This window comes from Canis lupus, chromosome 1 (assembly GCF_011100685.1).
Source record: "Canis lupus familiaris isolate Mischka breed German Shepherd chromosome 1, alternate assembly UU_Cfam_GSD_1.0, whole genome shotgun sequence".
NCBI classification, from domain to species: domain Eukaryota; kingdom Metazoa; phylum Chordata; class Mammalia; order Carnivora; family Canidae; genus Canis; species Canis lupus.
The window spans coordinates 100,903,741-100,954,756 of NC_049222.1; the positions used below are offsets into that span (position 1 = coordinate 100,903,741).

A 51,016-nucleotide genomic window follows, 5' to 3' on the forward strand; every position below is an offset into this window, starting at 1 on the left:
TAGACTAACACAATTGTCATTTAATGTGTTTTCCTCACCAAATAAAGTGGACATCCAAAAAGATACAGTTAGGGGACATACTTGATACAATTATAAAAAGGCTACAAGCACACCTACCTAGTTGGCTCAGTCAGTGGAGCATGTGACTTTTGACCTTATGGTTGTGGGTTCCAGCCCTACCTTGGGTGTAGAGATTACTTAAAAATAAAATTGGGGGATCCCTGGGTGGCGCAGCGGTTTGGCGCCTGCCTTTGGCCCAGGGCGCGATCCTGGAGACCCGGGATCAAATCCCACGTCGGGCTCCCGGTGCATGGAGCCTGCTTCTCCCTCTGCCTGTGTCTCTGCCTCATTCTCTCTCTCTCTCTGTGACTATCACAAATAAATAAAAATTAAAAAAAAAAAAATAAAAAAAAATAAAATAAAATTGGGATCCCTGGGTGGCTCAGCGGTTTAGCACCTGCCTTTGGCCCAGGGCATGATCCTGGAATCCCAGGATCGAGTCCCACATCGGGCTTCCTGCATGGGGCCTGCTTTTCCCTCTGCCCGTGTCCCTGCCTCTCTCTCTCTCTCTCTCTCTCTCTGTGTGTCTCTCATGAATAAATAAAATCTTTTTTAAAATAAAATATATTTTTTTAATCCCTAGCCGACTCCAGGATGAGAGTGAGCCCCAGTCAGGACTGGATCTCAGGACCCTGAGATCATTACCTAAGCCAACACAATAGCAGGGGATGTCAACCAACTGCCCTACCCAGGTGCCCCTAAAAATAAAATCTTTTTTTTTTTTTAAAGGCTACACAGTATAAATTAGCTTTTTACAAAATTTAGAGGATTTATTATAGAGCTTCTAATTTTGCTTCCACTTGTCAAAATCACTGAAGACGTAGGTAGTGGACTTTTTTGTGGGAACCAGAAATAAATCCTGTTTGCCCACCAGCGTGAGGGCAGCAGCCTAACATGCCTTTTCTTCCTCTTCTGTTATGGGCCTGGGTTAAGTCTTTTTTTTTTCCTTCCTAACAAACACAATACAAAACTGAGTAATGCTTCAGGCTATATACATTTGAAGAACAATACTAGAACGTTTCCAGCCACGGGTGAACTCTTAAAGTCTGAACGTCTGAACGATTCTACGGAATGAGATGTAGGTAGAGGATTTCGGAGCATCTTAAATATTTTTATCCTCTGGGAGCAGGCTGAACTCTATAGAGTCGAAAAACGTCTCCAAGCCTTGTTTAACAACCAGCAAAATCCCTCCTTGCTTTGACGCAGGAGTACCACTAGCATTCTCAGGCTGCCTCCTGGAACATCTGGTAGAACGCCCTTTGCAAGTACTACAACTCCCAGAAGACTCTGCGATGGGAGGCCGCAGTCATGAGCCAATGAGGGACCAATATGAGGGATTTCCGAGCGTGCGCACTAATTCGGGGCGGGACTTCTGGCTTATCGTCATCCTGGTCTGCTTCTCGTTGATTCTTTCACTCGGTCAGAGGTTCTGGAGCTCCGGGTTTGGATTGTGGTAACGGGACCAGAGAAAGGGCGGGAGGAGGCGCTGTCCCCGCCTCACATCTTTGGGTCCACAGCTCGGCGACGCCGCCCGGGCTGCTCCGCACGTGGGCTCGGACAGGGATCTCCAGCCCCGGTGTCCGCCGTACCTCCTCCCCCCCCCCACCGGCCCCGAGTCCAATGGCGGCAGCCGCGCCCAGGGCTCCAGCGCAGGTAAACGCTCGTCCCCGGGGCCCTCCCCACCTGGACCCTCAAGGCCGGAGCGCGGGACGCCTACTCGCGTCCCTGCGGCCCAGGCCCGGGTGCCCTGGACAGGCAGGCGCCGGTGGGCGGGGTCCTCGTGTGTGAGCGCCGGCGCGTTGGCGTGCGGGAGCCGCCTGCGGTGGAGGGGCTGGCTGAGGCAGAGGTTGGGAGGGGGTGCTAAGGCGGGAGGACTCTGCAGTCGGGGAACAGGGAGTGTGAGGCGGGGTCACCCCGGGCCTGGCGGCCCGAGGTGTGGTACTTTTTTCCGAGGACCCTGGAGAGTTGTGAAGAGAAGAGGGACACAGTTTGGGTGAGGCTGTAAACAGCTTTCCAAAAGCTGCTAAAGAGAGAGAACGGATTGGAATGGGCGTGATGAAGACAAGCAGGCCCTGGGAGTGGAGTCTTGTCCAAGGTCGCAGATCTGGTAGGAGGAAAACCGAGGCACAGAGGTTAGTCCATTAGCAGGTCAGCTGGTTGCCTTCCTCTTCCTACAGTTTCTGGAGGCTGAAAAGGCACTTATGGCACCTACACAAGGAGGGAGAGGGTTTCCCAGTCCTTCGCTTGCTCTGAGACCACCCGCATGATGTATTAGATTGTGGTAGCCTGAAACTTTCAAGTATTTTCCTAGCAATTGGGTCTGGGACCTTCGAGATATCCCGAGTTCAGGGTCCTGAATGCAGGCCAAGGGTTAATGGAGGTGTTCCCGGTTTGTCAGCCGATGTAAACAGGTGTAAAATGTTATCCCAGGAACAGATACCTGTTTGTAAATACTTGGTGTGCCTGAGTTAGAAATAGTATAGCAGGTCTTCATTCTTTCTATTAAGAACAAAGAGAAGGAGATCAAGAATCAGGCCTGTAATGTGGGTGCCTGAGAATCTGAGCATCTGTTAGGGAAGTCATAAACTTAGGAGGAAAGAGTTGGTGATACCCAGGTTTAACAGGCTCCATGTGGCTGCACAGTGGAGAACGGATTATGGGGTTAAAGAAGGAGACAGGGATCCCAGGAGGAGACAATTGCTATAATCCAGGCGAGTACTGATGGATAGAAGTGGTGGTTGTGGAGGTGGAAGGAGTTGGACTTCTGTCCATTTTTTAAGAAGGGCCAAGTAGACTTTTGGATGTTGTAGATGAGGGAGAGAGAGGAGTCAGGGAGGATCTCTGGGCTTTTTGGTCCTAGCAGCTGAAGGTATGGAATGTCCATCAACTGGGATGGGAAGTTGGTGGTAGGTTATTTTCATTGGGAATATCTTAAAGTTTTTGGCTCTGTTCAGAGTCTGAGACATTTCAAAGAACTGAGTAAAAGCATCAAATGGGCCATTGAACATACAGGTCGGGAATCGGGGGAGAGGTCCAGGTTGGAGATGTCCAAGAATAATGGTTATAGTGTGGAGGAGGGTGGAGATTTGGATTACATATAGGAGGGATTATGCAGGTTCTGGTGTCATGGTGGCAATGCTATTAGTGAGTTAGAAAGAAGAGGGTGCATGTCAAGAGAGAAATTTGATAGTGGGAACAGTGTGGGAGAGGATGATCTGGCAGGCGGCCAAGACTTCCCTGGGATGAATGGACGAGAGATGGCTATGGAGGCAGAGTAGAAATTGAATCAAGATGATGCTGCGTCCAGACCTGCTGTTTATTCACTACTGTTCAGGTTCACCAGAGTTTTGTGGTGAACTTTTATGGCGTCTGTGGTGTTCTAGTATTGCTGGTGGATAAGGTGTGGGGAAATTTGTTCATTTGTGAGGGTCTCTGTGCCTAGCATGGAGACCAATGGGGTTTTGATATGCTTTTAATGAAGGTTACATGAAGGAAGGAGGGTAATTGCTGCTGAGGGGACAGCAAGAGCAGCACAGAGGTCACAGGTATCTAAAATTTACTTGTGGTTCTGTGTGACTGATATAGAAATAGAAACAAAGATCACAGGTAGATGGGCAGGCCTTCAAAGCAGCCCTTAGGCCTTTCTTTGTCAGTGGGATCTATCGAAGGATAGGGGCTATATTAGATCATGTTTGAAGTTTTCAGGCACCCTGGATGCAGTGTGCCCAGTGCATGGGTGAGTCCAGGGTCATGCCTGTGGTGTGGGGTATGGAGAAGGCAGAGCAGTGAGAGTGCATTTGAGGGATCCAAAGATGTGAGATAGGTTTGGCCTACTGAATGATGTGTACATTGACAGTAAGTATGAGCTGAAGACCCTAGAGCCCTAGTATTGGGGACCTCAGGGTGAAGCATGAGCCCACATGGCTGTATCTTGCATGTATAATCTGTGAGATGTAGGGAAATTGGTTTGTAGAAGGGACGGAGCCCTCCAGGCCAGGCCCAGAGCTTACATGGCATTTCTCTGCCTCCTTGCCTATTGTTGCTGAGGGCTATGTACAGTGGTGAATTAGATCATGAAGAGAGAAGAGGCATCAGTGGTGATAGGGCCTGGTACCTCCTCTGGGGTAGGGAGTTCCAGAGGATACATGTGGAATAGATGTATGGGAGATGGATTATGCGTTCTCAGAGAGAGAATGTTCATGGTTTTGTCCCATTCTTGACAGGGTGGCATGACCTTTGAGGATGTTGCTGTGTATTTCTCCCAGGAGGAGTGGGATCTCCTTGATGAGGCTCAGAGACTCCTGTACCACGATGTAATGCTGGAGAACTTTGTACTTATATCCTCACTAGGTAAGACCCTCCCTTTCTCCAGTGATGTAAACGAAGTTTCACATTTCCCCAGACCCTTCTTTTCTCAGGGGTGCTCTGTTCTTTTCAGTATGTAGACCATAGATACTGCTTCCTTCAGCAGTTTCTTGGATAGATGCTGTCCTTTGTAGGGTTGTGTTTTTTGCTCTGCCCTCTTCTCTCCCCAACACTGTCTGTACTGAACCCTCACAGGAAGAATTTGAGTTCAGTAGTCTTGGAGTGAGACTAGTGGATGGCATCTTGTTTATCCCCTCCCTGGCCAGGTTATTTCTCTAGGTCTTTTGTGTCCCTGGTTTTGTTTCCTTTTTTTTTATCTGACATTTCATTGTGTTTCCCTGTGCTGGGAATTATCATGGTCATTACCTATCTGGGCCATGGACTGTCTTTTAAGACTATTCTGTACTGTTCTATTTATGGTGTTTAGATTTCTTTTTTTTTTTTTCCAGCTCTATAAAGGTATAATTGACAAATAATATTGTATATATTTAAAGTATACAGTGTTATGACCTGATATCATATACATTATAAAATAAGTATTACAATGAACTTAAACATATCCATCACTTTACATAATTTACCTTTTGTGTATGTGTAAGAACACTTGCTATTCTCTTAGCAAATTTAAGTATACAACATAGCATTATTATTAACTATAATCATCATGCTGTACATTAGATTCACAGAGCTTAATCATCTTGTAACTGACCAGTATCTCCAGCCCCTGGCATTCCACTCTTTGCTTCTAGGTGTTGAACTTTTTTTTTTTAATTCCACATATAAGTAATAACATATAGTATTTGTCTTTTCCTGACTTATTTCACTTTGCATTATGTTCTCCAAGTTTATCCATGTTATCATAAATGCATGATTTCCTTTTTTATGGCTGAACCATACTCCATTGTGTATATATACCAGGCTTTGTCTGTTCATCCATAGAAAGATACTTAGATTGTTTCCATACCTTGGCTATTGTGAATAATGCTGCAATTAACACAGGAGTGCAAATATCTGATTTCAGTTCCTTTGGACATGTACAGAGAAGTGGGATTGTTGAACCATATGATCTACTTTTAATTTTTTTTAAGATTTTTTACATTATTTTTAAGTAATCTCTATACCCAGTGTGGGGCTCAAACTCAAAATCCAGAGATCAAAAGTCACATGGTCTTCCAGCTAAGCCAGCCAGGCACCCCTATTTTTATTTCTTAAAGATCTTCCGTTCTTTACCAATGCCTGTACCAATTTATCTTACCGACTTTATATAAGGATTTCCTTTTTTTCACATTCCTCACCAACACTTGTTATATCTTGCTTTTTGATAATAGCCATCCTAATAGGCGTGAGGCATATTGTTATTTAGATTTGCATTTTTCTTATATTAGTGGTGTTGAGCATCTTTTCATGTACCTGTTGGCCATTTGTGTATCTTTGAATAAAGGTTTTTTGAGGTCCTTTGCCCATTTTTGTTTTTAGTTTTTTATTTTATTTAAGACTTTATTCATTCATTCATGAAAGACACAGAGAGAGAGAGGTAGAGGGAGAAGCAGGCTCCATGCAGGAAGCCCGATGTGGGACTCGGTCCCGGAACCCCAGGATCACACCCTGAGCTGAAGGCAGACGCTCAACCGCTGAGCCACGCAGGAGTCCCAACACTAGGATTTATTAAGCTGTGTCTTAGTAGAGGCTCTGGGTCTTGCCCATGGTGCTCTTAATGTATAAAGCCCAAATGTTCTGCCAATTCTTCTTGAGCGTTGACTTCAGAAAAGTGGCAGCTAAGTGGATGTTGTACACAAGCTCATATCTTCATATGGCCATTACCACTGCCAGACAAGGACCTTCTTCATCTAGAATTTTTTTTTTTTTTTTTTTTTTTCATCTAGAATTTGATTGTGGATTTAACTTCATCCACATTGGCCACCGTGTTCCCATTGTGAGTTAGCAAGGAAGGGAACTTGTTAGCCTTATTTAGGCCTCAGCCCAGGATTTGTGGGATCTGCTTGATCAGAGATTCTGAAGGCAAAAATGCATCATATTTCTAGGCCAGCTTCTTGGCTAATCTTTTATTCTTTTTTTTAAATTTTTTATTTATTTATGATAGGCACACAGTGAGAGAGAGAGAGGCAGAGACACAGGCAGAGGGAGAAGCAGGCTCCATGCACCGGGAGCCTCACGTGGGATTCGATCGCGGATCTCCAGGATCGCGCCCTGGGCCAAAGGCAGGCGCTAAACCGCTGCGCCACCCAGGGATCCCTAATCTTTTATTCTTGTTAAGCTTCTTCAGTGCCTCAGTGTCTGTGTGGGGAATATCGACAGCCTTGGCTTCATCACAGTGCTCTGGTCCCCCAAAATACATATGGAAATCTTGGTGGTGGAGTGAATGTAAGCCTAGAATGTCCACATTTACCAATAGGTAGTCTAGCTTCTCAAGTTAGCTGGGCTTGGCCAAGTTTTCCCTACACCTTCCCTCTTATTTTAAGAGCCAAAGTGGGGATCTCCTTTTTTCTTTTTCCATGTAGATACCCAGTTTTTCCATCACCATTTATTTATTTTATTATTGTTTTTTAAGATTTTATTTCTTCATGAGAAACAAAGAGGCAGAGACGTAGGCAGAGGGAGAAGCAGGCTTCCCGTGGGGAGCCTGATGCGGGATTCGATCCCAGGACCCTGGGACCACAACCAGAGATGAAGGCAGATGCCCAACCACTGGGCCATCCAGGTGTCCTGAGTATTTTACTCTTTTTGATACTACTTTAAGTGGGATTGTTTTCTCAATTTGTTTTCGGAGAGCTTTATTTTAGTGTATATAAATGCAGCTTAGTTTTGTATATTGATTTTTTTTTTTTTTATCCTGCAACTATACTGAATTCATTTATTCTAACAGTGTTTTGGTAGATTCTTTAGTTTTCTATATGTAAGATTATGTCACTGGAAAAAGACAGTTTTACTTCTTCCATTCTGATTTGGATACCTTTATCTCTTTTTCTTCTTCTTCTTTTTTTTTTTTTTTTTTTCTTTTTCTTCTTTTTTTAAAAAAAATATTTGAGAGGGGGAGCAAGAGTACAAGTGAGGATGAGCAGGGGTAAAGGGGGGTAGAGGGTGAAGCAGATTTTCCACTGAGCAGGGAGCTGGACATGAGGCTTAGTCCTAGGACCCTGGAATCATGACACGAGCAGAAGGTAGATACTTAACTAAGCCCACCCAGGTGCCTTTCTTTTTCTTAATTACTCAGGGCTAGGACTTTCAGTATTATGTTGAATAAAAGTGAAGAGAGTGGGCACCTTGTCTTGTTCTGATGCTGGGGGTGGGGAGGTTTGGGAGGGATATCTTAGCTTTTGATAATAGAATATGATGCTAGCTGTGGGCGTGTCAGGTATGTTGAGGTTCTTTGCTTATTTGGTGGCTCAGTCTGTTAAGCATTTGTCTCTGGCTCGGTTCATGATTCCAGGATCCTGGGATCTAGTCCCATATTGAGCTCCCTGCTCCATGGGGAGCCTGCTTCTTCCTCTGTCTCTGCCTCTCTCTCTCTCTCTCTTTCCTATTTCAAATGATCTCTTTATTTGGCATCCCATCTCTCTTTCTCTCATGAATAAATAAAATATTAAATATGTATCTGATTTTTTGATGATTTTCATTATAAAAGGATATTGAATTTTGCCAGGTGCTTTTTCTACATTTGTTGATATGGTTATATGATTTTTACCCTTTAAACCATTATTTACTTAAGGTGGTGTATCTTGTTTTGATTTGCACATGTCGATCTCTCCTTGGATCTCAGGGATAAGTCCTGATTATTGTAGTATATATTGTGTAATGTGCTTTTGGATTTGGTTTGCAAGAGTTTTGCATTTATGTTCATCAGAGATATTAGCCTGATTTTCTTCTTTTGTGTTGTCTTAAAATGGCTTTGATATCAGGCCTTATAAAATGAGTTTAGAAGTGTTCCCTCTTCAGTTTTCTTGTTGTTGTTGTTGTTGTTGTTGTTGTTGCTTTTTGAGACCTTTAAGAAGGATGGTGGGGAACCTGGGCGGGTCAGTTGGTTGAGCATATGACTGTTGATTGCAACTCCGGTCATGATCTCAGGGTCATGAGATTGAGTTTGGCGTCAGGCTCCATGCTCAGTGGAGAGTCTGCCTGATATTCTCTGTTGCCCTCTCCCTCTGTCCCTCTTCCTGCTCATGCTTTCTTTCTCTCTCTAAAATAAATAGATATTTAGGATCCCTGGGTGGCTCAGTGGTTTAGCACCTGCCTTCAGCTTAGGGCGTGATCCTGGAGTCCCGGGATCGAGTCCTACATCATGCTCCCTGCATGTGTCTCTGCCCCTCTCTCTCACTCTCGCTGTGTGTGTCTCTTATGAATAAATAAATAAAATCTTTAAAAAAATAAAATAAATAGATCTTTTTTTTTTAAAGGATGAAAAAAAATAAAAAATAAAAAAATAAAAAGGATGGTGTTAATTCTTTAAATACGTAGTAGAATTCTCCATGGTTCTGTTTGTTTGGTCCTGGGCTTTTCTTTGTTAGGAGATTTCTCCTACCAGTTACGAATCTATTCACGTTTTCTATTTCTTCATTATTTAGTATTGGCATGTTGTATGTTTCTTTCTTTTGAGAGGGAGGTGGAGGTTTGGCAGGTTGTATGTTTCTGTGAATTTATCCATTTCTTTTAGGTTATCCAATTTGTTGGCATGTAATTCTTCATTGTGGTCTCTTGATTGTATTCCTGCAGTATCAATTGTGATGTTTCCTCTTTTCCTCTTTCATTTCTGATTTTGAGTCTTTTCGCTTTTATTCTTAGTCTAACTAAAGGTTGTCAATTTGTTTATATTCTCCAAAACCCAACTCTTAGTTTCATGGGTCTTTTCTATTGTTTTTTGTTGTTGTTGTTGTTGTTGTTTGTTTGTTTTTAAGATTTATTCATGAGAGAGAGAGAGAGAGAGAGAGACATAGGTTGAGGGAGTCAGACTCCTCACAGGTAGCCTGATGCAGGACTTGATCCCAGGACCCCAGGATCATGACCTGTACCAAAGGGAGATGCTCAACCACTGAGCCACCTAGGTGCTTCTTCTATTGTTTGTCTAGTGTCTATTTCATTTATTTCTGCTCTGGTGTTTGTTATTTTCTTCTTTTTGCTTTGACCTTAGTTTGTTTGTTTTTTTTCTCATACATTGAGATATTAAGTTGTTTTGAGATTTTTCTTTTTTCTTAATGTAGACGTTTATTACTGTAAGCTTCCCTCTTATAACTGATTTTCTTGCCTCTTATAAATTTTCATGTGTTGTGTTTCTATTTTTCTATTTTCATTTGTCTTCATATATTTTTTAATTTCTTCTTTGACCTGTTGTTCAGAATGTTGTTTAAATTCCACATGTTTGTGATATTTTCCAGCCTTCCTTTTGTTAATGACTTCTAGTTTCATATCTTGTAGTTGGAAAAGAAACTTGATATAATTTTAGTCTTCTTAAATGTTAAAAATTTTTTCATGACCTAACAGGTAAGAGTCTAGAGAATCTTCTATGTGTAATTGAAAAGAATGTATATTCTGCTACAGCTGAAAGGCATCTGTTTTATGTCTATTAGATGCCTTTGGTATTAAGTGCAGTTCAAATCCAACATTTCCTTACTGATTTTTTGTCTGAATCATCTGTCTATTGTTGCTACTGGGTTGTTGAAGTCCTCTACTGTTACTGCATTGCTGTCTATTTCTGAATTCCGATCTGTTAGTATTTGCTTAATAGGTGCTTGGATTTTTGGTACATATACTTATTATATCCTCTTGATGAATTTACTTCTTTATCATTCTGAAATGACCTTTTTTGTCTCTTGTGATAGTTTTTGACTTTTTTTATTTTAAATATTTCTTATTATTTTTAAGATTTTATTTATTTATTCATGAGAGGCAGAGACAGAGGGAGAAGCAGACTCCATGCAGGGAGCCCGATGTGGGACTCAATTCTGGGACCACGGGATCATGCCCTGAGCTGAAGGCAGATGCTCAACCACTGAGCCACCCAGGCGTCCCAGTTTTTTACTTTAAAGTATACTTTTTTTTTTTTTTTTAAGTCTGCTTTGACATAAGAATAGTTACTGTGGGGATCCCTGGGTGGCGCAGCGGTTTAGCACCTGCCTTTAGCCTAGGGCGCGATCCTGGAGACCCGGGATCAAATCCCACGTCGGGCTCCCGGTGCATGGAGCCTGCTTCTCCCTCTGCCTATGTCTCTGCCTCTCTCTCTCTCTCTCTCTCTCTGTGACTATCATAAATAAATAAATAAAAATTATTATTATTTTTTTTTAAATAAAAATTATTTAAAAAAACAAATAAAAAGAATAGTTACTGTGTTTGTTTTTGGTTTCCTTTTTTTTATTTTTTTGGTTTTCATTTATATATTCATAATTGGGTTGCCCTCTTCCAGTAAAGTCAATGTGTTCTTCACAAGTGTTTCTTTGTATTTAGGTTGCTGCTGTGGAGTAGAGGATGCAGAGGCAATCTTTGAACAAAGCATTTCTGTAGGTGTGTCACAGCCTTGGACTCAGAAGGAACCTCGGTCTCCCCAGAAGACCTACCCCTGTGAGATGTGTAGTTCAGTCTTGAGAAATATTTTCCACTTGGTTGGGCACCAGGGAAAACAAAAGAGTCAGAAAATTTTCAAATATGGGACATGTGTGAAACAAATTTATTCCAGTGCAGACCTTCAGCAGCATGAGAAGCAGCAGGTGGGAGAAAAACCCTTTGTAAGCAGTGTGGACAGGGCATCATTTGTGAAGAGCAGCAATTTCCATGATTCAGGAAAGTCCTTCACCTGTGAGGTAGTTGAAGAGGACCTCTTGGCCCCCTCAGAACATCTCGAACACCAGTCCACTCATACTGGGGAGAATAAAATCACTGAGTCTGGGGTGTCTTCTCAAAGCTTAAAACATCATAACACCTGGGAAGAATGCAGGAAACCCTTTGGTCCCAAACACACACTTGGTCAGGACGAGGGTGTCCACACTGGAAGACAGTGTTTTGTGTGCCCTGAATGTGGAAAAACATTCAGGTACAAGTCCTCACTTATAATTCATCAGAGGGTCCACAATGGTGATAGGCTTCATGTGTGTAGTGACTGTGGAAAATCCTTTAGGGGAAGCTCAACCCTTAGTCAACATCGAAGAATTCATACTGGGCCAAGGCAGTACAAATGCAGCAAATGTGGGAAATCCTTTAGCCAAAAATTTGTCCTCATTTATCCTCAGAGAAATCACACTGAAGAAAATTGTTACGTGTGCCGTATATGTGCTCAGTCTTTTAGCCAGAACTCCATCCTTATTCGACAACGTACAATTCACACTGGAGAAGTGAGTTATGAGTGTACTGAATGTGAGAAATCTTTTAGACGAAAATCTGATCTTATTGAACATTGGAGAGTACATACAGGAGAAAGGCCTTATGAGTGTAGTGAATGTGGAAAATCTTTTACTTCTAGCTCTGCACTCCGTTATCATCAGAGAATTCACACTGGAGAAAAACCTTATAAGTGTAGTGAATGTGGGAAGTCTTTTACGTCTAGTTCTGGCCTCCGTTATCATCAAAGAATTCATACAGGAGAGAGACCATATGAGTGTAATGATTGTGGGAAATCTTTTACCCAAATAAATCACCTCATCATACACCGAAGAGTTCATACTGGAGAAAGGCCTTATGAATGTAGTGAATGTGGAAAATCTTTTAGCCACAAATCTTACCTCTCTCAACACCAGAGAGTTCACACCGGAGAAAGGCCCTATGAATGTAGTGAATGTGGAAAATCTTTTACCTCTGGCTCTGCCCTCTGTTATCATCAGAGAGTTCACACTGGAGAAAAACCTTATGAGTGTAGTGAATGTGGGAAATCTTTTACCAATGGACCAATACTTATTCGACACCGTAGAGTTCACACAGGAGAAAGACCTTATGAGTGCAGTGAATGTGGGAAATCCTTTACCCAAAGAAATCACCTCAATATACACCAGAGAGTTCACACAGGAGAAAGGCCTTATGAGTGCAATGAATGTGGAAAATCATTTACATCTGGCTCTGCCCTCCGTTATCATCAGAAGGTTCACATTGGAGAAAGGCCTTACGAGTGCAGAGAATGTGAGAAGTCTTTTACTTCTACCTCTGCCCTCCGTTGTCATCAGAGAGTTCACACAGGAGAAAGGCCTTTTGACTGCAGTGAATGTGGGAAATCTTTTAGGGATAGTTCCCAGTTGAATCAACACCAGAGAGTTCACACTGGAGAAAAGCCTTATGAGTGTAGTGATTGTGGGAGATCATTTAGTCAAAATTCATACCTCTCTAAACACCGGAGAGTTCACACTGGAGAAAGGCCTTATGAGTGCAGTGAATGTGGGAAATCTTTTACTTCTGTCTCTGCCCTTGGTTATCATCAGAGAGTTCACACTGGAGAAAGGCCTTACGAGTGTAGTGAATGTGGGAAATCTTTTACCAATAGCTCTATACTGATTCGACATCGCAGAGTTCACACAGGAGAAAGGCCTCATGAGTGCAGTGAATGTGGAAAATCCTTTACCCAAAGAATTCATCTCATTATTCACCGGAGAGTTCACACAGGAGAAAGGCCTTTTGAATGCAATGAGTGTGGGAAATCTTTTACCTCTCGTTCCACCCTACATTATCATCAAAGAGTTCACACAGGAGAGAGGCCTTATGACTGCAGTGAATGTGGGAAATCTTTTAGTCGAAAATCTAATCTTTCTCAGCATCGGAGAGTTCACACTGGAGAAAGGCCTTAGATGCATAGGAATGGAGTTTCCTTCTTCAGAGTAATGATACCAGAGGAAACTCTGTGAGGCACCATTTGTCTGAATTCAATCTACTACATCCAAATGCCAATAGTAAGGAGATTTCCCTTAAGTTTCAGTTATGTGGGAAGCATTGTGGCTATGTTGCATTTTCTAAACTGCCTAGGGCTCTTTCCAGATTTACATTACTGCCAGTCTTTGGCCAAAGCAATGTACTTCTACCATTTGGCATGTCTCCACAACATGCATCAGTCATCACCCCATTGTGCTCAGGGAAGATGACCTCTGCTTTCATTTGTTGAAGGAAATTAGGAGTAACCTGAGTCCTTAGGGGGACCCACATTTCCTTTTTTCTGACTAACTGGCATGGACCTGACCCATACTGTCCTAGAGAACCACCATATTGTCCTAGGACCACCGTTTGCAGGGACATGGTCTCCAGAGATATGTGTGATTAATTTTCCAGCTTCCAAGTCACTAACTCAAAAACTGCTAGCCCCTATTGGTTTGGTTTGTATAGTAACAAGTCCTTATTGTTTAAGTCCTCTTTAATTTTGGGTGTTCTCTTTACCATGTATGTGGTTTATTAAACATTTTGAGGTCTACAAGAATGCAGGAGTAAACAACTTTCATTGGGGAGGAGGGTCTCAAACTTTCGTATCTCAAGGTGTCAATATGGTGGCAGAAATTAGCTTACCAGTTTTTGCTAAATTTGTATTCCCTGTGGCTTCCTAGGGAAAACTGCAGGGTTTTCTGGTCCTGATTTGAGACCGGATGCAATGAGTTTTGGGAGTCTCCGAGGTCACCCCCAGGAGATCAGGTGTGAGAACCTCAGTTCCTTCTAGGAGCAGCATGAAAGTTTTTCCCTTGTTCACAGAGGATATCATAGAGGACGCCAGCACTGTTGAGGGGAACTTCTTCCCCAGGTCCTGCAAAGAGCCATTTGCCCTGATGTCCGCATTTCTGTAGGTGATGGTCACTGGTTGTAAGGCCATAAGGGTCAGGGGGAAACCAGAACTACTGCAGAAACACTGGCTTAATAGTGGAGGGGACTACAGCCAATTATATGGAATGTGCCTCTTCTAAAAGTGCACACAGAAATACTTCTGCAGTGAGGACTGCAGAGCTGGTGTGTGCACAAATCTGTGGACCTCCAGGTATATCTATTTTGTGTAGCTTATGTCATCATTGGAAAGAATTGAAAGGTATTTTGGATTCCTGTAGCCTAGTGATGTTCACCTCAAGACCATTGCTGCACAGGGAGGAAAACAGATCGAGAAAGCAGGGATCTGTAGTCCAGGGATGCGGCTTTCGTGACCCAGTCAGCAGTCTTTTTGGCTGTAGTGGAAAGTCTTTAATTGCTATATTTTCTTTCACTGAGCAAAACTGGCCTCCACAATGCAAAAATGTGTGGTGAATGTAGGGTTGCAAAACCTATTTTCCAAAAAGAGTTGGACAGATTTTTAATCTTGAATCATTTTTTAAAGCTTTATTAAAGTATAATTTACATGTAATAAATTGTACATATTGGAAATGTAGTCTTCAGTAAGTTTTGACCTACTGATGACCCTGAAACATCATAGTCATGATAGTGAGCATATGTGTCATTGCATATTTACCTCATGTTCTTAGTAATTTCTCTACCTGTCTCCCCAGTCCTCTGAGTCACCATTGACTTACTTTCCATTGTAATAGAAAACTCTTATTTTCTATGATTTATATAATAGGAGTCTGAACTATTTCCTTCCTGTTTTTATGTTGCATAAATAATTGTAGAATCATCAGTGATATATAAGTAGCTTGTTTTGTGTTTGGTGGTTTGTGGTTTTTGTTTTGTTTTTTTGCTGAGAAATATTCTTGTTTTTGAGTATAACACTATTAGTTTACCCATTAATTTGTTAATGGACATTTGGGTATTTCTAATTTTTGCCTATGGAAAATAAAGATACAAACATTTGTGTGTAATTATTTATATGGACATGTGTTTCACTTAATCTTTTGTCAATAACTCAGTGGAAAGTCTGAGTCATAGAGTAGATCAGTGTTTAACTTAAATTAGTAAATTGTGATCTAAACGATTATACCTTTTTGCATTCTCACCAGCAGTGTATGAGAGTTGCATTTCCTGCATATCCTAGTGAGTGGTTTAGTTTGATCAGTTGTTCTTAATTTTGACCCTTTTTATAAATGTGTAGTGCTGTCTTAGTGTTTGAACTGCATTTCTGTAAGGAGTCACCGTGACTATTTCAGATGTGCATTTGCTATCTATATTTTTGCTAAAATGTCTGTTCATATTTTCTGCCTATTCTATGAATTGTGAGTATTCTTTTACAAAAGAATGTGAAACAAAGATATGTTGGAATTTCACTCATTTTGTGACTTTTTTAACTTTTTGGAGTCCTTTTTAATATTGGAAGTGTATGTTCTCATTGTTTTCAGTTTTTTTATGCTATGTATAACGTAATGGACATATATATACTTTTAATTTTAATCTGCATTATTGACATTTTTGCTTTTAAAGTCCAGACATTTAAAAATACAATAAACCGTTGCTTTGTAGTGTTCACCCATTTTCCTGGTCTATTATGGAGGTTAGTGGGTTGGTTAGCAGGACTCTGGGGGCACCAGATAGACTCAAGATGGAGAAAGTGTTTTCGGAGTCCCAAACCCCAACAGAGACAGAAATAAAATGCTGATCAGGATCTTCAAGCCCTGGGTCCAGGCACCCTGGGCTTGAATACCAGATCCCCAGGACACACGGGCAAACTACCCACCCTCTGTGGGCCTCAGGTTCCGCCTGTGTAAAACGCATGTAAGGGGTAGTGTTTGGAGGTCAAGAGCTGAGGTACCCCTTCGCTGTGCAATGGCTGCACCTGTGGCCTCTCTAGGCCTGAGCAGCTTCAGTCTCTGCAGTGACGTGCCTAGGCCAAGCAATCTATTTCCCCAGTGCCCCAAAGGCCTTCTACCCCTGAGTATTTGAGAAAGAAATGGTGCTTCTTCAAACCTGCTGACCCACCCGTTGGGGAGGCCAGGGCTTCTCCACCAGGGAATCGGGGCAACTTGCTATTGTTCCCTAAGTCTTAGCTCCCTGACTGATGCCGAGGTGATGATGGTGCTTACACTGGCCCCCGTGAAGGTTACAAGGACTTGCACTCAGCACTTACTGGTGTCAGGACTCGAGGGTATGTGTTGTGAGCATCTTCTCTCATTCTCACAGCAACCTGAGAAGGTGGGAATAGGAATGATTATTTATTGTATTTCTAGGGAAGTCCAGGGTCAGAAAGATGAAGTTGGCTCCCCAAGGCCATACAAGAGACAGGCAATAGATTCCAGTAACCAGACTCAAACCTGAATGATTGGCTCCAGACCTGGGTGTTTAATCCTGTTAGCACAGCTCATGAAGCCCTCAGCCCAGGGAAGATGAAGGGCAAGGACCAAGGAGGCACTGCTGCTGTTGTTCTCTGTGGAATTACCATCATGAGCATATTCCCCACTTGCCCTCTGCCCACACAGTCCTTATGGGGAAGCCATGTTCATCTGCAGTGGCCTCCCCTGGGGGAGGGCTGTTCTCTTGGCCACAGCATTATGTACAGTGGCTGTGCCATGCTCCTCCTTGAGCCCAGCAGAGAGCCCAAACCTCAAGATGCCTTCGTGATTCAGGGTTCCATCTCTGCGTCGTTTATCAGCAATGGAGTGACAGCTCTGACCCCCACCCACCAACCCAAAGATCAATATGATGTCTTAGGTTTAGTTTTTCAGGTGTTTATGACTTTAGCTCTGGTGAGCTGTACACAGCCCAAAGGATCTGGTAAGTGGAAGTGATGCTGGAGACCTTTGGGTTTCTGGTCTCGCTTAGGTAAGGGCTCACTTCTCCCAACGGGCATCTCTCTCCCTTGCTCCATCTCTGCTTTTTCCATAGGAGGCAGCACCGAGCTCTGGAAAGAACCAGAGGGGTAGCCAAATGAGTGAGGTCCCAATGCAGTCTCTATCTTTCTATAGCTGTGTGACCTTGACACACACTTGGTCCAGTAAAGAACTGGGCAGCAGCTTCTGAGGTTCCACCATCAGTAACTTGCTGTGCCTCAGAGCCTACAACACTGACATATAGAAGATGGAGGTCAAGGCTGTAATAGCAAAACATCAGGCCACAATGGCAGCAAGACAATACCCGGGGTAAAGTTGGAGATTATAAAATCAACAAATATTGGCTGTCACTTGCCTTAGATAAGGTTTGGGAAATCAGAAGTGCACAAGGGATACTGCAAGGGGTAGTGGGACCAAGTATAGAATCAAGCAGCAGAAGACTCATGCCCTCTCTGGGCCATGCTGCTTGCTTGCTGTGTGACTGCAAGTAACTTACTTAGCCCCTCTAAACTTTGCTTCCTCATCTGCCCGGTGGAGATTATGCCTCTGCCCCCATCTACCTCACATGGCCATTATGAGAAAGTGAAGATGATGGTTGCAAAAGTTCCAAACCAGTATTAGTTATCCTTTTTTGCTACAACTTTGGTTTTAAGATCTGGTACTTGACCTGAAGGAGTTCACAGTCTCTTGTAAAAGACAAAGCATTTGCAGCAAGGAGAAAGCACAGAAGTCAAATCACTATGTTGTACACCTGATATTAAGGTAACATTGTATGTCAACTATACTCAGATTTTAAAAATTGAAAAGAAGGAAAGGAAGGACAGAATAGAGAGGAAAGAAGCAAGGGAGGGTGAGAGGGAAGCAGGGAGGGAGGAAGGAAGACAGACAGACACAGCACAGTTTCAGTGCCAGAGAAATGACATTGATAGTGTGTCCAACAGTTGCAGTCTGGGCCAGCGGGGTGATCCGGGTGGCTTAATGCATAACCTAACTGTAGTTTCAATCCCTGGAGGGATGTTACTTTTAACCAAACAGGAATTTCCTGGCCAGCACTAGGAATTAATCCCCTGATAGGCCCCTGTATTTCCCCTTAGAAGGGCAAGCTTTCCTAAAACAATGCATTCCTTGCTAATAAATTTCCATTTTCTGCACCATCTCTGCCTTTAAAAACTTTCCATTTTGTATATCTCCGGAGCTGCCCTCTACTTCCTAGATGGAATGCTGCCTCATTCATAAATCTTTAATAAAGCCAATTAGATCTTCAAATTTACTTGGTCAAAATTTTTTTTTTTTAATTTTTATTTATTTATGATAGTCACAGAGAGAGAGAGAGGCAGAGACACAGGCAGAGGGAGAAGCAGGCTCCATGCACCGGGAGCCCAATGTGGGACTCGATCCCAGGTCTCCAGGATCGCGCCCTGGGCCAAAGGCAGGCGCCAAACCGCTGCGCCACCCAGGGATCCCTTGGTCAAAATTTTTAAACAGTTTTAACCCTATCAATATCTATTTTATTTTTAAGATTTTATGTATTTATTCATGAGAGACACAGAGGCAGAGAGAGAAGCAGGCTCCCTGCGGGCCCTGGGATCACAACCTGAGCCAAAGGCAGATCTCAAACACTGAGTCACCCAGGTGCCCCAATACCACTTTAAAATAATAATCCTGGGGGATCCCTGGGTGGTGCAGTGGTTTGGCGCCTGCCTTTGGCCCAGGGCACGATCCTGGAGACCCGGGATTGAATCCCACGTCGGGCTCCCGGTGCATGGAGCCTGCTTTTCTCTCTGCCTGTGTCTCTGCCTCTCTCTCTCTCTCTGTGTGACTATCATAAATAAATAAAGAAAAAAATATTTTAAAATAATAATCCTGGGCAGCCCCGGTGGCTCAGGGCAGCCTGGGTGGCTCAGCGGTTTAGCGCCGCCTTCTGCCCAGGGTGTGATCCTGGAGACCCGGGATGAGTCCCACATCGGGCTCCCTGCATGGAGCCTGCTTCTCCCTCTGCCTTTGTCTCTGCCTCTCTCTCTGTCTCTATGTGTGTCTCTCATGAATAAATAAGTAAAGTCTTTAAAAAATAAAAAAAATAATAATCCTTTTTTGTTCCATTCCTATCAATATTTGTTTTGTTCAAAAAAAAATATTTGTTTTGTTCACTTTATTCCTTAATAACTGTTTAAAAATTTCTGCCCTGCTAAAACGTCTACTGATTCTGTCTTCTGCTTTTTCCTACTTTTGTTAATTAATGTAATGTTTTTGTTATCGATAAGACCCACGAGGAAAAGCTGAAACAGCATTTTGATAAGGCTTCCTGACTTGTGCTTTGGTTTTAACAACAGTAGGTCTGTATGGGGTGTCCATATGAAAGGAGTCCCTTAAGCACAGCATTTACCATGACCTAGGCAACAGGCATAATTCAGTGTGTGAGTATCCCAAAGTCAGGCCCACATGGCTTGCATACCAAGTGTATCAGCTGCTTCACCTGGGTCGCTCCACTTGGCATTCATAGGAGGAAACAGACCCCTTCTCAGGACTAACACACCTTTCAGTGACTTATTCTGGTCCATCAGTTGGCTTTGCCCTAAGGAATACCTTCTGTGTCTCTATCACATACAGCCATCTGTGATTATTTCACAGTGAGCCATGGGTCCTGTATCAACAAAACATGCTCTTCCATTCTGCAGCATTCAAATCAGAGACATAGCCCCCAACTTATTCTCATCAGCCATTTAGGTACAGGTTCTCATGATACTGATCTATAAAATGAAGGAATTGGGGCAGCCCCGGTGGCGCAGTGGTTTAGCGCAGTCTGCAGCCCAGGGCGTGATCCTGGAGAACCTGGATCGAGTCCCACATCAGGCTCTCTGTATGATGCCTGCTTCTCCCTCTGCCTCTCTCTCTCTCTCTCTGTCTCTATGAATAAATAAATAAAATCTTTAAAAAAATAAAATGAAGGAACTTCTTTATATTATGCCCCCTTGGTTTCAAGTTTCTTGGTTTTGCCCCTCCACCATGATGATGAACATGGTGACCAGAGATCTTAGAATTACTTTGTTATCCCTGCACAATTTTTCCCTTGGGAGGCCGATTTGAGGCCAGGGAGCAGAGCTTAGACTCACTGAAATATGAGCTTGGTCTAGCATCGAAGTCTGACCCAGTATTCTCCTTTATTTTTAGTTTAACTCTATTTTGCCTGTTTCTTATTAGTTTGCACTTCCTTATGCATGCAATGAACCAATTCCTCAGGAGTTGGATCCGTCTCTGAATTCCTTTGCTAAGTCTTACCGTTAGTAACTGATTACAGCACAGCTGCTGCTCCATATCACGTTGACCACTGTGACCATGTGTCCATTCAGGAATCAAAGGTTATTTATCCCTGACCCTTTCATCCTTTCTCTTCCCAAACCACATGTTTCCATGAGCAAGCACTGTCCTAGCAAATCCCATTTCATGACACCAACTACATTCTGCACCAACAGTTCCAATGAAAGGAACAAGAAGTCTCCAACACCAACTGGGTGTCCTAAAATTCAGCTCAATTATGACACTACCTGGAGATAACCCAGATCCCACAAGTTAAAGGCTCAGGTCCAAGGGACTGCCTCCCGCTTCAAATGCCAATTACAGGTGTAGTTTGTTACTTTTACTTCTGAGTGATCAGCTGTAAACCTGAGGTTCCTATGATGCCCCTATTCAAGTTGGATTAATTTTCTGGAGTGGCTCACAGAACTCAGGAAAACACATGTACCAGTTTATTAAAAGATGTGATACAAGACAAAGAGGAATAGCCAGATGAAGAGATACAGGGGATAAAGTCTGGGAGGGTTCCAAGTGCAAGAGCTTCCGTACCCATGGATATGGGATACTTCATTCTCCCAGGACATGGATATGCTGACTGACCTGGGAGCTCTCCCAACTCCATACTATTGGGATTTTTATGGAGGCTTCATCACATAGGCATGATCGATTATGAACTCCATTTCCAGCCCCTCTCTCCTCTCTGGAGAATGGGAACTCAGGCTGAAAACTCCAAGCTTTTGATTATGGCTTAGTTTTTCTGGTGGCTAGACCCCATCCAGGAGCCCACCAAGAGTCACTTATTAGAACAAAAGACTATCCTGATGCAAAGCTCCTAAAACCGTCATTACCAGGTAATTATAACGGTTTTAGGAGCTTTGCATCAGGAACCAGGGGCAGAGACTCTGTGTGTGTGTGTGTGTGTGTGTGTGTGTGTATTATTTTAGGTGTGAAGGTAGTATTGGATAAAGTCACCAAGAAGACATGACCACTAGGGATGCATGGGGGCTCAGCTGTTGAGCCTTTGCCTTTGGCTCAGGGTGTGATCCCGGAGTCCCAGGATCAAGTCCTACATCGGGCTCCCTGCATGGATCCTGCTTCTCCCTCTGACTGTGTCTCTGCCTCTCTCGCTTTCTGTGTCTGTCATGAATAAATAAAATCTTAAAAAAAAAAAAAAAAAAGACCTGACCACTGATTGATGCAAGAGCTAGATCGGGGCAATCAGAGGCTTCTTACCCTCTCCCCTGTCCTTGGAATGTCCATTCTGCTTGCCTTCCCTGTACTAGAAGCTGCCCAAGGACACAGCCTTGAGATAATAAGGTGGTGTTGCTACCATCTGGATGGTATATCCAACTGAACCCAGTTAAAGCTTCTATGTAATTTTTTTTGCTTCTATATAAATTTTAAGATTCTGGCAGGCAGGTACAGAGATCTACTCATCTTGCAGTCACCCAAGTTAAGCTTCATATGTAAGTTCCCCTGCTTAAACCTGCCACCTACCAATGTGGAGTAGTTTGCCTCTGTCTTCCATGTATGGGGGCCAGTTTCAGATTCTACCCAGGAAGTTCCCAAAATAATGAACGAAAAGGTAGAAGCAATAAGTGTACTGGATGGAAGAATGAAAATGTAACTGCCTCAATGTGTCCAATATTATAAAGATATTTTAAAAAGAAACTCAGAGACCAAAAAACAAAACAAAACAAACAAACAAACAAACAAAAAAACCTCAGAGACAGAATAGCAATAATGGGGAGCTTACTTGTCAAGAGATTTGGTTAAACAGGGACCAGGTAGCTCAGTGGTTGAGCATCTGCCTTCAGCTCAAGGCTGGTCCCAGAGTCCCAGGATCAAGTCTCACATCGAGCTCTGCTTGGGGAGCCTGCTTCTCCCTCTGCCTCTCTCTCTGTGTCTCTAATAAATAAATAAATAAATAAATAAATAAATAAATAAATAAATAAATAAATAAATAATTTTAAAAAGATTTGGTTAAACAACTTGCCTTTGCCAACTACTTAGGGCTTCTCTCTAAGGAGTTCCTTAAGACAATGGCAATTTTGGAAGGAAATATTTTCTGAGTGATGTTGGACATAAACTTGTCCTTTATTTTCACAGAGGGCCAGAAGGATCTGTCTCAGCACTACCTGCTCTTAAGTGGCTTCTGGGCCAGTAAGCTTTGCCCCAGTATTACGAGGTGGGTGGAGCTAAGAATGATGTCCCCAAAGTGCATTAAATTTTACTCTTCCCTCTGCTGGGTCCTGTAACCGCTACTAAATTCATGTATTGCTATGAATGGACTAGACCAATACAAAGGAAAAATAACTACCAAAAAAAAAAAATTCATGGATATTGTCTTTCAGGCATTCCAGAGAGATGTACTGTTCCAGGGTACACATTCATGTTGTTCTTCATTAACATGTGTTCCAACTTCATGGTTAACCAAGTGGCTTCAGGATCTTTGACCTGCACTGGCATAGGCAGCAAGGCCATCAAATTCACAGCAACAGCTTTTCCCCCAGCCTTTCCCCTGGGGCTGGAGTCCTCAGCACAGCTCTCATCGTGGTGGGTGTTTGTCTCCTCTTACTCTGTCTTCTATTTTATATTTTTACATAACCCTGATTATAAAGACACACCAGGTGTGATGAACAGCTCTGCCCTGGTGTCTTCAGGCCCCTTGACATTCATCCCTTCATGCTTTGGCAATGACACCCAGGTCTCTTGTTTTGCAAGCTGGGCAAAAAAACAAATGTTCTAAATGCAGTTTCTGGGCTACAAGTCCCCTCTAGAACACCCTATCATTTGTTTAGTCAACTTTATATATTTGTAGGCTCTCATTTTACATGATTTAATCTTCCAGGACATTTTGATTCAAAATTGAGTAATAATGTGGGCAGCCCGAGTGACTCAGCGGTTTAGCTCTGTGTTCAACCCAGGGCCTGATCCTAGAGTCCTGGGATCGAGTCCTACATCAGGCTCCCTGCATGGAGCCTGCTTCTCCCTCTGTGTCTCTGCCTCCCTCTCTCTCTCTCTCTCTCTCATGAAGATTATTAATAACTTTAAATTTTTAAAAATTAATTTACTAGAGAGAGAGAGCTTGAAGAGTGGCAGGGAAGGACAGGGAGAGGGAGAGAGCATTTATTATGCAGGCTCCAGACTCAGTGTGGAGCCTGATGACGGGCTCAATCTCACAACCCTGAGATTATGACCTGAGCCAAAGTCAAGAGTCAGATGCTTAACCAACTGAGCCATCCAGGCACCCCTTGATGATTATTTTTAAATAATTTTCTAAAATTGGGTGCCCGGGTGGCTTGGTGGTTGAGTGTCTGTCTTTGGCCCGGGTTTTGATCCTGGGGTCCTGGGATAGAGCCCCACATCAAGTTCCCCACAGGGAGCCTGTTTCTCCCTCGGCCTGTCTCTGCCTGTGTGTCTCTCATGAATAAATAAATAAAATCTTTAAAAAAAAAATAATTTTCTGGGATCCCTGGGTGGCACAGTGGTTTGGCGCCTGCCTTTGGCCCGGGGCGCGATCCTGGAGACCCGGGATCGAATCCCACATCGGGCTCCCAGCATGGAGCCTGCTTCTCCCTCTGCCTGTGTCTCTGCCTCTCTGCCTCTCTCTTTGTGACTATCATGAATGAATAAATAAAATCTTTAAAAAAAAATAATAATTTTCTAAAATTGAATAATGTTTTTTTTTTTTTTTTTTTTTTTAAATTTTTATTTATTCATGATAGTCACAGAGAGAGAGAGAGAGAGAGAGAGGCAGAGACACAGGCAGAGGGAGAAGCAGGCTCCATGCACCGGGAGCCCGACGTGGGATTCGATCCCGGGTCTCCAGGATCGCGCCCCGGGCCAAAGGCAGGCGCCAAACCGCTGCGCCACCCAGGGATCCCCCCTAAAATTGAATAATGTTAATCACTAAAGAGATTCAGGAAATTTTATGATAATGTAGGGAATCATTATACTAAATAAAACTGGAACAAACTTGAATTACTGGAAACTGAATTTATTCAGAAATAAGAAAGAAATGGAAATTCAGACACACAAAAGTAGCAAGATATAGGCAAGTCCATTGGGGGTTTTGAGCAGGCTGTATTTACCGGCATACTGTACAAAGACAGAGTCCAGCCAGAGTTCAAGCAGTAAGTTAATTGTCTTCAGGATGGAAAACATTCTTGGAGGATGTTCATTGGTCAGGTGATAAGTCTTCTGTAAATTGAACACTTAAAGGAAACGAGTCTCAGTCGTTTTTTTCCTGGGTAGCTCAGCGGTTTAGTGCCGCCTTTGGCCCAGGGCGTGATCCTGGAGACCTGGGATCGCGTCCCACGTAGGGCTCCCTGCATGGAGCCTGCTTCTCCCTCTGCCTGTGTCTCTACATCTGTCTCTCTGTTTCTCATGAATAAATAAATAAAATCTTTAAAAAAGATAAACAATATTTGTTTTAAAAAAGATTTTATTTTTTTGACTGAGAGAGATCACGGAGGGAGAGGAAGAGAGGAAATCAGACTTGCCGCTGAACAGGAAGCCTGATATGAGACTAGATCCCAGGACCCCAAGATCATGACCTGAGCTGAAGGCAGATGCTCAACCAACTGAGCCACTCAGGTGCCCCTAGTCTCAGTTCTTAAGTTCCATTCTCAGAGTGTGTACGTGAGATTCTCCATTTCATATCTTCCAGTTCCATTTGAAATTGAAATCCTTTCACAGAATGTTCATGATTTTGGAGCTTAGGGTGGAAAACCACTTCTGATTTGAAATTTATGCAGACACTTATATATAGACTTGTTTCAATTTACAGACCATAGTGGGGAAAAGTGTTTTAACACTTAACTTTCTTCAGTATCCCTTTATATTTCCCCAGAGGTATTTCTGACACTATCTTTTTTTTTTTTTTTTTCTGACACTATCTTTAAACAGTATAAACATTATTACTAATTTTCTGAAATTTCCATTTCAAAACTGTTCTTCTAAAATAATCTTAATTCTCTATGCAGAACTGTACCGGCAATCACTGATACGTGATGCCTCTAATCACTTACAGGCAAGGACATGAGAACATGGGGTTCAGTTGCCCCTTTGTCTGGAGGTTCAGACATTCTGCAACTGTGAAAGTTGTAGCCACTGACCCAAACTAAAATAGCATTAAGGCTGATCTCCATTTGAGATAGATGTCAGTGTGCTCAATAGAATTGAGTGTATCTTGGAGTACTGAGTAAGACATATTATATAAAAAAATGGGCAAGACACAATCACTGACCCACAATCAAGTGACACATTTTCTTTGGGAACCAGAGGCAGAGATCCTGCTTGTTCACCTGTATGAGGGCGGCCTAACAACTTTCTTTATTCTGAGTCATAGCCCTGCATAAAGTTTTTTCCCTTGCCCTTAGTCAATCATATTAGAACTCACAAAACTGACAAACTCATCAGGCTACATGCATTTCAAGAGGATTAAGAAAATGCCTTCAGCTATGCGTGGACTATTTTGTCTGAGTGACTCTACGGAATATGATCATTTAGATCAGTGGATCTCGGAGTACCTCAAAAACAATATTACCCTCTGGAGCATGCTGACCTTTACAGAGTATGAAATTAACGCCTTTTCACTGCAGTTCACAAGGAGCAAATCCTCTTCTCTGCATCCCGCCCAACCTTTAGGTTCCATCATCCCTTGAGGAGTCGCATGGCCAATGCTCTGATTGGTCAGAATAGAGAAACGCTCTTGCAGGGGCCACTAGAAAGCCGCCAACTACATTACCCAGAAGATCGTGCGCGGAATTGAGCCAATGGAATCATTTCCGCGGGAATACCTCCCCTAGGGGTGGGACTTCCGGCCTCCTCCTTGTGGCGGCCATTTTGCTGCTCTCGGGCGTGCCAGGGCGGGACCGAAGTGACGGAACTGTCAAGGCGCTGGAGTTGTCCCCCCCGGCAGAGAGGCGGGTCCGCGGCTGGCTACGCCGCCCGGGCTGCCCCGCACGTGGGCCAGGACAGGGACCGTCGGCCCCGGTGTTCGCCCCGCACCCCGAGTCCGATGGCTGCGGCCGTGCCCAGGGCCCCGGCGCAGGTAAACGCTCGTTGCCTCGCCTTCCCTCCTCCTCCCCCTCCTTCCCTTCTCCCCTCTCTCTCCCCCCTTCGCCCCTCCCTTTCCCTCCCTCACCCCTCTCCCCCAGACCTTCAAGGCCCGAGCGCGGGGCGCCTGCTCGCGTCCCTGCGGCCCAGGCCCCGGTGTCCCGGACAGGGAGGCAGTGGTGGGCGGGGGGGCCCGTATGTGAGCGCCGGTGCACTGGCGTGCGGGAGCGGGCTCCAGGGGAGGGGCCGGTTGGTAGAGAAGCTGCGGGGTGGCGGTGGGGGGCTGAGGCGGGAGGACTCTGCGTTTGCGGAACAGAGAGCGTGAGGCGGCGTCACGCGGGGCCTGGCGGGCGGAGGTGTGGTATCTCTGTTCCGAGGACCCTGGAACTCGTGAAAAAAAGAGGGACAGTCTGGGTGAGGGTCTTAACAACTTTCCAAAAGCTGCTTGAGGGAAAACAGGTTGAATGGGGGTGGTGAAACAAGGAAGCAGCGGGAGTGGAGTTGTTGGAGGTCGCAGAGCTTGTATGAGGAGCACTGAGGATTGAGGCACAGGGGTTAGTTAGCCTGAGGTCACTGGGTTCCAGGCCTGGGCGGGATGCGGAGGAAGCCTGATCTCGTGGAACCCAGCCCTGGTTTCCTTACCTAAACCTCAAATTCTGAAGGTTGTGAAAGCACTTAGAAAACCTACAAAAGTATGGGGAGGTTGCCTCTGTCCCTTACTGGTCTGGACATCGCCAGTATGGTGTCTGGGATTGTGGTGTCTTAAGGCTCTTCCCTTGGTAGTTTTCCAGTTGCTGGGTTTGGGGACCCTGAGGATACCCCAAGCCCAGGGTCTTGAGTGCAGGCCAAGGGTTCCAGGCAGGTGTTCCTGTTGCTGTCAGCTAATATAAACAGATATGAGAAATTATCCCACAAATAAACACCAGAGTATGCAAATGCTTGAGATAACAGATCTTGAGGGTAAGGGAGGAGGCAGCTGCTATAATCCAGAGGAGTGTTGATGGACGAGAGTGGTCCCTGTAGAGGTGGGTGAAAAGTTGGACTCTGTGTCCATTTTTTAAAGAGTGGTAGATTTTTTGATGTTATAGTTGAGAGGGAGGGAGGAGACCAGGAATACCGCAGGGGTTTTGGTTCTAGCAGCTAAAGGGATGGAAGTTCCATCAACTGGGAAACTTTTTTTTTTTTTTTTTGAGATTTAATTTATTTATTCATGAGAGGCAGAGAGAGAAGCAGGCTCCATGCAGGGAGCCCGATGCGGGATTTGATCCTGGGACTCCAGGATCATGCCCTGGGCCAAAGGTAGAGGCTCAACTGCTGACCCATCCAACTGCGATGGATTGATTGTAGGTTAATTTTCTTTGGGACTAAGAAGAGTTTTGTTTGGTTCTGGTAAGAGTCTGAGATGTTTCAGAGAACAGTGAGTGAAGACAGCAAATAAGTAGCTGGATTCACAGGTCTGGAGATCTGGGGAGGTGGTTTTGGATAAAGATATCCAAAAGTGATGATTATTGTGTGGACCAGGGCAGAGCTGTGGATTACATTTATATTTGGAAATGCAGGTCATCATGACAATGCCTTAGCTTCAGAGGAAGATGCATGATGAGGAGTGATTGTCTTGCTGAGCACACAAATGCAGGTGAAGGAGAAAGGTGATCATGGTAACCATGTGGGAGAGAGAATGGTTTGACAAATGATCAAGGCTTCCATGGGATGAGTGGGCATGAGATGGCTATGGAGGCATGGGAATAATTGAGACAAGATGACACTGAGGCCAGGCTCCTCCTTTTATTCATTACTATAGTTTCACTGGAATATTGTGGTGAGCTTTGATGGGGTCTGGGGTATTTAGTCTTGCTGGTAGATAAGATCTGGGGTCAATGTAGTCATTTGTGAGAGTCATGATGCCAGGGGAAACTCTAAGGACTGGGGTTTTAGGAAAAATTGAATGGAAGGTGGGGGAGTTGTGACTGCTGAGGGGACAGCAAGTCCACAGAAGTGGAAGTGGGTCACGGGCATTTGTAATCTGTATGTGCCTCTAGGTGTCTAGTATTGAAGCAAGGATCCGGTACAGAGAAGCCCTTAAGCAGCAATCAGGGCTTTGCCCAGAGTGGAGCTATGGGAGTGCAGCTGTGAGAACTAAAGATGTGAGAGAGGTACAGTTTACAGAACAATGTGCACAACAAGAGGAAGTGGGAGCTAAAGGCCTCAGGGTGTTAGAGGCTGAAGGGTAAAACAGGAGTCCACATTTCATTGTATCTTGGGAATCTCAAAGTAGAGACTCTGGGAGAATTGATGATGTAGAGGAGACCCTACAGGCCAGGACGAATTTGGATGATATCTCTGTTCCCCCTGCCTGATGTTGAGGGCAGAACACAGTGAATAAAGAGAACCTGAAGATAGGGTGGGCGTCAGGTGCACCTACTCCTGGCATTTCTGAAGTGGGGAGCTTTGAAGGAGGATGAGCATGGGATAGATGTGTGGTGAGATGGATTGTGGGATCTCAGAGAATGTTCATGGTTTCATCTGTCCATCATAACAGGATAGTGTGACCTTTGAGGACATTGCTGTGTACTTTTCCTGGGAGGAGTGGAGGCTCCTTGATGAGGCTCAGAGATTCCTGTACCATGATGTGATGCTGGAGAACTTTGCACTTATATCCTCACTGGGTAAGGCCCTCACCCTCCCCAGTGGCCTGAACTGTTTCTTTTCCCTCCCCACTCACCTTTTCTCAGTGTCTCTCATATGTGGACCATGAACACTGCCTGCTTCTCAGCTTTCTGGGTAGTTGCTGTGTTGATAGGGCTGGTTTATTTGCACTGCCCTCTTCTCTCCCCTGCAGCCTCAATACCTGGTATACTGAGCCCTCTTAGGAAAGGATTCAGGGTTAGTAGATTTTTAGTGAGCTTAATGGATTCTGTCATGCTTATTCTCTTTTTTGTTTGGGTCACTGTGTACAGATCCATGTCACTTCTGTATCCCAGGATTGGTTGGTTTGTTTGTTTTTAAAGTAAGCTCTACACCCTTGGGGCTTAAACTCACAACCATCAGATGAAGAATTGCATGCTCAGGGGCACTTGGGTGGCCCAGTCAGTTAAGTATCTGCCTTCGGCTCAGGTCATGATCTCAGGTTTCTGGGGTCGAGTACCACATCTGGCTCCTCTGCTCAATGGCAAGTCTGCTCCCTCTCACTCTCTGATCTTTCTTGACTTCGCTCTCCCTCAAAAAAATAAATAAAATCTTAAAAAAAAGAATTGGATGCTTTACTGACTGAGCCAGCCAAGGCTCCCCTGTATCCCAGGTTTTGATCTCTCCTTTTAGCCAGCATTTCCTTGTGTCTGCTTGTGCCAGGTTTGCATGCATTGTCATAGTCACCACTTAACTTGAACCATAGGCTACTTTTCAACATACTCCTAAAGGTTTATAGTTTAAACATATTTTTTTCCCTCCAGCCTAGTAATATAAAATAATTAAAATGTACGAGGTGCACCTGGGTAGCTCAGTGAGTTGAGCATCTGACTCTTGGTTTCTGCTCAGGTCATGGTCTCAGGGATGTGGGATTGACCCTTGTGTGTGGCTCCACGCTTAGCACGGAGTCTGCTTGTCCCTCTTTCATCCCTCACTTGTGTTCTGTCTCAAGTAAATATATAAAACCTTTATATTTAAAAAAATAAAAATGTACATACAGTGTGATGATTTGGTATATGCATCCTTTGTAATATAATTTTCACAATGGAAGTTCATTAAGTATCTACCACCTCATAAAATTACATTATTAATTTTTTTTAAAGATTTTATTTAAAAAAAAAGATTTTATTTGTTTATTCATGAGACACACACACAGAGAGAGGCAGAGACACAGGCAGAGAGAAGCAGGCTCCATGCAGGGAGCCAGATGTGAGACTCGATCCCGGGACTCCAGGATCACGACCTGGGCTGAAGGCAGACGCTTAACCACTGAGCTACCCAGGTGTCCCTACGTTATTATTATTATTATCATTATTTTTTTTTTTTGTAGAAATACTTAAGATCTACTCTCATTTCACATATACAACATATTATTAACTGTAGTCACTATGCTGTATGTTTTATCTTTGTATCTTTTTCGTTTTATAACTGAACATTTGTACCTTTTGACTAACATGGTACATTTCCCCCACACCTTAGCTCCTGGCATTTTATAGGCATACCTTGGAGATACTGTAGGTTTGGTTCCAGTCCACCACAATATAGCAAACATCACAATAAATCAAGTCAAATGAGATTTTTGTTATCCCAGTACATATAAAAGTTAGGTTTATTACATATAGTCTTTTTTTTGTTTGATTTTAGAGAAACCTCAAGCAGACAGGGAGGGGCAGAGGGAGCATCTTAAGCAGGCTCCACACACAGCACAGAGCCTGACACAGGGCTTGATATCAGGACCCTGAGATCATGACCTGAGCTGAAATCAAGAGTTGGACTCCTAACTGACTGAGCCACATGGTGCCCTGTTACACTATAGCCTACACTATAGCCTAGCATTATGTCTAAAAAAAAAAAAAAAAAAGTACACTTAAAAATATTTTAGTCCTAAAAAATGCTACCATCTGAAATTCTAGCAGGTTTCTTTTTGGTGGTGAAGGGTCTTGCCTTGATACTGATAGCTGCTGACTGGTCAGAGTGGTAGCTTGCAAGGTTGGGGCGGCTGTGGCAATTTCTTAAAATAACACAGTGGAGGGCAGCCCAGGTGGCTCAGCGGTTTAGTGCTGCTTTCAGCCCAGGGTGTGATCCTGGAGTCCTGGGATCGAGTCCCATGTCAGGCTCCCTGCATGGAGCCTGCTTCTCCCTCTGCCTATGTCTGTGCCTCTCTTTTTCTGTGTCTCTCATGAATGAATAAATAAAATCTTAAAAAAAAAAAAAAAAAAAAAAAAAGACAGTGGAGACGCCTGGGTGGCTCAGTGGTTTGGCGCCTGCCTTTGGCCCAGAGCATGATCCTAGAGACCCAGGATCGAGTCCTACATCCGGCTCCCTGCACGGAGCCTGCTTCTCTCTCTGCCTATCTCTGCCTCTCTCTCTCTCTCTGTGTGTTTCTCATGAATGAATAAATAAAATCTTTTTTTTTTTTCTTTAAGAAAATAAGACAACAATGACGCTTGGTGCATTGACTCTTCTTTTGTAAATGATTTCTCTCTAGCACGTGATGCTGTTTTATAGCATTTTACCCATAGTAGACCTTTCAGAATTGCAGTCAATCCTCTCAAACCCTATTGCTGCTTTATCAACTAAGTTTATATAATATTCTAAATTATCACTGTCATTTCCACAGTCTTCGCAGCATTTTCACCAGGAGTAGATTCCATCTCTTTTTTTTTTTTTTTTCCGAATTTTATTTTATTAAGATTCTATCTACCTATCTATCTATCTCTATATCTATTTGAGACACAGAGAGAGAAGGGCAGAGACACAGCAGAGGGAGAAGCAGGCTCCATGCAGGGAGCCCTACATGGGACTCGATCCTGGGTCTCCAGGATCAGGCCCTGGGCCAAAGGCAGTGCTAAACCACTGAGCCACCCAGGCTGTCCTTTTTTTCGAATTAAAAAAAAAAAAATTAACTCCAGTATAGTTAAATATAGTATTTTTTAAAACATGTTTGAATTTTAGGTTCCATCTGAATAAACAACTTTCTTTGCTCATCCATATGAAGTAATTTCTCATCCATTCAGGTTTTATCATGAGCTTGCATTCAATCATCTTCAGACTCCACTTTTTTTTTAGATTTTACTTATTTGAGAATGAGAGAACAGGAGAAGAAAGAGAAGGAGAGGGATAAGTAGACTCCATGCTGAATGCAGGGCTCAATCTCAGGACCCTGACATTGTGACCTGAGCCAAAATCAAGAGTTGGATGCTTAACTGACTGAACCACCCAGGTGCCCCCAGGTTCCACTTCTAGTTCTAGTTCTCTTGCCATTTCTACCACATCTGCAGTTACTTTCTCCATGGAAGTCATGAACCCTTCAAAATCATCCATGAGGTTTGACATGAACTTCTTCCAGACTCCTGTTGATACTTTGACTTCTGGCACCCATGAATGCAGCTAGAATGTTGAATCCTTTCCAGAAGGTTCCTACTTACTTTGCCCAGATCCATCAGAAAACTCACTCTGGCAGCCCTGGCCTTACAAATTGTCTTCCTCCCTTCCTATTTGAGAGAGAGAGAGAAAGAGAGTGCATGCACAGTTGCATGCGAGGGGTAGGGGAGTAGAGGGAGAATGAGGTAGTCTTAAGCAGACTCCATGCTGAGCAGGGAGTCCGGTATGGGGCTCCATCCCAGGACCCTGAGATCATGACCTGAGCTAAAAGCAGATACTTAACTAATTGAGACACCTAGGCACCCCAACAAATTGTATTTCTTAAATAATAACACTTTGGAGTGTTGGGGTGCCTGAGTGGTGCAGTTTTTTCAGTGTCTGACTCTTAATTTCAGCTCAGGTCATGATCTCAGGGTCATGAGATCAAGTCCCATGTCAGGCTCTGTGCTCAGTTCAGGGTCTGTCCTCTACCCCTTGCACACAGGAACACACTCACTCTCTCTTTTTCTCTCTCTCCCAAACAAATCTTTGAAAAAGAAAAGAAAGAATGTCGAAATTACTTGGGCTACAGAATAGATGTTATGTTAGCAGGCATGAAAACATTAATGTCAGCGTGCCTGGGTGGCTCAGTCACTTAAGCATCTGCCTTTGACTCAGGTCATGATCCCAGGACCATAGGATTGGGCCCTGCATTGGGCTCCCTGCTCAACAGGAGTCTGCTTCTCCCTATCCTTCACGTGCACGCATGCACACTCTCTCTTGCTCTTGCTCTCTCAAGTAAATAAATAAAAATCTTAGCAAAAACAACGTTAATGTCATTGTACATCTTCATCAGAGCTCTTGGGTGACCAGGTGCTTTGTCAATGACCAGTAATTTTTGAAACATTTTTTTCTGAGCAGTACGTCTCAACAATATGCTTAAAATATTCAATAAACCAGCACCAATAAACAGGGTGCTGTCATCCAGGCTTCGTTTTTCCATTGATAGCTCAGGCAGGATAGATTTAGCATAATTCTTAAGGATCCTAGGATTTTCAGAGTAATAAATGAGCACTGGTCCCTAATGAGAGTCCACCTGTCCTTTGAAGCCAGGCTTGATTGACATCTCTAGCTATGAAAGTGCTAGATGACATCTTCCAATAGAAGGCTGTTTTGTCTGCATTGAAACTGTATTGTTTAGCATAGCCACCTTCATGAATGATCTTAGCTAGATCTTCTGGATCACTTGCTGCAGCTTCTGCATCAGCACTAGCTGCTTCACCTTGTACTTTGATGATAGGGAGATGGTTTCTTTCCTTCAACCTCATGAAGCACCCTCTGCTTTCAACTTGTCTTCTGCCAACTCACCCCTCTCAGCATTCCTAGAATTGAAGAGAGTTAGGGCCTTGCTCTGGATTAGGTTTTGGCCTAAGGGAATGTTGTGGCCACTTTGATCTTCTATCCAGACTACTAAAACTTTATATCAGTAGTAAGGCTGTTTGCTTTCTTAACATTTGTGTGTTCACTGAAGTAGCACTTTTAATTCTCTTCAAAGACTTTTTGAGGGTTTTTGTGTGTGTGTGTTCACAGCTTGGCTACTTGGCTAGCTGTTGGGCTCAAGAGGCCTAGCTAGCTTTTGGCCTATCTTGGCTTTCAACATCCCTTCCTCACCAAGCTTAATCATTTCTGTCTTTTGATTTAAACTGAAAGATGTGACTCTAACTTGAACACCTGGAAACTATTGTAGGGTTATTAATTGCCATAATTTTAATACTGTTGTGACTCAGGGAATAGAGTGGCCCAAGAGAAAGAGATAGAGGAATGACTGGTCATGGAACAATGAGAAGAGACACAACTTTTATCATTTATTGATTATGTTAAATGTCATATGGGCACAGTTTGTGGCGCTCCAGAACAATTAAATGGTAACAAAGGTCTCTGATCACAAATCATCATAACAAATACAGTTCTAACGGAAACATTTGAAATATTACAAAAATTATCAAAATGTGATACAGACATGAAGTGAGCAAGTGCCATTGGAAAAATGGCACCAATAGACTTGCTCCTTGCAGCATTGCCATAGACCTTCACTATGTTAGAAACACAGTATCTGTGAAGCATCATAAACCAAAATACCATAAAACTAAAATATAAATAAAAATGCCTGTACTCTCTGTTTCTGTGATTTTGGCTTTTTTATTTTTTATTTTTTTTAAACATGCCAACCTCAGTATACAAGGGTTCCTTCAACCTTCACCCTCACTAACACCTATCTCTGCTCTTTTTGAAGGTAGCCATCTTACCAAGTGTCGAGTGATACATTGTGGTTTTGGTTTGCATTTTCCTGTTGATTAGTGGGGAAGAACATTTTTTCACATACCTGTTGGCCATTTGTAGATTTTTTTTGATAAAATGTCTATTTATGATCTTTGCCAATATATATTTTTTAAGATTTTAATTATTTATTCATGAGAGACATACAGAGAGAGGCAGAGAGACACAGGCAGAGGGAGAAGCAGGCTCCATCCAGGGAGCCCGATGTGGGACTCGATCCCTGGACTCCAGGATCACACCCTGGGCGAAAGGCAGACGCTCAACCACTGAGCCACCCAGGCATCCCTCTTTGCCAATATTTTAATCTGATTGTTTCATTGTTACTGATTTGTATGAGCACCTATATATTTTGGATATTAACCATTATAAGGTAAAGCATTTGCAAATATTTTCTCCCATTATATTTTGTTGATTATTTCCTTTGCTGTGCAGAAGATTTTTAGTTTGATGTAGCTTGACTTGTTTATTTTTGCCTTTGTTGCCTGTGTGTTTTGTTTCCTGTCAGAAGACTCATTGTTAAGACCAGTTTCAAGGGACCTTTTTTCCCCCCAAGAAGTTTTACATTTTCATTTTCATGTCTACATTGAAGCCTTTAACCCATTTTGAGGTAATTTTTGTGAGTGGTGTAAGGTAGGGTCCCATTTTCTTTTTTTTTTTCTCTTTTTGGCATATGCATATCCAGTTTTCTCAGCACCATTTATTAAAGAGATTGTCCTTTTCCTATGTGTGTTTTTGGCACCCTTGTCAGTAGTTGATTATATATGTGTTGGTTTATTTCTGGGCTTTTTATCATGTTTCTGTATGTCTGTTTTTATTCTAGTACCATAGAGTTTTGATTACTGTTTTGTTTTTTTTGTTTTGTTTAAGATTTTATTTATTCATGAGAGACACACAGAGAGAGAGGCAGAGACACAGGCAGAGGGAGAAGCAGGCTCCATGCAGGGAGCCCAACGTGGGACTCAATCCCGGGTCTCCAGGATCATACCCTGGGCTGAACGCGGCACTAAACCACTGAGCCACCAGGGCTGCCCTTGTGTTTTTTTAAAGATTTAATTTATTTATTCATGAGAGACACAGAGAGATGCAGAGATACAGGCAAAGGGAGAAGCAGGCTCCGTGCAGGGAGCCTGTTGTGGGACTTGATCCCAGGACTCCAGGATCATGCCCTGGGCCTAAGGGAGGTGCTCAGCCACTGAGCCACCCAGGCATCCCGATTACTATTGTTTTGTAGTATAGTTTGAAATCTCTAAATGTGATTCCTCTAACTTTGATCTTCATAATCAAGGTTTCTTTGGCTATTTGAAGTCATTTGTGGTTCAAATTTTAGGATTCTTTCTCTGTTTCTGGTAAAAATACCATTGGAATTTTGGTAAAGATTGCATTGAATATTAGATTGCTTTATATAGTAGAAGTATTTTAATAATAATTCTTTCAGTCTAGAAATATGGGCTATCTTTCCATTTATCTGTGTCTTCAGTTTCTTTCATTGGTGTGTTACAGTTTTCATTGTACACATCTTGCATCTCCTTAGCTACATTTATTTGCAAGCGTTTTATTTTTTAATGCTATTGCAAATGGAATTGATTTCTTAATTTCTTATTGAGATACCTCATTGTGGGGCAGCCTGGGTGGCTCAGGGGTGAGCGGCTCAGCACCGTCTTCAGCCCAGGGTGTCACCCTGGAGACCCGGGATCGAGTCCCACGTAGGGCTCCCTGCATGGAGCTTGCTTCAGCTTTTGCCTGTGCCTCTGCTTCTCTCTGTCTCTCTCTGTGTCTCTCATGAATAAATAAATAAAATCTTTTAAAAAAGGGATTTCATTGTTAGTAATAGGCACATCTAATTTTTTATTTTTCCTTTGGCCAATTGATTGGATAGGCATTTGTTGTTTAATGCCCACATATTTGAATGGTTAAGCTTCCTGATGCTTTTTTTTTAAGAGTATATTTATTTATTGAAGATTTTATGTATTTATTCATGAGAGACACAGAGGCAGAGACACAGGCAGAGGAAGAAGCAGGCTCCCTGCAGAGAATCGGATATGGACTCCCATCCCGGGATTCCAGGATCACACCCTGAGCTGAAGGCAGAGCTGCGGAGCCACCCTGGCATCCCCAGAATATCTTTTTATAGCATACTCACCCTTCTTGTGACGGTGTGAAGTGATAGAATGCCTACACGATGAAATGAAGTGAGGTGAATGACATAGGCTTTGTGACATAGCATTAGGCTACTATTCCTCCTGACAATACGTTACAATGAAGAAGGATCATTTGTTTTTGGACCATGGTTGACTATGGTAACTGAGACCGTGGAAAGTTAGATAAGGAAGGACTCCTATATTTTGAATATGATTATACAATTGCATTTATTAGAGTATTCTATATTTTCATGTTACTAATTAGCATACTTTCATTTCAGTTTGAAGAACTGTGTTTAGTATCTTTTGTAGGGTAGGTCAAGTGGTGTTGAACTCCCTCAGCTTCTGTTTGGGAAAGTCTTTCTCCTTCATTTCTGAAGGACAACTTTACTGGTAAAGATTTTTGGTTTGCGGTTTCTTTGTTGCAGCATTTAGAACATATCATCCCATTTATTCCTTGTATTCAGTGTTACAGCGAAGAAAACGGCTCATATCCTTATGAAGGGGAGGGGAGTTCCCCGCCCCCCATATGAGTTTCTTTTCTCAAGGCTGTCAAATTCTCTTTGTCATTACATTTAGACTTTTATCATATAGTTGACCTTTGAGCAACGTGGGGTTAGGGGTGCTAATCTCTGTGTAGCCAGAAATCTGTGTATAACTTTTGACAGTCCCCAGAACTTAGCTACAAATAGCCTCTTCTTCACCAAAGCCTTCCTAATTAGAGTCAATTAGCCCATGTTTTGTATGTTATATGTGTACTGTATTCTTACATTAAAGTAAGCTAGAGAGGGACGCCTGGGTGGCTCAGTGGTTGAGCATTTGCCTTTGGCTCAGGGCCTGATCCCGGAGTCCCAGAATCGAGTCCTGCATCGGGCTTCCTGCGTAGGACCTGCTTCTCTCTCTGCCTGTGTCTCTGCCCCCCTCCCCGCATCTCTGTCTGTCTCTCATGAATGAATGAATGAATGAATGAATGAATGAATGAATAAATAAATAAATAAATAAATAAATAAATAAAATCTTTGAAATGGACAAGTAAGTAAGCTAGAGAAAATAAGATTTTTGTCCCTGCCCATCTGCCTTCTTCAGGCCCCCATAATGCAAGTATTGCTCTGTTTCTTGATGTCCTATAGTCCACACAGACTTTCTTTATTTACCCTTTTTAAGTTGTCTTTTTTATAATTTGACTGGATGATTTCAAAAGGCATATCTTTAATTTCAGATTCATTTTTTTTGATTGATCAGGCTGGCTATTGATCCTCTCTATTGCATTTTTCTTTTCTTTCTTTCTTTCTTTTTTTTTTTTTAAGAAAGAGGATATCAAGCAGGCTTGGTGATATAGGGCTCCCATCTCACAACTCTGAGATCATGACTTGAGCTGAAATCAAGAGACATGTAACTGACTGAGCCACCCAGGCACCCCTGCATTTTTCATTTCATTCATTGTATTCTTCACCATAACTTTTTCTATTAAGTTGTAATTCCAGTATAATTAACATACTATGTTCTATTTGTTGCAGGTATACAGTACAGTTATCTATCGAAAATCTTGCATTGTTTATAATTGTTTTCCTTATTTCATTGAATTGTCTGTGTTTTCTTATAGCTCACTGAGCCCCCTTGAAAAATTATTTTGATGGGACGTCTGGGTGGCTCAGCAGTTTAGTGCCTGCCTTTGGCCCAAGGCCTGATCTCGAAGTCCTGGGATCAAGTCCCACATCGGGCTCCCTACATGGAGCCTGCTTCTCCCTCTTCCTATGTCTGCCTCTTTTCTGTGTCTGTCATGAATAAATAAAATAAAATCTTTAAAAAAAGTTATTTTGAATTCTTTAACAATTCCTAGATTTGCATTTCTTTGGGGTGACTGATCAATTACTGTGTTCCTTTGGAGGTGTCCTGTTTCCTTGATATTCTTGTGTTTCTTGTAGCCTTGCGTTGATGTCTGTACATTTCATGGAGTAGTCACTTTTTCCAGACTTTACAGAAAGGTTTTGAACAGGAAAATCTTTGTCTGTCTGTTGATGTGAATGCACCAGCTTGGTGGAGTGTGGCAAGTCTGAGTATAAGATGGTCAAGAGGCTTAGTGTCTGTGCAGCTGTTACCTGAGATCAGTGTCAGCAAAGATTGTAGGAATCCAAGGCTGTGTGTGTCCATAGTAGTAGAGAATGTTACTGGGAACCTCCTGATCTCTCTCTCTCACTGGAAGTGTTTTGGCTGTGGTGTTCCTTTGATGCCAAGTCCAGCTCTTGGGTGTCTTTGTGGTGGTTTTATTTATTTTTTATTTTTTTATTTTTAAAAGATTTTATTTATTTATTCATTAGAATACACAGAGAGGAGAAAGAAAGGCAGAAACACAGGCAGAGGGAGAAGCAAGCTCCATGCAGGGAGCCTGACGTGGGACTCAATCCCGGGTCTCCAGGATCATGCCCTGGGCTGAAGGCAGTGCTAAACCACTGAGCCACCGGGGCTGCCCTTTGTGGTGGTTTTAACATTGGAGTGTGATGTGCAGGCACCAGTGGATCAGGTAAGGGTCTGGGTTCTAGAATGTGAATAGTTAGAGCAATAGCAGTTCTAGGATCCCAGATTCTGAATAGCCTATAGCAGTGATGACTTGCTGTGTGAGATGCAGTTGTACACTAAGCATTGATGGAGTCTGTGACTGGAGCATAGGTACTCTGTCTCTGGTCCTAAGGAGCTCACTAGCCCACAACAGCCATGGAACTGGTGCCTCGACCTGGGCACTCAGGTGACAGCCATGCAGTCAGGTTATGAAATATAGGCATCCATGGAATAGTTGCAATGCTGGCATCCAGGGTATATGCAGTGTTGATGTGAGTGGCAGCTCTGCCCCTGGAATGGAAAATGGCTCCCTTTTCGGGGGGAGAGGGCAAGTCAGCATATTATTCTCTGGCGGGTTTCTGGTGATAGCTTTTGATTACCTTAGTGCAAAAGCTGCTGGGGTCTTCTGCAGAGCAGGCATATGGGGTCCATGCCTATAAACACTTGGACCCCTCTGCTGTGTAATCTGTGATGTTCTGCTACTGTAGCAGGACTTATTGAGGTTCTCTGCAGCAAAGGATGCTGAGGTCCCCTGCATAGTAGGGGACTGTAATGGCATCAGCTCTTTGGCTGACACAGTCGCCATCCTTCTTATTTTCTGCCTATATCCATATGTCTTCACTAAGCCAGTGTCCCCATTGATCCTTTTTGTGTGGTGGTTATTATTATTGTGTGCTCTGTTGTGTCACTGTGTATTTAATATTTTATTTATTTATTTGAGAGAGAGAGAGCACATGCATAAGCAGGGAGAATGACAGAGGGAGAGGGATAAGCAGGCTCTCTGCTGAGGAGGGAGCTGGATGTGGGGCTCAATCCCAGGACCCCAAGATCATGACCTGAGCTGAAGGCAGGTATTAACTGAGCCACCACCCAGGTGCCCTTTTTAAAAATTTTTTTTTTATTATTTATTTATTCATGAGAGAGACAGAGAGAGAGAGAGAGTCACAGACACAGGCACAGGGAGAAGCAGGCCCCATTCCATGCAGGGAGCCCAACATGGGACTCAATCCCAGGTCTCCAGGACCACACCTAGGACTGAAGGTGGCGCTAAGTCACTGAGCCACCCGGGCTGCCCTTAATTGGCCACTTAAACCTTCCAAGGGCAAAGGCTGTTATGCTGACATTACTTACCTTGCTCTTTTGTGCTGAATAGCCCTGGGGCGGGGCTAGCTATTCATTTGTCCTGTTTTTCCCTTAGGACTTGTATTGTCCATGTCCCATGTAGTTGTCCAAGGCTTATAGGGAAGAATCTTTTTTTTTTTTACAAACAAATTGTGGGGGTTATTCCTACCATTACCCCACTTATTGTCTTTTTTTTTTTTTAAGATTTTATTTATTTATTCATGAGACACACACACACAGAGAAACAGACACACAGGCAGGGGGAGAAGCAGGCTCCATGCAGGGAGCCTGACGTGGGACTTGATCCTGGGTCTCCAGGGCTGAAGGTGGCACTAAACCTCTGAGCCACCAGGGCTGCCCAGGGAAGAATCTTTTATGTATCACAGGATGGACAGGACTCCAGACATGGCAAAGTAGACTCAGAGCAATGTGGTCCTGGTCAATGACTGGAAAGAGTGTTCAGGTCATACCAGATCCCCCATGGTGAACCTGTCTTTATTCACCCACACTTTCATGCCATTTCAAGTGGCCACACTTCATTGCTACCTTTTCTTCTCCATTTTGACATTTTGCCAATCCCCTGACTTCCAGCACAGGGATAATCTCCACTTCTCTGGACCCCACATTGTACCCATTTCTCCCACTGTTCTTTCTGTGTACTCCAGCATTGGCCATGAGATGTTCATGTATCCCTAAATTGACACTGAACAGTAGCTAATCTGTTGGCAGTTAGATTTTAATGGGCTTGGATGCATGCTTTTACCCAGCCTCACATCAGCAGTAGCAAAGGTCCTGCCAAAGACTGTTGACAGGGAAATCAGTTGTAATCCTTGCCTCTTTTTCTTGTCTCATACCCTGTCTTTGTATCCTTCCCCTGGTGAGGTCACCATTCTGTGACCTTTGGGGTCAAGTAATGCACAGTGGCTGCCCCTACAACTGAATTCCAACTACGGTGTCTGGAAAAGTATGCCATAGACTCATGCCTAAATGAGATGGATGTATATATGTCATGTGCTCATCCCCTCGCTATGATCACGTATCTCACCAGTGTATCTTTGCGTTCAGGTTGCTGCTGTGGAGCAGAGGATGTGGAGGCACCTTGTGAACAGAGCATTTCTGTAGGTGTGTCACAGGACAGAACGCCCAGGGCAGCTCTGACTTTCCGGAAGACCCACCCCTGTGAGATGTGTGGTCCAGTCTTGAGAGACATTTTCCACTTGGCTGAGCACCAAGGAAAAGAAAACAGCCAGAAACTGTTGAGGTGCGGGGCATGTACAAAAAGATTTTATTTCAGCATAAAGTTTCAACAGCAGCAGGAGGAGCATGTGGGAGAGAAACTGTTGAGAAACAGTGTGGACAGGGCCTCTTTTGTGAAGAGTTGCGGAATCTTTGATTCAGGAAAGCCCTTTACCTGTGGAGAGGTTGAGAAGGACTTCTTGCCTGGCTCAGGGCATCTGCAGCAAGAGGCCACTCATGCTGGGGAGAAGCCAAACACAATCACACAGTGCAGGGGAACTTTACAAAGCAGAAAAAGTCATTACACCTGGGGAGAATGCAAGAAGGACTTTGGTCCAAAACACACACTTGTTCAGGACCACTGTTTTGTATGCAGTGAATGTGGGAAAACATTCAGGTACAAGTCTTCATTTGCTATACACCAGAGATTCCATACTGGAAAAAGACATCATGAGTTTGGTGAATGTGAAAAATCCCTTCGGCAAAGCTCAACCCTCAGTCAACATGGAAAGACTCACACTGGGTCCAGGCAATACAAGTGTAGCAAATGTGGGAAGTCCTTTTGCCACAAATCTGTCCTCATTCATCCCCAGAGATGGCATAATGGAGAAAATGTGTGCAGTGAATGTGCAGAGTCTTTTAGCCATAGCTCAGTGTTGATTCCATGTAGAGTTCAAACTGGAGAGAGGCCTTATAAGTGTAATGACTGTGCAAAATCTTTTACCTCTGTCTCTGCCCTCAGTTATCATCAGAGATCTCACACAGGAGAAAGGCCTTATGAGTGCAGTGAATGTGGGAAATCTTTTATCTCTAGGTCTGACCTCCGTTATCATCAGAGAGTTCATTCTGGAGAAAGGCCTTATGAGTGCAGTGAATGTGGGAAATCTTTTATCACTCGTACTGCTCTCCGTTATCATCACAGAGTTCACACTGGAGAAAGGCCTTATGAGTGTAGTGAATGTGGCAAATCCTTTACTCGAAGAAATAACCTCATTATACATCTAAGAGTTCACTCAGGTGAAAGACCTTATGAGTGTAGTGAATGTGGGAAATCTTTTACCTTTAGCTCCAGCCTGCGTTATCACCACAGAGTTCACACTGGAGAAAGACCTTATGAATGTAGTGAATGTGGGAAATCTTTTAACAATAGGTGGACACTCATTCGACACCGAAGAATTCACACAGGAGAAAAGCCTTATGTGTGCAGTAAATGTGGGAAGTCTTTTACTTGTAGCTCTACTCTCCAGTATCATCATCGAGGTCATCTTGGAGAAAGACCTTATGAGTGTAATGAATGTGGGAGATCTTTTACCACTAGTTCTGCCCTCCGTTATCACCAGAGAGTTCATACTGGAGAAAGGCCTTATGAGTGCAGTGAATGTGGGAAATCTTTCATTTCTAGGTCTGACCTGCATTATCATCATAGAGTTCATTCTGGAGAAAGGCCTTATGAGTGTAATGAATGTGGGAAATCCTTTATCCGAAGAAATAACCTCATTTTACATCAGAGAGTTCACACAGGAGAAAGGCCTTACAAGTGTAGTGAATGTGGGAAATCTTTTAATAATAGGTGGACACTTATTCAACACCAGAGAGTTCACACAGGAGAAAAACCATATGTGTGCAGTGAATGTGGGAAATCTTTTACCTGCAGCTCCACACTTTGTTACCATCAGAGAGTTCATGAAGGTAAAAGGCCTTATGAATGCAGTGAGTGTGGGAAATCCTTTACCTCCAGTTCTACTCTCCGTTATCATCAGAGAGTTCACACAGGAGAAAGGCCTTACAAATGCAGTGAATGTGGGAAATCTTTTACCTTTAGTGCCAGCCTTCGTTATCATCACAGAGTTCACAGTGGAGAAAGGCCTTATGAGTGCACTGAATGTGGGAAATCCTTTAAAGATAGATCACAATTCAATAAACACCAGAGAACTCACACGGGTGAAAGACCTTACGAGTGCAGTGAATGTGGGAAGACTTTTAGCCAAAAATCTTCTCTGTCAATACACCAGAGAATTCATAATAGTGAACGATCTTATGAGTGTAGTGCTTGTGGGAAATCTTTTACATCTATCTCTGGCCTTGGTTATCATCATAGAGTTCATAAGGGAGAAAAGCCTTATCAGTGTAGTGAATGTGGGAAATCTTTTACCAATAGCTCAATACTGATTCGACACCAGAGAGTTCACACAGGAGAAAGACCTTATGTGTGCAGTGAATGTGGGAAATCTTTTACCAGTAGCGCTACCCTTTCTTATCATCAGAGAGTTCATGCAGGTAAAAGGCCTTATGAATGCAGTGAATGTGGGAAGTCTTTTACCTCCAGTTCCACTCTCCGTTATCATCAGAGAGTTCATGCAGGAGATAGGCCTTATGGGTGTAGTGAATGTGGGAAATCTTTTATCTCTAGCTCCAAACTACGTTATCATCAGAGAGTTCACACTGGAGAAAGGCCTTATGAGTGCAGTGAATGTGGAAAATCCTTCAGGGATAGTTCACAATTCAGTCAGCACCGGAGAGGTCACACTGGAGAAAGGCCTTATGAGTGTGGTGAATGTGGGAAATTTTTTACAAGAAAATCTACACTCTCTCAACATCAGAGAGTTCACACTAGAGAGAAGCCTTAGGTGTGCAGGGAATGTGCAATTTCCTATTCACTATAACAACACTGGAGGGAACTCTGAGGAGCCATCTCTCTGAACTAAAACTCAGCTAAACATGCAGTGGTATATTCCTTGTAAGTTTTAGTTCTGTAATAAACTTGTGTAAATATGTTGCACTTTCTAAACCGTCCAGGGCTCTTTTCCAGATTTAGCTCACTGCTAGATTTTGTAGCCAAAGCCTTTTCACCTCTCCCACTTCGGAGGTCTACAAAGTGTGCATCAGTCACCACTACAATGTATTCAGGGAAGCTGACCTTTGTTCTCCCATGATTTAGAACAAATTAGAAGTAACCTGAGCCCTGAGGGATCAGCTTTCCTGTCTCCTTAACTACCTTAGGCATGGACCTGAATCAGTGATGACCCAGAGAAAATGAGTTTGGCTGGCAGCTTACAGAGAATGACTACCTTTTTTCAGGGACATGTTGGTCTCCTGTGACGCGATGTTTTTCCAGCTTCCCAGTGAAACAGTAACTACTGCACATTGCTTTGGCTTATGTGATGTTCAAGGCCTTACTTTTTAAGTCTTAATTTTGGATGTTCTGCTTACTGTTTGGGGTAGTTTATAAATGGATCTGGGCTCAACAAGCAGTACTGGGTGAGCTTTTTAGGAGTCTCAAATTGTGCTTGAGGAGGGAGAGGAGGATGGCAGAAAATAGCTTGCCAGTGTTGATCAAATGTGCATTGCTGCCCCACAGCCTCTGAAAAACTGCAGGGCTTTCTGGTTTTCATTTGAAATCCTAGATGCTTCGTGTTTTAGGAGTCTCAGTGATTGGGACGCCTGGGTGGCTCAGCAGTTGAGTGTTTGCCTTTGGCTTACAGTGTGGTCCTGGAGTCCTGAGATCGAGTCCCACATGGGGCTCCCTGCTTGGAGCCTGCTTCTCCCTCTGCCTATGTCTCTGTCTCTCTGTCTCATGAAAAAATAAAATCTTAAAAAAAAAAAAAAAAGATGACTCAAGGAGGAGGCAAGTGTGAGACCCTCAGGTGCTTCTGAAAGCAGCATAAATTTTTTCTCCTTACTCAAAGGAGACATCACAGGGGATGTCAGCACTGTTGAGTTATCTTCCCTAGCTTTACAAACAGCCATGTGCCCTGATGTCCACAGCCTAATTGGGCTAGGGTCACTGGTTGTAAGATCACAGGGGGCAGGGGAAACCATAATTGCTACAGAAACACTGCTTAATAGGAAGTAGAGGAGACCGCAGCCAACTAGATGGAATATGCCTCTTCTAAAAATGGATCCGGACACGTTTCTGTAACAGTGATTTTGCAAGGTTAGTGTGTACACAAATCTCAGGACCTCCAGGTATGATTATCTTGTGTTAGGTATAGTTATTGTTAGAGAAAAAAATAAAAACTAAAATAATCCAAAGGTTCTGTGGTTTCCTCTCTGTGATGTCTGCTTCAAAGCCACTACCACTGAGTCAGGGGAAAAAAAGATAAAGGGTAATCTATATTCCTGGAATATGACACTTGTGACCCAGGAAGCATTCCTGTTGACTTGTATGGAAATACTCTGTTGTTCTCCACATTTGCTGCCACTAAGGTAATACCCCATAGGCATGAGAAAGAGGGATGGAATCGGTGTGGGGTGGCCAAACCAATTTCCCAAAAAGAGTGGGACATAGACATTTTGAGCCATTTTTAAAGCTTTGTTAAGTAAGGCATAGTTTATATTTTCTAGCCTGCATGTATTTACCGTGTGATTTGGTAAATTTTGACATAGTTATGAACTTCTGAAACCATCATCATAGTCCTGTTAATAACTTTATCTGTCACATGTTTACCTCCTGTTCTTTTATAATCTCCCCTGCCCCTCCTACTTCTCCAGGTAACTACTGATTTACTTGCTTTTACAATAGATGGATAGTTTTGAATTTTTTAAATTTATGTTTGGTATTGATACTGTTTTGATTTTTTGTTTTTATTGAAAATTACTTTGAGATTCATCAGTGATATATGAGTAGTGGGTTTTTTGTTTTTTGTTTTTTTGCTGAGTAATATTTTTGGATATACCAGTTTATCCATTTATCTGTGTTTGAGGATTTGGTTTATTTCTAGATTCTGACTATTGAAGGTAAAGCTAGTGTAAACATCTGTGTTCTTTATGTGAATGTATGTTTCTTTGATGTTTTGTCAGTAACTTAGTGTATAATGTCTGGGTCATAGAGTAGGTAAATGTTTTACTTTTTGATTGTATCGTTTGCCTTTTCCCAGCAGTGTAGGAGTTCCAGTTCATCCACATTCTGAACATTTGGTTTGGCTAATTATTTAATTTTAGGCCTTTTAATAAGTTTTTAGTGTTATGTTATTTTGTTTTAATTACATTTCTGTAAGGATTCACAATCATTTTTTCCAATGCTTATTTACTGTCTACACCTTTGGTAAAATGCATGTACCTTTTTCCTATTCTTTGAGCTTTAGCTATTTTCCTTTAACAGATACAACAATGAAACAAGTGTGTTTCTGCGTGCATGCGCTACTCACAATGGAATGGACAGCTGTACGCTTTCAAATTTTTTCTGCATTGTTAACATATTCTTTGTCACATTCTTTTAAAAAAGATTTTATTTGGGGAGAGAGTGAGCGAGCGGTGGGGGAAAGGGCAGAGGGAGAGGGAGAGGGAGAAGCAGCTTCCTTGATGAACAGGGACCCCAGCCCAGAGCTCAATCCCAGGACCCTAGGATCATGACCTAAGCCGACGGCAGACGCTCAACTGACTGAGCTACCCAGGCTCCCCTCTCCATCACATTAAGTCCAGTCATTGGGGAATGCATTAAAGCCTTGCTTTTTAGTGGCTACCTATTTTCCTTTTTTATCACCATTGGGGTTGGTGGGTTGGAGCAGATGGGGGACAAGATTGGATCAGTATGGGCTGGGTTTTCCTTTGAGTCCCAAAGCCTGCCTAGGGGGTGATGTAGAGGTCACTAATCAGATTTCCCAAGTCTTTGTCCAGGGTCCCTAGGTTTAATTCCTGGATTTCGGGCCACTGTAAGGACCCGCAGGCAAAAGCCCCTATCCAGGGCCTGTTTCAAAAACCCAATGTACAGTGGGATTAGGAGTGGCCCTATCCCTGATCCATTGGGAATTGTGAAGAGCTGAGGTATTCATTCCTATATAGCTGTACCTGTGGGGAACATCCTAGAGCCAGGCACCTGTAGCTCTCCCTGTTACCACCAGACTGCTATGCCACCAGGTGTGTCAGAAAGAAATAGAGCTGCTCAAGAGCCCCTGATCCAGGTCAGTCCCTAGGGGGAGGAGGGTCTGCACAGTAGGTCTCAGTGTGGTTTACTGGGAATATCTGGACAACTCTCTAGAGCCCCTTGAGCCTCAGTCTGCTATGACACAGAAGTGATGGTGTTTACCCTGGCCCCTGGGGCCATTAATAAAAATAAAACACTGAGCACTTAAAGAATTCCATGGGATTTTGAGCTTGTATACGATGTTTTTATATCAAGTTTTTAATATAAATATTTCCATAACTTTCCTTTTCACATTTCTCTTACTCTGCTTCACTGTTTTTATATCAAGTTTTTAATATAAATATTTCCATAACTTTCCTTTTCACATTTCTCTTACTCTGCTTCACTCTTACTGGTGTTTGTATCACAATAATATCCTAGTGTTTGTTTTTTAAGATTTATTCATGAAAGACAGGCAGAGACATAGGCAGAGAGAGAAGCGGGCTCTTCACAGGAGCCCAATGTGGAACTCGATCCTGGATCCCAGGATCACGACCTGAGCCAAAGGCAGCAACCCAACTGCTGAGCCACCCAGGTGTCCCTAATATCCTAGTTTTGTCCATTCTATAGAGTACCACTCAAATCAATATATTTACAGTGGAGTTTTGTCCAATCCATGTGTGTATGACCTAGCTTATTTTCTCTTCTGAATCACTCTATAACTGAGACCAAGATCATGCTCATCAATTGGTGGATTATCACAAATATTTTGAATCATTTTCTTTTTTTAAATTTATCTGAGAGAACACCCCAGCAGGGGGCGGGGGGGATTGGGAGAAGGACAAATCTATAGTTAACTGACTGAGCCACCCAGGTGCTCCAATTCATTGTCTTATGTACTGGGAGAGCTCTTCTTATGGACCTCTACTTGCCTTAACTGCCAGATTAATCCTCTTCAGGTCCTCTTTAAACAAATTCGATTTATGATGCTTAATGCAAAACATTCAATACTATTAAGGTATGTTATTCCACACACCATAGATTCTTTTTCACCTACATAGTTATATTTTGGTTCATTAAGAGTCTTTACTAAAAATTCAACATGAGTTTTAAACTTAAATAGCTTAATATGTATGTAACAGAGGACTACTTACTATTTTAATGAATTCTGTTAGAGTGTACTGGAAAGTTTCCAAATATATTTTTAAAGAATTCAGTGAAAGTGGCTGATATAAAGTAGAAATGATAAATATATAACTATATACGTTTTCTACAATTAGAATGTTTTTGAAACATTTAAAAATTTCAGTCCACCTTAGTTCTGAATGGGCTAAAGGTAAATTTTGACATCAAAAATGAAATTTCCACAAATTAATATATTGTATAGTGTGTATCTCCATATGCTGGATAGTTTTCACAATAATTGCCTGTTTTAAATTTTTGCCTAATATTTTATGGCTTGTATGAGTGTTGAAAATATTATACTACTTTTTTACATTATATAAGTTATTTTTGTGATTTTTCTAGCTGTCTTTGTATTTTGCATATGTTTCTATTTTTTAAAAAGTGAAAAGCATATTTTGTGGTTTTAAATTGGGGTCTTGTTTTGTAATGACTTGCACATTTCAAGTGCAGGTTTGTTAAAATCTTTGTCTTCGGGTCACCTGGGTGGCTCAGCAATTGGGCACCTGTCTTCAGCCCAGGGCATGATCCCAGAGTCCCAGGATCAAGTTCTGCATCAGGCTCCCTGCATGGAGCCTGCTTCTCCCTCTGCCTGTGTCTGCCTCTCTATGTCTCTCATGAATAAATAAATAAAATCTTTTAAAAATAATAAAATACATTTTAAAAAATTTTAATTGAGATATAGTTGACGTGTAATATATTAGTTTCAGATGTACAACATAGTGATTTGACACATACATTGTGAAATGCTTACCATACATGTAGTTACCATCTGTCATACAGAATCATTACAATATTATTGACTATATTCCCTATGCTGTACTTTTTATCTCTGTGACTTCCATATTTTATGATGGGAAGTTTGTACTAATTAATCACCTATTTTGCCCATCCCCCTACCCCTTCCTCCCTGGCATCCACTGGTTTTCTCTGAGTCAGTTTCTCTCCTTTGTTGTTTCAGATTCCACATGTAAGTGAAGTCACAGGGTATCTGTCTTTCTCTGACATATTTCACTTAGCATAATGCCTTTATGTCCATCTTAAAAAAAAAAAAAAAAGCCTAGGGAAATGGAATTTAGACTACTAGGAAACCACAACCTTGAGAATACTCCAGCAGGGCCAATGACCAGTTCTCTCAGAAGCTGGGGAAGGGCTGGACTAGTGTCTTCCGACTCAAGATCCCGTGGCTCCCAAGGCCCTGGGAACAGAGGTCCGGCACCTGGGGCCACCAGTCCCTGACCCCGCCTCATGCTCCCTGTTCCCGAATGACAGATCCTTCCAGCCTCAGATCCTTCTGCAGCCTCTGCTCCAGCCCGCTCCCGCACGCCTGTGCAGGGGCACTCACAACGAGCCCTGGGCCACAGGGATGCGAGCTCGGGTCTTCTTGAGGGTCTGGGTGGTGGGAGGGCGGCGAGGGCCCAGGGGACGAGCATCTACCGGGACCCTGGGCACGGCCTTCGCCATCGGACTCGGGAGGCGGGGCGGACACCCGGGCCGATGGCCCTAGTCCCAGGCCCTGTGAGGGGCAGCCTGGACGGCGACATCAACCTGGGGCCCGCCTCTCTGCCGTGGGGACGACTCCAGCACCTTGACAGTTCCGTCACGTCGGCCCGGCCCTGGCAGCCCGAGGGCAGCAAGAAGGAAGCCGCCAGGAGGAGACCGGGATTCCCCACCGTCAGCGGTAAATTACCACGGAAATGATTCCTTTGGCTCAACTGCGCGCTTGATCTTGTGGGTAATGTGTTGGAGGCCCCATAGAGCCCAATGGACGGGTTTTCTCCATTCTGACCAATTAGTGCATCAGCCAGGGCTTTCTCAAAGGATGCTGGAAACCTAAAGGGAGGGAGGGGATTTGCTTCTTGTGAACTGCAGTGAGGAGGCATAATTTAGAGAGAATACATGCCAGGGAGATAGATGATTATGAACAGGATAATTCCTCATGTTTGGAGTGCACTGTGGAGCCATGGTCGCTAAGACCCAGACCAAGAAGTCTGAGAAAGACCTTGTAGAAGAAGTCACCTTTTAAGCTACCAAGCGGATTGTTCCATGATCTGTAATTGAGTTTCAACTTCTGCAAATGTTAATCCAGGTACAATAGGTGGTGTTGGTCACAACAGCACAGATACCTCCTT

The 51,016-nt window shown here is 43.1% G+C and overlaps 2 protein-coding genes across 3 annotated transcripts; both read left to right on the forward strand.

The window, feature by feature from the left end:
- Positions 1-1,419: 1,419 nt before the first annotated feature.
- On the forward strand, positions 1,420-15,771 carry LOC102152102 (zinc finger protein 345-like). The gene is made up of 3 exons (XM_038527462.1): positions 1,420-1,713; positions 4,284-4,410; positions 10,879-15,771. The coding sequence occupies exons 1-3, from the start codon at positions 1,681-1,683 to the stop codon at positions 13,194-13,196; spliced, it is 2,478 nt and encodes an 825-aa protein (XP_038383390.1). The 5' UTR covers positions 1,420-1,680; the 3' UTR covers positions 13,197-15,771.
- A 10,416-nt stretch (positions 15,772-26,187) lies between these two features.
- On the forward strand, positions 26,188-46,929 carry LOC102152013 (zinc finger protein 850-like). 2 transcript variants are annotated; one of them, XM_038527460.1, is made up of 3 exons: positions 26,188-26,418; positions 28,963-29,089; positions 41,690-46,929. In XM_038527460.1, the coding sequence occupies exons 1-3, from the start codon at positions 26,386-26,388 to the stop codon at positions 44,485-44,487; spliced, it is 2,958 nt and encodes a 985-aa protein (XP_038383388.1). In that variant the 5' UTR covers positions 26,188-26,385; the 3' UTR covers positions 44,488-46,929. The 2 variants fall into 2 exon arrangements, with proteins under 2 accessions (XP_038383388.1, XP_038383389.1); XM_038527461.1 differs by lacking the exon at positions 28,963-29,089.
- The last annotated feature ends 4,087 nt before the right edge of the window (positions 46,930-51,016 follow it).

Excerpts from the sequence above, each read along its gene's own strand:
- LOC102152102 (XM_038527462.1), top strand. The coding sequence starts at position 1,681 with ATGGCGGCAGCCGCGCCCAGGGCTCCAGCGCAG. Across the intron at positions 1,714-4,283 it reads CGCCCAGGGCTCCAGCGCAG|GGTGGCATGACCTTTGAGGA; the intron begins GTAAACGCTCGT and ends CATTCTTGACAG. Across the intron at positions 4,411-10,878 it reads TGTACTTATATCCTCACTAG|GTTGCTGCTGTGGAGTAGAG; the intron begins GTAAGACCCTCC and ends CTTTGTATTTAG.
- LOC102152013 (XM_038527460.1), top strand. The coding sequence starts at position 26,386 with ATGGCTGCGGCCGTGCCCAGGGCCCCGGCGCAG. Across the intron at positions 26,419-28,962 it reads TGCCCAGGGCCCCGGCGCAG|GATAGTGTGACCTTTGAGGA; the intron begins GTAAACGCTCGT and ends CCATCATAACAG. Across the intron at positions 29,090-41,689 it reads TGCACTTATATCCTCACTGG|GTTGCTGCTGTGGAGCAGAG; the intron begins GTAAGGCCCTCA and ends CTTTGCGTTCAG.